Consider the following 72089-nt stretch of genomic DNA (forward strand, 5'->3'; position numbering starts at 1 on the left):
TGCAATAGAAACTGGTCGGGAAAAGGTGGTTTCAGAAGAGTTTAAAAAAGTAAAGTTGAACTAATTTAATTAGTTAAAAACAAAAAGAGAACAAAGGTATAACGAAGAAGAAAAGGGAGGATTTTTCTTTCGGTTTTGAGATAGCTGATATGAGAGAGGAAGAGTGTTTTAGAAGATTTAAAAAGTCAAAATTATGATAGTAAATCATCTCATTATAGTAAAATGAGAAGTTTCACGTTAAATTACTGCTAAATATTGAATATGTCATTCTTTTTTAGATTTACTAAAATGAAAATTGTGTCACATAAATTGGAACAAAGAGAGTAATTAATATATAATTTAAAGGTAATTAATATATAATTTAAAGGTGAGGACCATGAGTTGTATTGCGCTCAAAATTGTCACGTCCCAATTTTGCTAACGTCTTCGATGGTGATTAACTAAAATTGTTATTTAGCAAAAAGAAAGTTGTTAAATAATTAAAACCGTGATGGAAAATTAGAAATTTAGTAAATTTTCAATATTAAATTCTAATTAAGTTTTACATTATTGATGACGTCAAAACTTTTATTCTATTAATAGTTATTTTAAATGTTTCTGAATTTTCTTTAAATATGTTAATGTGATAGAATGAAATTATCAGATATATATATAAATTAAATAAGATTATAATTTTTTTTGATTATTTTTTTCAACATTGACAGCGCATCGCGCGGGTACTAATACTAGTTATAATAAAAAAAGCATAGTCTAGCTAAATATTAAGCCAAGTGGCGTAATATGAACAGGCCACTTGGCAACAAATTTTATTTGTATAAATATTAAAAACAAATTAATTGACATTATTAAATGTACTCACGTAATTTGGTAGATTTGATCAGAGAATATAATTAATTGATATTCTTGTATCTAATTTATAGTCGAGGATACTCCTTTAAATGGTAAGATATAATATAATTTAAATCAAAAGGAAATATTATTAATTGATATGCTTGGATCTAATTTATGGTGGATTTGATTGGAGAAATAGGTGACTAATTTCTTTTACAGTGGGAATCAATTAAGATTATGGTGGAATTGACTCCTATTTTCAGACTAAATACATAGATTCCAAAAGCTTTTGAAAATTAAGTTTTCCTATTTTATAGGGATTCCTATAATTAAGCACAATTGTAAATTAAAACACGTTATATCTAGTTAACCAAAAAAGAAAAGAAAAAGGTAAATTAAAACACGTTAAAAAATGGTGGTGATTGGTGAACGATAGTATTAAGATGATTAGTTTGAAACTTTGAATTAATAAATTTAACGTTTTCCTAATATCATAAATGTATTGCTACACTTATACGTAAATTTTTTGTCAAAAATTATTATAACATTCAATTTAATAATTATTTAACTTCTCAAACAATAACATAGTATTATTTGTTTTTGGTGCACAAATATTGTAACTTTACAGATTATTGTTGCAATTTAGTTATTGTAATTACATCTATTGGAAAGATGAAATATCCAACGAAAGTGCAGAGATTTTACCTCCTAATGATGAAATATTGAGTTAGAATTAATGCTTGTGAATATCTAAATAACATCTCAAAAAGTTGGTTAAGTACAAATGAGACATTAATATTTCTGATCTGATTATCCAATTGAAGTTTGAAAGTTTAAATTGAAAATATAGAGAATGGTTTAAATTTGATTTGAAAGATAATTGAAATATAGGAATTCTTTGTCATATAATTTATTGTAACGTCACGTGTATGAAATGTAGAATATTTCACAATTTATTTAATATTCTACTACTTCTATATATTTAAGTAGAAGCAGTAATGAATTAACAAATTATAATGTCTATGATTCCCTTCCATACATGTTTCAATTTCAATAAATTATATGACAGATAATTCCTTTTATGCAACATTAAAAACATTTAGAATATTCTAACGCTTAATATTTAAAACATTTGAAATTTACTATAAATATACCACTTTGACTTTTCTAGATCTATTTAGTGCAATAAAAGAACACGTGTTAGTAATAAATTAACTAATTTGTATTTTAAATATTATCATATAAAGAATAATATTATTCTTTATGTTGAAATTGAAATATTACCATATATGACATAATTTTATATGAAAAATAAAAATTATATACTATTATTTCTTATATAAATATTAAAATACTTACACCTCAAATATTACCATTTAAAAATATAACAATATATAAAAAAGTATATCAAGATTCATTCAAATTGAGAAAAAATCATGAAAGCATAACGTAAGTTTGGAAAGTGAATACTTATGTCTTTTAGGCGTGGATTTCGGCTCCTAATAGGAGTCCTTTTTTGGAGTCCCTTAAATGATTTGTTTAGTATTTCCATTAAATACTCATAATAGAAATCTTTTATGTGTGAATTCGCCAGCAACTCTTATATAATAACTAGATCGCCTATGCCCGTGCTGCGCACGGGCCCAATACTTTAGATTATAGTGTATTTATGTGTATATAGTTGTCTTTAAATAGTGATTATATATATATATATATATATATATATATATATATATATATATATATATATATTATGTTCAAAACACGATTAATATAACATTGTAGTTTGTGTTCCGTATCTAAAACTTCATTAAATTAATGCTTGCTACGAATACAAAATCAGCAAATTTATTAATATTTTTTAAAGAGAAGACTTGTATTTTCCTCTCTTTGAGATAAAACAATAGCAATATTTAAGCATCAGTTGATACTTTTAATTTTAATTCGATTAATTTAAAGGTGTAAAATACTTATTATTTTTTATCAAATTTTGATTTGGATAATTCTAATTCAAATTATTAAATTAATTTTACATGTTTAAAATGAAACAAAGTAGAAATTGATTTTCTATTTAAATGAAGAAATACTATTTTTTAATTTTTGATAAATATTCTCGGTTTAGCTCATTTTACTTGTCATGTTGCCTTTTGCATGGTTTTTTAAGAAAACGTCGATTAGAATTATAATTTGACTAATTTACCTTATTCATTATTTGATCTCCATTTGATATATTTTTTTACGACATTAATATCTTTTCACATTTATTAGAGTAAGAATAAAAATAAAAAAGTAATTAAATTCTATCTTATTTTAAAATATAAATATTTTAAGTATATTTATTTTAGTAAACATAACAAATAAATTACATGGCGGAATAGCAAATACAACAGTTTAATATCTAGATTAGATCTCAGGCTAACATAAAAAAAGAAAGAAAATTGTATGGTTTGACTACTTAACCTTTTGAAGAAAAACAATTTCATTTGCTCCCACTAATGGATTGATACGCACATGGCAATGAATCCATCATTATTGACTTAATGAGATACTTTGGAAATACATAAATATTGTTTGATTTTTTAATATGGGGTGCACTTTTTTTTTTTTGGACACTAATAATTTGCACTATTTTTATGCATATATATATATATATATATGCTATGTTCAAAACACGATTAATATAACATTATAGTTTGTACTCCGTATCTAAAACTTTATTATATTAGTGTTTACTACGAATACAAAGTCTGCAATTTTTTTTGACATTTTTTTTTTAATATGGGGTTAACTTCTTTTTTTTTTATATATATTGCTTGATTTTGTTAATATGGGGTCCACTTTTTTTTATCGTGAGTTTGGAGATGGTGGGTTTCACCTTTTTTTTTAATATTGCTTGATGTTGTTTAGTATGGGGTGCACTTTTTTTTTTTTTGGACATTATTATTTTGCACTATTTTTATGCATATAATATATATACATATACAATGTTTAAAACACGATTAATATAACATTGTAGTTTGTGCTCCGTATCTAAAAATTTATTATATTAGTGTTTGCTACGAATACAAAGTCTGCACTTTTTTTTTTAATATGGGGTTCATTTTTTTTTTTTTTTGATATTGCTTGATTTTGTTAATTCATTGCATGTTTTTTTTTACATTGTTTATTTTTTTAATATGGGATTCACTTTTTTTATATTGCTTGATTTTGTTAATATAGGGTTCACTTTTTTTTTCCCCGTGAGTTTGGAGATGGTGAGTTCCACTTTTTTTTTTTTTTTTAATATTGGTTGGTTGGTGTTTAATATGGGGACCACACTTTTTTTCTATATTGCTTAGTGTTATTTAGTATGGGGCCCACCCTTTTGAACATTATTAGTTTGCGCTATTTTTATGCATATAATATATATATATATATGTATTATGTTCAAAACACGATTAATATAACATTGTAATTTGTGCTCCGTATCTAAAACTTTATTATATTAGTGTTTGCTACGAATACAAAGTTTCCACTTTTTTTTTTTTTTTGACATTGTTTGTTTTTTTAATATGGGATTCACTTTTTATTTTTATTTTTATATTGCTTGATTTTGTCAATATGGGATACTATGTTCAAAACACGATTAATATAACATTGTAGTTTGTGCTCCGTATCTAAAACTTTATTATATTAGTGTTTGCTACGAATACAAAGTCAACACGTTTTTTTTTTGACATTGTTTGTTTTTTTAATATGGGATTCACTTTTTTTTATATTGCTTGATTTTGTTAATATGAGGTCCATTTTTTTTTCCCGTGAGTTTAAAGATGGTGGGTTCCACTTTTTTTACTTTTTTTTTTTTTTTAATATTGGTTGGTTGATGTTTAATATGGGGACCACACTTTTTTTTAATGCTTAACGGACGACGTTCCATTGTCCAAAACTCACTCTTCTATATAGTGATTTTGTTAATATGGGATTCACTTTTTTTTTCCCATGAGTTTGGCGATGGTGGGTTCCACTTTTTTTACCTTTTTTTTTTTAATATTGGTTGGTTGGTGTTTAATATGGGGACCACACTTTTTTTTATAGTGCTTGGTATTGTTTAGTATGGGCTCACCCTTTTGGACATTATTAGTTTGCACTATTTTTATACATATAATATATATATATATAATGTTCAAAACACGATTAATATAACATTGTAATTTGTGCTCCGTATCTAAAACTTTATTATATTAGTGTTTGCTACGAATACAAAGTCTCCACTTTTTTTTTTGACATTGTTTGTTTTTTTAATATGGGATTCACTTTTTTTTTTATATTGCTTGATTTTGTCAATATGGGATACTATGTTCAAAACACGATTAATATAACATTATAGTTTGTGCTCCGTATCTAAAACTTTATTATATTAGTGTTTACTACGAATACAAAGTCTGCACATTTTTTTGACATTGTTTATGTTTTTAATATGGGATTTACTTTTTTTTTTATATTGCTTGATTTTGTTAATATGGGATCCACTTTTTTTCCCCGTGAGTTTAGAGATGGTGGGTTTCACTTTTTTTTTTAATATTGGTTGGTTGGTGTTTAATATGAGGATCACACTTTTTTTTTTAAAATATTGGCTAATGTTTAGTTGGGCCCACACCTTTTTTTTTATGGAAAACGGACGACGAAACTGGGTGCAAACCATGCTTCTTAATAGTAGTAAAGTAATATAGATAATTAATTAAATAAATAACTCTTATATAATAGCACGGAGTACTCATGAACCAAGAGAAAATAAATAACAAACTCTTCTGTTCATACTAAATATAATTTCTTAATTATTGATTTTTTGTACTTAATCGATGTATTAGTGAGAATGATCTATTCAGTAATAAGGTATAGTCTCTATCCCTTGATATTCAGCATGTTATGTATTTAATATCACATGATGACTAGCATATTTAAGAACTTTACACATTGGAAGATAAAAGTTCAATTGACTGTTGGTTAGGTTATGGATTTTGTGTCATTATTTTAGATTAAATTAAAGTGTAACAAAAACAATTTTACTAGATAATTTTTCTTAATATTTTATGATAAAAGAAGATAGTAAACTTGAGTTATATGAGAAGAACTTGAACTTTGAGGATGCTTTCCTTAGTACTTGGTAAGTTAAAAATATTACAGTAGCAATAACATCATTTTGGAATCTTAAAAAAATATTTACAATTAAAATTTAATCAGCATAGTTAATCAAAAATTTCAATGCTAAAAGGAAAGTGATACAATAATAGAGCTCATCCAATGCCATTTTCTTTATTTTCTTTTCACTTTTGCCATCCATTTTTACTGTTTCACTCGGTCCATTACTTCTATTCTTATTTTGCTTTTTGATTCAACTTTGATTAAGAAAGTAACAATTTTTTTTTTCTTTTTCAAATTCTTTGTTGTTTGTAAATTCAATGTGGCTCTATATTTTCTGAAAATACATGTTGGATTGCATACTTCATTTGATTGTGAAGTTTTTAGATGAAATGATTTACTTGCTATTCAAATTTGAGTGTGATTGCTTATGTTGGTTTCATGTCCTTTTAGTGATTTTAAAAAGTATTGTATTTTGCAGGAATAGACTCAACATGTATAGTGATGAGGATATATATGTTTGTGTATGTGTGTTAGACTAAAGTTTATTACCTTTAGATATAAACATTTTCATCAGATTAACTTTCTAATTTCTTATCAGAAATTTCTCTTATAATGAAATGTAAGGGCCATTAAGTTATCCTTCAGAGAGTAGTCTTAACAAAACAAATCCTTGCAAGTATACATGTTTTCAAGTGTCAGCTTCAGAATTGTGTAAAACTAAATGGTTGAATTTGTATTAGGTTAGGTTGTGGGATTTGTCTCATCATTTTAGATTAAATTAAAGTGTAACAAACAATTTTACCAAATATTTTTTCTTAATATTTTATGATAAAATAAGATAGTGAACTTGAGTTATATAAGAACTTGAACTTTGACGATGCTTTCCTTAGTGATTGGTAAGTCAAAAATATTACACTAGAAATAAAAGTCTTTTGGAGGCTAAAAAAGAAATTAAAATCAAAATAATAGAGATAATCCAATGTCATTTTCTTTATCTTCTTTTCGCTTTTGCCATTCAATTTTCACTGTTTTGCTCAGTCCATTACTTCTATTCTTAGTTTTTTTATTCAACTTTGTATAATAAATAACATGTGATATTTATTTATTCAAATTCTTTAATTTTTGCAATTTCATTTTTAATATCATCCGCGCATCGCGCTGGTACGTACACTAGTTAATAACTAAAACCAAGTTTTCTGTCTGTTGATGCATGTCAATATGTCATGAACATAGAAATAATCATTTTGTTCTTTTCACATAAAGATTTTTGTTTTGTTTATCTTGAAAATGGCTATTTTATTTATTCGCTCCTCCACGTGCCCACTTCCTGCAAAGCTAATTAAAATATTAGTCAAAGTGAACTGATATCCAATATTTTTAAAGGCTATTAGCAGTGCAATCTACATAGTGTTTGTTAAATTAAAGGGTTCAATATTGTGTATGATTTTCTAGACAGGTTCCTAATTTATGAGTTTAATCCCTGCATAAAAGTAACCATCTTAAATTCTAATGACTATATATCAATGATTCAAGGGATTTGTCAAATTGAGTTAAATACGTATCAATTATTGATATTGGAATCTCTTATACGACATAGAAAGATATCCTGAATTGATATGGATTATTATTCTTAATGAGCAAATGATAATTCTTTGAATAAATGTAACATGGTGTATTTTGATGATGACCGAGATTTATGCATTTCAAATGAATATGTAAGATCTGTTTTCCAATTGCCTAAAAGATTGTATCCATTTATGCAATCTCCTTGAGGCGTGACACTTCAGTCTTCACACATCCAATATCACGAAAAAAAGAAAAAAACTATAAAAGAGGGTACATTTCAATTCTCGATTTTAGTATCAGGCAAAATTTCAAAACTAAATGTTATATTATGTATTACCACATGTCAATATTATTCTACTGGCATTAATAGGTGGCATAGGGGGAAGAAGCAGTATACCTAGAATCAACAGAGTCGAAAATGTGTTTTAAATTAGCCCTTTATTTATCGGGCTTGAGACTAAAAGAATGGTTGAGACGAAAAACATTCATCTGGTTTGTCCTTCTGATATCCCTGTAACATTCAAAGGCTATTGAAGTAACAAATTCAACACAAGAAATTTAAATATGCGTCTTAAATCTATTTACCATTTAGTAATCAGATCATTCTTATCTTACTTTCTTTGGTTTGCAATCATTCTCGTTCATCGACTCTGTTTTAGTAAAGTCTTACCATATTATCTAACTTTTTAAAGTTCTAGTTGGATTACTCTTTCTGTCAATTAAGCCCTCTTAACATGCTAGGGGCACACTTGCTACCCAAGAGAAGAACCACCTTCCCCTTTTATGCACTGACAGTGTAAAAGAAATTTGACAGAAGAGTAACGAAGGTAACATTATTGCTAACAATACTATCTAATATTAGTTATCATTTGCAAGAGTTGAATATTACATTCAGAGTCCACGAGATAACATAAAGCTTACAATCAAAGCCATGTTATATTCCAATAAGGTTGTACATTGTGGAATCATTAACTATCAAACAACCAAATCAAGGGTCAATCGACGGTTCATCTATGGTCAAGCCAAGTAGTTCTGCGAAGAAGCTCTTGACAGGTGCAGGCCACTTATAAGATGAGGAGCCTTCAAAAGTAAAAACACTTGATGCATCATCGTCTTGCAAATCATGCAATGCCACGTGTTCAACGTTTACAGAGCTCCCATCTGTTGATGCATTCTCCGCCAAGTATGGAACAACATGCTTTCTCATATCACTAGAAGAAATTTGAAGGTGATTCCCAGCTACTTTGACATATTTCACCTTCCCAGCATCGTCCAGGGTTTTCAAACCAATCCAATCCTCGGTATAGAGCTGAGTCTGCCCCAACAAAAGGCAAAATCTCACTTGGTTAAACTTGAAGAGCAAAACTAGAGAGAGAGAAACTTCCTTTTCAAATGTTGTCTAACTTAGCTTTCGTGGATCTCAAACGGGACTAACTATGAAGATCATGCAATGAAGCAAAACGTTATGATGGAATTAGGCAAGAAAGAACAGGGTGCAGGATGGAAATCATGCATTTTTGTCGAAGAAAAATGTTATATGTACAAATGCAATGCACGGATTTGAGTTCTTCTTGCTTATCATACATATGTAAAGAAATATTGAGAGGAAATGCCTTGTTTGCTGTTATGGTAGTAAAAGGTATATAGCTTGAACAATTCTCTTAACCAGATTTGGCATACCTCCTGTGGTGGCAAAATAGGTTCAAAGGCCCCATCTGGATAATATCCAAACCAAGCAGTCTCCTTTGGTATCAAAACAGTATCATGTTCAAACTGTGAATAAGAAAGAAAAAGAACACAGGAAAGAAGAGTGTGATATTTCTGTAACTGCTGCAAATTGAGGACATTTGACACGAACTGAAACAAAATTAAATGCAATGGCAGGACTGACAAACCATGATAAGGACAAGGTTCTCCAAGCTGCTGAACCGTTTCTTATAGGTGGAATTTCTATGACTAGGGATTTCATTGTTAAGCTTTGGGAGAAACCGGCAGCTTTTCATGTACCCAGCAATATTCTGTGAAGAGATGGATACATGTTAAGCTTACAAACCTGAAAAACTGGTAAATAAATTTTTGCCCCACCTCCCCCTCCTGGGCAAAACAGCTCCTCCAGGAGAAAACAATTCAACTACCAAACGAAGGAAAAGCAAATTAATTTACTTTTTAGATATCATAGCTTTCAACACATGGAATTTAAATTGTTCATGGAACTCACAGCCATAACCTTCTTTTAGCATTTATTTCAACATCCAACTGCACTATGAAATGAAATTGAAACTACAAAGTTAAAAAAAGGATCTAAAATTCCTTCCCCTTGTTTTTGCTTCATCCACAATCCACCTAAAGTCCCAAAATGCAGCAGCCGCCAGCTGACTCTCCCTCCTTAATTACTTCGATTACCATATTACCAACCCTTGCTACTAAAAAAAACGACACCAGTACATGTGCATAGAGATAGTTAAAAGCAACAATACACACAGTAATCCTCTCCACTCCATCTGTATCGATCACGACGTTTCAATCAAATACTCAGAGCACAACCGAGATAATATAAAATGCAGAGGAATCGTATTAACCATTTTCTTCTGATAAAAGCACATACAATTATCCTACCTTCCCTATATCCACTCAAACCACAACTGATGCAGTCCACTCCTCTCTATCCTTTAATGAACTTACATGCAACCAATCGTTTTTCTTCAAACAATAAGCGGTGGTATAAAATAGAAACACAGAGACAAGACATCTTGAACAAATAGGATGAGCATTATGAATTTTGAAGCGCTGAGCTCTGTGGCTTATCAAAGTTGTAATTGTTTTAGTTCCACAAGACTTTATGCCCATTTGAAATTTGATTTTACATAGTCCACTCCCATCAATATGCGGAGAAGAAGCAAAGTTACGAAATTGATTTTACAGTCCTTTCTCACCAACATGCACAGAAGAAGCTAAGTTGTGAAGCCACTAAAAATTGTCATAGGATTATTTGCTCAGCACCTTATGACATTAAGTAATCGGGAATACAGTAATAATGCCACTTACATTTGGAAGCTTGAGATACCCACTAGGAGCCAAGTGAGCCTGCAATTTAAATATTATCATTCCAAGGAAGCATACCAAACATCCCTTGATAAATAGACAAAATCAGAACTTCAAAATTACCTGGACGAATGCGGAGTATATCTCCGACTTGATCAGATTATCAGCAATAATGCAAAAAATCCCAGACTGCAAAATGACTATGAGATCAAGAACAATACAAAAAATATCAAGGGGAATTTACATGATTCGGCGATAAAAAAACCTATAAACCAACCTCGTCACCCCCTGCTAAGGCAAAAGGTGGGAAGCTAAAAAAAAACTAGAACAGTGCCTAGTATGCTTCTATTAACCTTTCCCAAAGGAAGAAGGAAGAGGTCCTCATGAAAGAAGAGTGCTGGCCAGCAACAGTAAGAAGATAACCTTACACAATTGTCTGATCCAGCAGCCAAAAACTACCAGATAAACTTGTCATATTTAAGAATAAAAAGCAAATGATGGCATAAAACTATACAAACACTTACACCACAGAGAGGAACTGAAGCAGTGCCAGCATGAGGTCCTCCTAAGGAAATTAAATTCTTAACCTGTCATGGAAGCAGGCACAAATATTTATTATTGAGATTTCTCAAGTACAGCAAACATAAAGCCTAGACAGATGACAACAGTAACATGTGGAATCAATAATCAATAATATAAAGAAAAGCCATGTGAAACACTAAGAAATTCAATAAGTCTCCCTTGGACTTCTCCTTTTTCCTTCTTTGGAAATCCTAAATCCAAAACTTCCCCACTCGACATAAATCTCCAGTGAGAATGCAGATTAAAGGTCGGGAAGCTACATGTTTGACCCCCTCAGCCCTTTAGGGAGTCAGGACAATATATCAATTTGTTCCACCAACTGCAATAAACAGGTAGATAAAGAGTACTAGTGTTCCTCGCCGTCTTTTTTCTTTTTCTTCGTTTTTCATTTGCATATCCCATCACACAAGTAAGGAGACTTTTCTTAACTTCAACAACAAGTAGAGGTGTGTTATAGACTAATAGGAGAGCCCAACCCAAAAGACTAACCTAGTTAGGTGGGAGCCCATTAGTATTTCTCTTTTGAATCAACGAGGGACAATTGGCACACAACAAATTGAAGAGATGACTAGCTACTGGCATATTAAGTATCGAAAGAAAGACCGGATCATATTTCAGATTCTGATATGTACTGGACTTTCTCCAAAAGCACAAACACAAAAAGAAATTCGTCCATTGAGAATTATTTCCAGCAGTGATAGTTGGCAGTAAATTCAGAATGACTTGTAATGATGGTGGAGAGCATTGAAGTGCTACCTACGCTGTTGTTTTAGAGGAGGAGGACAAGGTGAAGACGTGTTCTGAATGTGTGGACAATCTACCAAAAAACCTTGCTAGGATTGAGAAATAAGAACAGGAACTGGGAAACTAAGATTCCATAGAGCATTGAGCCTAAGATTCTTTGTTTTTTTTATATGAAAGTGGTGTTCGCGCCAGTTTTAGCGCACCTCAACTATTCCACCGGGTACTTGCTACCTCCCACCAGCACATGCTTTCAAACAGAGCCCCACAGTTTTTCTAACTTAAATATTCCACCGTCCTAATATGAGTAATGAACTTAATGCAAAGATATAATTCCATGGAGTCATAAGCTGATTTATAATCATACAGCGGCTAACAGATAACACACGGAGGTACACATCCACATATGTAGCAAGAGCTAGGTTGAAACGAATAGAATAAGAAAGATCTGACTTTGACTTTAAGAAGCAAATAAAATCGGAACTCATCTTTATTGGATGCATATCAATTGGAATTACATGCAAAATGCCAAAAGCCTGGTTTAAGCTTTTTTATACCTGTGGTCCTCCCTCACAATATTCCACAACAGCTCGGCCTATTAGGTTACCCTGTATCATAAGCAGATAAGTAGTGAATATGCAGTCCATGCATCCATAAACCAATTGAATCCAAAATATTACACCATATAATAAGCATTTGCATTCCAGGTGAACAATATTGTTATGATATCATGTGTCTGGCATGGTCTCACCTACAAATTATATGGATTAAATAAATCCAAGTGAGATCAGTTAAGGATGATTTTGATTATTCTCTCTTAAAACATTTGATCAAATAGAGTTCTCCTCGAAAATTTTCTGTTTGGGGCCTGACCCCCTTAATTTACTTTTAGTAGAGCTAAAAAGTGTAAAAATATAGAGCTACTAACCTTCTAATTGACATACAAATAAGGTACTAAATGATGGAAAGATACACGCATGAAATTAGTGTACAAATTTACAAGATCTAGTTTCTTTAACTAACCTGTGAGAGACCAACTATGTTGTAACCATCTTTGAGTTCTGTCATTTCCTTAACCTGTACCCGCAAGTTTGTTTTTGTCAGTGATTAGAACAAATAAAAGAGATTAGCCACCCAAAAAAAAAAATCATTGACAGAGCTCCACTACCTTGCTACACACGACATCAGCCTGCACATGAAAAAGAACAGATCAGAACTCGGTTCTGAAAAAATTTTTATTTGTTTTTTTGTTTTTTGTTTTTTGGAGAATGGTAACATCTCTGAAAGTTTCTTTGCCCAACACAACTAGTAGCATGTACTCCCTCCGTTCACTTTTACTTGTCCACTTTTGACCTTTCATGTTGTTTAAGAAATAATAAATGAAGTGTGTATTTTACCATGATGCCCATATTAATGGGTATATAATGGTATTGGTTTTGGAAAATGATTTGGAATGAGTAATTAATGTTAAGGGTAAAACAGGAAAAAAGAATTTGTCTAATCTTGATATGTGAAAAATGACAAGTAAAAATGAAAATCTATTTTAGGAATAGTGGACAAGTAAAAGTGAATGGAGGGAGTAGATTTTAATGGGTGTCATTACCTGATCCTGTAAAGTCATAAACCAGGAGTCCCATGATCCATTTCCAATTTCCCTATGAGAGGAGAGGTCAAAGATAGACCAAAATACAGAATAAGATACGTTACATAACCACGCAACAGAAATTAAGGAGAGTTATGTGGAGACAAAACATAGGTGATTTTGTAGGACTTGGTCCATAAAACAGAATCATATCAAGACTGTCCATAGAAACAGAATGGATTCAGCAAGATTCAAAATGCAAATCGTGACAGGTGACATAATACCTGCTTATCAAACCTATCTCAACTATGACTTCAAGGTCAAACAAAACAAATCCTACAAATAATCTTGAAGACAATACATGCAAAATAGAGATAGCAGAAGTCCTTTTATCTTTTCCTTTTTCTTTTGGTGGGCGGAGGGCGCGGGAGAGGGCTTGGGATGCCTTTCAGGAAACTTTCTAATCAATTTCTGATTATCATGTAGCTTTGATCATACTCAATCTTTTTCAATAAGTGATAGTCAATTATTCAGCTGAGCACAATTTCAGAACAGCCACTATCCAGAAGTAATTCCAACTTTGATATGAAGCATAAACTCTTCTGTTTAAGAATAATGGCTAGCTAAAAGTGATGAATGTTAGTCTATTACAACCTATCTAATGACACAACTAATGATAAATAGAGTGCTCATTGAACAAATTACCCTCGGTTCATTGTATAAGTTGCTTCCTTTTGCAAGTAGCTTTTCAAGAAGCTTATTCAAATCAGAAGAATATAATCATTATCAAATGCTTCAGTTATATCAAACGAACACAAATACAACTCACTAAAGCCGTACCAGCAGTACTATTAATTCAAGATATGGTTGTCACTATACAACAAACAATTATTATTCTATACAAGCTTTCACAACAAAATTAAATTTGATTCAACTAATAAAATTCACATTTTGACGTTACACTTTCTCTATGAAACTTGCAATAATTATTCTCCTATTTTCCTCAACTATTTGCATACAGATACAGTGGTAGCAGAAGTGTTCTACACGCCAACTAAAATTATGTCAAATGGTCATATATTAAGTAGAGCCACTAAACCAATTTTCAAGAAAGATTAAGAAAGAAAGAATTACAAGCAATATCCTTCAGATTTGGACCATTGACTAAGCTCCTCTGTGAAACGTTTGACTCCATGGTGAGAACACTGATCTCCAATTCCTATTAATCCAAAACAGATATTAAAATAAAATAATATCAACAGTAAAAGAAGTTAAGGAAAAAGAATAATAAATACCATGTAGAACAATAAAGGGGATTGAGGAAGATATAGGAATCCCAATAAGAATCAAGATTAGGAAGACTAGTGATGAAGATGAAAATACACGATGACCCATCAAATTATTTTCTTGAAAAGTTAATCTCTTTTTTCTTTTTTGTTATGGGTCAATATATTTTCTTGAATTATTTCTTCACACAGTGTCTTCCTCTCCAGGTACTTTTGCAGGAAAACTGGGAGTTATTTTTTTTGGTATATATGAAGTGAAGAAACAAAGCTATAATTTTGGAGGTACCAATCACAATCCAAAACAAGAATTAAAGTGATGAGGGCATGTAGATTAGATGTAGGTGAGATTTGTCGTTTTCTTTTCTTTCTTCATTCTTCTATAATAACTGTAGAGTGGACTATAAAATCATTTTTTGTATATTTTAAATAAAAATACGGGCTTTCTTTAATTTCTTTTCTCGGTAGTATTATCCACTCCTTTGACTATTTTTATCACTAGTTGAAAATTTTGTCATATTGCTCCTTAAGTTATGTTGTTTCATTTTAACTTACATTTTTAATAATTTCACTTTACCTATTAAGTTTAGTGGCGGATCTAGAATTTTTATTTAGGGTGTTTAGAAAAAAAAAACTAAATATACATTGTAATTTTTTATCGAGGATGTTCAAAAGTTAACATATACACACAAATACAAAAATTTACCCTATATATACACTGTAATTTTTGTCGAGGGTATTCGGGTGAACACCCTGGCCACCAAGTAGATCCGCCCCTGATTAGGTCCTCAATTTTGTTTAAAATGACAAACTTAACACAAATAACAATAATAATTTAAAAACTTAAGGGTACAACTCTTAACTATATTAATGAGATGATGTAGGCTTCAAATTTCTTTTTTTTTTTTTTGAGAAAGAGAATTGGTATATAACATCTTCAAAGTTGTTATTGGTACGCGAATGTTGCATAATTGTCTTTGTATCGGAGGAGCAGCAAATGATTTATCCTATGATCGAATAGATGAATTTTTCATTTTTACGACTAATTTTTAATAAAAATTGCTAAGAATAAAAAAAAAATATTATTCAAATCCTACTTTTTTTTAGAACGAGTTGAATCTGCGTCTCTTTTAGGTTTTAACTGAACTAATTTAAAAAGAATGCTAAAGCTAAAAAGGGGAGGAACAAATCTTAGCACTGGTTCATCAAGAATAGTTTGAAGGAATATCGTGCAAGATTGCTAGGTATGGGCGACAACTGAAAGCTGCTTCAATGATGGTAGAATAGGAACGTACTTGGGGTCCAAAGGGAATGGAATGTGATATTTATGACCATACTTAGCACAATTTTGTTACTGAAGCAAAAGAGGAATGGCAGGGGAGGGGAGGGAAAAAAGAACCCATTCGATTAAGTGATTGAAAATAGATGATAAACAATAAATGTTGGACGAATATGTTTTAAAGAAATAATACTTTAGCTTATTAAAAACTAGCTGAACTCATGATTTGTTGCACTCATCAATTTTCGAAGTGTGAACATGTTATGAGAGATTTAATTAGTAGACTTTAATAGAAATATGACTTATTTGAGAGTTTTTATTTTATTGGTTTTGGAATTCATGAATCATGATATATGTAGAAAGCAAAAAAAAAAAATTGCTGGATTTTCTTCGCAAGTATTTGTCGAGTTGAAGAAATAACAAAAGTGAAAATATAAGTTTACCTTTTTGTGATCTTTTACACATCTCTCAACTATATCTCTTATGAGTTCCCGGACATTGTTATAAATCAAATTAGACGTTGGATGCGAGAGTGGAAAATAAGGTTAGATAATTAAGAAGAAATATTGATCTATATGCATTAACAATGTAAAATGAGTTTTTCTTATTAGATATATTTACTGATGGTGTATAATGCAAAAATGGTAAAATATCATACTCATATTTTAAGTAACAGCGTTTTAGCGATTTTAACACTTTGTAAAAGATTCGAATGAAGCAGGTCTGTTCAACGCTAATAAGTAATTGTGAAAAATATAAATATTTTAATGGTCTCAAATTTGAATAACTCTCAACTCAGATCTTCCTCAAATGAAAATAAATAAGGTTTTACTTTCTTTTTACCTTAGCATTACACTCAAGGGAAAAATCTAAGTTCGTTTTTGAAGAAAAAAAATGCCTAATTCGAATCTTTGATATGACGCTTCACATACATTTATGATGTAATTGTTGGGTTAATTGTTCCAAAGATACTCATAACATAGTGTGATATTGTCTGTTTTGGGCTTGGCCCGTACGATTTTCTCTAAAAGGTCTCGCACCATTAAGAGTATCCAACACTTATAAGTAGCTCATTTTTTCTTTTCAGCTACCAATGTGGTGCTTCGTTCGCACACCCAACAGTAATTACGTAAAAAAGTTTAACATACATAATTAGTAGTCATTTAATTCGCCTAATAAAATAGCACTTGTAATATTATGATTTCGTTCAAACAACAACAACAACATATCCAGTGTATTCTCACAAGTGGGGTCAGGGGAAGGTAGGATATATGCAGACCTTATCCCTATCTTTGTAGGGTAGGGAGATTGTTTCTGATAGACCCTCGCCTCGAGAGAAAAAAAGATTTAAAGTATGATATCAAGATAAATATGGCAACAAAGTAGTAAGATAAAAGCAAAAGAAGAAACAGATAGTAGTACACCTTGAAGAAAAGAATCTACGCGATTACTAACTAATTCTACTGATAAGGACAATACTTTGCTACCACTAACCTCTTATCCTAATCCTCAACCTCCACACTTTTCTATCTAGTGTCATGTCCTCAGTAAGCTGGAGTTGTGTCATGTCTTGTCTAATCACCTCCCCGCAATTCTTCTTCGGTCTACCTCGACTTCTTCTAACACCTATTATAGCCAACCCCTCATACATCCTTAATGGCGCATTCACACACCTCTTCTTCACATGCCTGAACCATATCAGTATCGTTTTCTTCATCTTGTTGTCACGACCCAACCCGATGAGTCGTGACGTGAGTGTCTGACCTCTACTGACCAAACACCCCCTGAACTCATAACTGAATCATACTGAACATTAAGAGCCCATAAGAAACTTAAACTGATCTCATATTGCCTACTCAAGGGGCGACATCATGAACTCTGTACATTTACATACATACAAGCTGAAAGAACAGTGCAAGACAACTAGGCTGCTATATATACTGTACATAAAAGAATAGGAGCCGACAAGGCTACATCATCTGACGTACACATACATCTATCTACAGACCTCTAGTGGAATAGCAAACTATAGAAAGGACAGGACAAGGCCCCGTCATACTCATGTGCATATACATATCCAAAAGAAGGGCATACCAAAATAGACTGTAGCTCCGGAATGAGATGGAGCGCATCAACTACTGCTGAGTGAAGTGCTTACGGCACTGGACCACCTGTTTGTCTACCTGAACCTGCGAGCATGAACGCAGCCCCCCCGGAGCAATAGGGGAGTCAGTACGGATAATGTACTGAGTATGTAAGGCATAAGAGCAACATAAGTATAAACATGAGAATCATGAACGAAATCTGGAACTCAAAGCTAAACTGACTGTCTGCATAGATTTGTATGAACAAGTATCTGTATAACTGACAATGCCTCTGTGGGCGCATAATCTGCATACTCTCAATGATAATCATGCTCATGTATATAAATATAGGTCATAGTGTTGAGGAACGTTCAGCCCGATCCATATCATATAATAGTGCCGAGGAACGTACGACCCGATCCATATATTATATCATAATGCCGAGGAACGTACGGCCCAATCCATATATCATCATCAAGGTGCAATAGCTGATCAGGTAGTAATGCGTATATAACGCCTATCCATTTTTCTATACCCCATATACATATAATATACGCATATATGACGCCTTCTGGTCACGGGTCAATGTGCATATGAATTTATGAATACAATGTATGTATAAACTGAGTGCATAAAACTCTTGGAGTGATGCATGGTCGTACTATCTCCGATGAACATCTTTTGAGCTAACATCATCAATATAGGAAATCTCAAGACCCATGAACAGAAGGAACAATCATACGGGGTATAGGAGCATCGAAGACTGACACACTCCTAATGTTTCTAAGAGTGGAGTAATATGGAAGCTCATTTGATTTCTTGTTGGCTCATAACATAGGAGCATGCCAAAAGAAGAAGGAATAGCCTTAGCATACCTTAACGTCGCCTTAATCGTTTAACGCTCTCCTTCCACGTTCACAAGATCTACATTAAAAGGATCATACTAAGGTTAGGTCTTAAAGACACTCTTAAGCCCAAACTAGAATAATTCATGAGCTAGAGAAAATTGGGCAGCATTTCCCCTGCTTTATTGATTTCCATCATATTTCAAAACAACTCCCAAACAACTATAATAACATCCACAATATCATAACCAAGTAGTCACATTTCATTAAGCTTCACAATTCATTCTAACATTCAACTTATACCAACAACTTCACGTCAATCCTTTACACAATCGCACACAACACTTTCTTGTTATCGTTATTACCCTTCATAACATTCTAACAATGATAACCCAAGGTACGTTGCTACTCACCATACCATAAATTCTACATTTGAACCTCCTCTTCTACTATTTCCCTCATCCAAGTTACCCAACAACCAAACATACTCAAAAACATGAAATAGTCATGGAAACTAACCTTTTATATTATAGAGATGAGCTTTGGGTCAAGTTACTAACTTGTATGAAAACCCTAGCTTCAATACCAAAGAAAATCTTGAGTTCTACCTTCCAACACTTGGATCCTTTGATTCTTGCTATTTAATCTCTAATCTCCCTTAGGTTTGTGGAGAATAAGTTTGAGGGAGGATTCTAGGGCTTTTAAGACTTGGGGAAATGTTGGAAATGAATTAAATGCACTAGGGTCGTCCATATATAAACTTTTTAAAAAGCTGGGCCGACTCGATTATACGAACCATTATACGGTCCTTATAACTTATACGGACCGTATAAATGGACCGTATAATCCCACTATGGAAACACCACTTTCTGCCATGGTTATACGAACTATTTATACGGTCCGTATAAGTGGTCGTATAACCCATAGTTTTTTCGAAAACTTCTCTCGACGATTCGTTTGACTCCCAATCCTTGTGGAACCTTCTAGGCACTTATATAACACTTCATTAACCATCTAAAGAGCCCTATAGCTCTTCCTCAAAACATTACTAAATAATTACCAACTCGATAATTGCTAAACTTCCCCAAACACAACTTATACTTCACTTCCTTCGACGAACTTAATTTCTCCTATCCGTAATACTTCAAAAACCTTGTAGTATACACCTTTAAACCACCAAATACCCTCTTTGGAATCACATGGGCTTCGTGTTCACCTTAGGCTTGCGTTAGTCTATCCACCACACAACAACACGAAATGCCTGAGGTGTAACACTTATCCTCCATAGGAGCCCACTTCTACCTTGTCCCGTATAAATTCGTTCCTAACCAAATTCATCCTAGTATACCTACACATCAACCGGAGTATCCTCATCTCCACTACACTCATCTTTTAGACGTAAGCGTTCTTGACTGGCCAACATTCTGCTCCATATAACAAACTTTGTCTAACCACCACTATGTAGAATTTACCTTTAAGCCTTGTGACATATTCTTATCGCACAGTACCTCGATCCGAGCCTCTATTCACCCACCCCGCTCCAATATGATGAGTGACTCATCATCAATCTTTCCGTCTCCTTAGATTATGGACCCAAGATACTTGAAACTATCCTTATTAGGTAGGACTTGTGCATTGAGCTTCACTTCCATCTCGCCTCTTGCGTCACGCCACTGAACTTACACTCTAAATTCTCTATCTTAGTCCTGCTTAGCCTAAAACCTTTAGACTCCAGGATCTGTCGCCAAACTTCCAGCCTATCGTTAACTCCCTCACGTGACTCGTCAATCAGTACTATGTCATTGGTGAATAGCATACACTACGACACCTCCTCTTGAATTTGTTGTGTCAATTCATCCATTACTAAGACATCCATCACTAAGACAAATAAAAACGAGCTAAGGGTTGATCCGTGATGCAACCCTATCATGACCCGGAAGTGCTCTGAGTCTTCCCTCCCCCCTCCCCCAATTCTAACCCGGGTCTTGACTCCATCATACACGTCCTTTATGATGAACATGTATTCAAACAATTTTAAAAATATCAACTATAAGATTGTGATAATTATTACTACTTTCTATATAGTTTCAAATTCAAAAATATTAATTTCATTAAAAAAATGCCGAATATGACGCTTTATAAACATTTATGATGTAACTACATAAAAAGGTTTAACACACATAATTAGTACTCATCTCGCCCAATAAAATAGCACTTATAATATATGATTTTATTCAAGCAATTTTAAAAATAGTAACTATAAGATAGTGATAAATATTTCTTTTTTAGTCTGCTCTTAATTTCGAAACTAAAGGCAAAGTATTGGGGAGCAATACGTAATTAATTTTCGAAATAGAGAAAAACCAAGGAAAGACACAGAACTGGGTAAACAGTAGGAGAAGGTTGAAACCCATTAACAGCCTTTCAGTCAAGTAAGCACAACAAACCCTAATCAATGATTTCTTCTTTTTATTTGCTTAATGATCAATTTGACTTGAAAATTTGTCCCATTTATTTGAGTATTTTTCAACATATCAAAGAAATGTGTGCATTGCAGCAAGTTCATTTCAGTTGATTTTCTTGATTTTGGGTAAAACATTTAAATTCGTTCTTGGGTTTTTGTTTATATGCAGAATTTAATAGCAAAAATTGTTCTTTTGGAACATATATGCTAGTTGTTTCTGTTGTAGTAAAAAGGGTACTAAATTTAGGTCTCATTTTAATACTTTCCAAATTTGTCTTGTTAAACTGTGTGTTTTTGCATTAATGGTATTCAGTATTTCAATACTTTGAACAGTCATTTTATTTAGGTTGTGCAGATGGTTGGATGCAATTTATTTGATAAACTAGTGTATTATGTATGCAGTGTGTATGAGTGTATTATGTATGCAGTGTGTTGTCATACTGCTAAATTTTTGGTTGTTGTCAGTTCAGTTCATTACAGAAGCTTCGAGATTAGTTCGGGGTCTATGATTGCCACTGTCGTTTATTTAAGCTATTAGACTTTTTGTTTTGTATTATTTTTTCACATTTTGTATGATATGTGATCTCCTTAGCCTTACCATATCCATTTGCATCAATGCATTTCCTTTGATTTATCATTGTTTCATTAGGATGATCAACTCAAAGCTGTGGTGCAACGTATGTTATATGTTTTGTTATTATTGACAAAACTCTTTAACGGGTTTACAAAGATACAAATTTTTAATGATGGTTTTGCTGCTTTATTCTTTCCTTATTGTAGAACTTTACAGAGGTTAGTGATCAGTTAGCGCTTCGTGGGGCTTTGATGGATAGTATTGTAGATGCACTGAACAGTGCATATCAAGAGTATGTTGCAGCAGCAGCTGCTGCACTTGAATCAAAGGAGAATTCAAATGGTCAGAAAACAGCAGCAACTGATGCTGCATTAGAAAACTTTAAGCAACGATGGGAGCTGTTCAGGGTTGCTTGTGATCAGGCAGAGGAATTTGTGGAGTCAGTTAAGCAAAGAATAGGTTCCGAGTGTCTTGTGGATGAGGCTACTGGAACTGTTTCAGGGAAGCCTGGGCAATCAGCTGCAAGTGGCCTTCAACCCATTAGTGCTGTTAGGTTGGAGCAGATGAGTAAAGCTGTCAGATGGTTAGTGATAGAACTGCAACATGGTTCTGGAGCGAGTAGTGCTTCAGCACATCCGAATCCTTCTGCTCCATTTGATGCCAGATTTTCTGAAGATGCAGCTCAATAGGTATAATTACTTCTTGTCCTCTTTGATTTCGTTGACTATGTTAAATAATCTGGAACAAATTTGTACTATTATTTAATGAACTATTAGTAATAGGCTTTATTTCCTAGACTTGATGAAGCATGCAAGTGCTAGAATGTTTCCTTGGAACTGAAACTGATGCCCATGTAAGAGCTGCTATTACATTTTACTCATAAGTGCTTACAATTCCACGTTTTGCGTCATAGTAACGATTTGCTTCAGCAGTTTCTATTGGATATCCTCACGGTTTTAACTTCTTTAAGGTGTTAGGTTTGATTGAGTCATGCATCATTGAGGTTCTTTTTTCCTCCCATTCAACAAGCAAAATAAAAGACCTATCATGCTTTTTTTTTTTTGATGACATGGGAACCCGCAGCCGCTACCCTTCGGGTGCTCACAGGGTAAACCCAGCTCATGTGCAATAGCTCGCAAACCACATAGGAGAGGCAACCCGCACTAGGCAAGCCCGGTGCGACGAGTTCGACCCAGAAGACAAATCCCGTACTGTCGTAGGCAGGGGGTTTCGAACCTGAGACCTCCATTATGAAAGCCCCATGCTCAACCAACTGAGCCACCCTTGCGGGTACCTATCATGCTTTTTAAAATGCTTCATATTGTATTATATTTGGAGATTTGTTGGTTGGCTGGTCTTCTATCAACTCCTGGTTGATAGAAAAGTAGTAGAAGCTAACAAAACCGCTTTTAGTAGCATAATATGTTATCTTCCATCAGAATGAATTACTGTGAGTAACCACTATTTTCTGCAGCAATTATGTACTATCTTTACTGATTAAGCTTAGTTTGACCCAACATTTCTGACAGACGAGTGGAAACTAGAAAAATCATGGTTGCTTTGTATTCTATGCTCGTCGCTGTAAAACAAAGGACAACAGTTAATTGTGCCTGTTTTCAGGTAACTATGAAGTGTGGTGATCAGCAGGGACAAACAGAAAATCTACTATGCCTCAGTAAGCCGCTAAAGTTGTACGTTTGATGTATCTAGTCATGTTTTAACACTGTAGAAGAAATGCTTGGGAATGATATTTCTCAAACACCTCTACCGCTCTCCCTCCCTCCCCATCTTATGAGAAGATCTAGCGAGTTTATGTTTGTATTTTCAAGGCTCAGAGATTCACTCGCAGTATGAGCTACCTCACTGTTTGCGTTATTCAGCTCTCTAATCCACATCCCTCTATGTTTAAGCATACCACATATACAAACAGGCGCTATGTATTACTATGTTTTCAAGTATTTACGCTTTTAAAGTTTGTTATACAAATGGTAGTTTATATCGTTTGTTTCAAAAGGCTCAAACTTATTGTTTGGTGTAGGTTTTTTTGATTTTTGTATATTCATAATGATAATATCTGGGATGATTTTAATTGCCTTTCGTAAAGAATTGTATCTCTGAGGTATTGTAAGGTGTCTTGTTAGGTAGTTGTGTTAACGCTGATGAACTCACTGAGTCGTCTCTGGAGACTCTACGCTTTTGGGTGTAGCGCCTTATCTATCTCCTCGCTCCTTCAAACCCTCAATAACATCGATTTGTACTTATAAAAACTTGCTTCATTATTAGAAAGAAGATTTTCCAAAATTCCAAGTGCCAATTTCCATTTCATAATTGGAATTAAGAGGCCTTACTAATAGAATTTTACTATGAAGACAATAATATCACGTTGTATAAAAGAAATACACCGTCATGCTTTTGTGGCACCAAGCAAAAGTGCTTTATTAAATATTGGATTGAGACAAACTTAAATGGAGCAACATGGACATTGAAAATTTGTATAGCCAGCTGAACTTGCTTGGAATGGAGATGTAGTTGTAACCTAAAAAGCATCTTATTAAGGGCAACTTACATAAATAATTAATTTTAATGCTTGCTTTCAATCTGTAGGTACTTTTTTGCTATTTACAATTGTTGCTACATTTAGGCATTTCGCTGTATTTGATCGCATTTCAGTGTATTTGAATACACTGTTCAGTTGTATCCAACCTTATCTGATGTCACATGTATTTGACTGTATTTGGATACATGCGACCTTAATTTCTCTGAATACATGTGTATTTCAGCGAGCTAATTTGGTAGATTTTACTGTATTCGAATATTATGTTTTGTTGTATCTCAATATTTAAGCGCGCTACTTGGTGTACTTGACTGTATTCGAATATTTTGTTCCGTTGTATCTAAATATTTGAGCAAGCTAACTTGATGTATTTGACAGTGTTCATAATGTCTAGATAGGTTATTAATCTATTTATGCATTTTACTCTTCATATTAAGTAATATGTATATATAAAAGTTGAATACAGAAAATACAGACTTGTGTTGATACTATAATGCATAAATACATTTGTCAGAAAATTCAAAATTGCATATATACTACAATGCATAAATTTAGACAAAATACACATGTATATGTGTGAAATACATTTGATATAAATACAGACTTCAATAGATACTACAATGCCTAAATACACTCAGATATGGAGATACAAGAAATATCCAGATCTGGAGATACAAGAAATACACTCCGGCGGCACTCTTCCTTTCAGATTTGAGTTCAATTTTATCTCAAAAATCACTTAGGATTTTCAGATATAACAAAGCAAAATAACTTAGGGTTTCAGATACAAATCTGTATGAACTACAAAAAGACGAAGTAGTTGATGGAGGGCCGGCGGTGAAGGTGAACGACGACAGCTTCGGGTATTGAAAACCTCACTCCGATCCTAATCACATGGTTCGGAGAAGACGCGGCTCGGATCTGAATTTGAAATGAGTAGATCAATTGGTGAGTCACCGAAAATATAAAGGAGTAAAGAAGCACTGATGGTGTCACCGGAGAGAGGGAAAGGAGAGAGAGAGGCGAGCGCCGAGGGAGAGAGGTGAGGGAGAAGAGAGAGAGGTGAGGGAGAAATACAAGTCATAAACCTAATATATTTGGTATGGCTATCAATGGTAATTTACAAAATCAATTTATGCCAAGTAATTTTATCATCAGAGAACTTGTATACATGACAGCTAAGCATGAGATCTATCTAGACGGCAAGCGGAGACTAATTCTATAAAGCTTTATGTGTTCGAGCGAAATAACAATGTACATTTTATTTTCATTGATTTTATGCCCAGACCAAAGACCAGAAGTGTTTAGAGGCAATGTACAATGCCCAAGATAAATTCCACAGAAATATACAGACACTTTATCAAGATTCAAAATAATTCTCACATTTAGTTGCTTTCATCCGGATATACAAGGTGGTGAAACAAGCATGGGCGATAATAATGCCAATCTAGGCGAGTAGGCACCACGAACGGCACAAGCACTTTATATTCGTAAGTCGTAACCAATACTATAAGCAATAGACCATGAGCAGCAGCCTCAAAAAACTCTTTGCAACAACCTTGTGCCTGTAGGAAGTTGCTCCCTATTCACTTCACTGGTGAAATCAGTTTTTGCAAAATCAGGCTATTGTGATCTAAGAAAGCAAGGCACTTGATCACAAGATGTTCAATCGGTCCGAAGCTCCACAAAAGGTTGCTACGATGGGTGGAGAGTCGTCAGCTGCCCTACTGTTCTTGAGAAGATAAAACAGCTCAGTAGTTATACCTTCTAATAGGACTCTGCTGGCAGAATTCCGGTCATTGTTCCTGCATACGTTACCATTTGTCAAAACACATTCTTCCCATTTTCTTCAATTCCTTCGGAGGCTTAAAGTTCTTCAACCAGCTCTTGATCAACCCGACTTTGATGTGCATGGGGGAGCACACAGAGCCCCAACACCAACATTTGACATCTTTAAGCGGTTAGGCCACTAGTCATGCCAGCATTTTCATCAATGGGATCTATCCTCATGCGCTTTTCAACTTCAGAGGCCTCAGCCATATAGATCAGAGAGGATTATACTTGCTTGGTTATGGATGAAATTGCACTATCGATTCTGTTATCAACATTCTGTGACCTGGCACTAATGTCTGGCTCCATGGAGTTTCTACATACATCATTCTGCTGGTTCTTCAAGCATTGATCTCTCTAGAGTTCTCAGCTGAAGCTACACAGAGGGGCTGTGGTTGCTCATCCACCATTGTTGCACAATCAAACTTTGTTCAAGACATCATCTTCAAAACCATTTAAATTTGCAAATGACGTGTCTGTAGAAGGAAGATTCTTCGCCGTATCCAGCTCCTCACCTATCATGACACCTCCGTTCTCAGCAAACACATCAGCTGATGTGACCCCATCAAGAGAAAACAATTGAGTTGCACAAGCGGATATGGATAATGGGCTGGTTTGCATCTCAACAGAAGGATTTTCCACAGCATGTCCTATATGTACAAGAGTGCCATTTTCAGTAGCTACACGATCAATCTGGCCACCACTCAGATTATCTGCGGTAGAACTTGAATGCCGGAGCTCAGCCAGATCATCTACCACATTGGCTAATGTGTCTGTTCTATTGATTGCATTCACCACACCAGGTGCAGTAGCAGTCAGCTGAAGAGCTTGTCGCCTCGACTGGCCACTTCCAGGACCAAGTTGAGCATTCAACTGCTTCTGCACCCAGACAGCTAGAGAAAGTGCATGATCACGAATCAAAGAATCATGAGGTGGGCAGTGTAACATATCAACCAGAGCCTGCATATATTGGAACATACTGGTGGATGGAGTAACAGACCCTTTGTCACGTAGATATTTAATACTTTTGAGAATATGCTCACATAAGTTTCCCATTTTCGCCCAATTACAATCACAGAGTGCATACTCAGAAGTTGGATTCCGAACTACATGCACTTGATGTCGATCTGCCTGATCAACAACTTTCGAATATTCACCCTCAACTAACACATCAGAATCTGGAATCTGCAATGATTTCTGCCAAGCTGTTAAGCCACTCATCCATTCCACCTTCCAGTATCGTGCAAAATCATCCTTCCCCGAGTACTCATCAAGCCAGAAGTAAGAATGCACTATAGTACCTAGCTTATCAACAAGCCAATCAGCACGTTGATATACACTATTTTCTCTCTCATTCAATAACCTAAGCTTCATTTGGTTGTGATAGTACTCCATCGCCGAGCATGTCTCTTGGCTGGCAAGAGGAAGAGTTCTCAGTGCACTTGTCCAGAGCCCTGAGTAGACAAAATCTGTCAGCAAGAAAAACCTCAAAGACGAACCAACTAATATACAAAGGGGAGTGTAAGAATATGATTTCGAGCACTCTAGAAGAAAAATGCCTTTTTTGTAGAATAATACTAAGCTAGCACGTCCTTTTGTAAGTGAGGACACCAAAAAGAAATATCCACTAAAGTTGGAATATAGAGAGAACTGTTTGTCCGCTTTGTTCTTTCCGAGAAGTCTATCTATCCCATTTTATATGTTACAATTTGATTAATCAGACGAAAATCAATTTCACTTGCAGATTATATTAGTGCTAGAAGAAAATTTAAAAATGATAAGGTAGTGATGGAAGAAATAATTCAACTACTAATTGAAGCATGTGCATAAAGTATCTATCATGGAAAAACATCAAAATGGAGTAAATGATATGCTTCAGTATTCCAATATTGACAACTTCTGAAAGACTATTATTTCTCATAGAGGTGTGTGAAATATCTAGGATGTCCCAAAGCAACAGTTGTACATTGTGGACAAAGGGAGTATAGTTTGAATTCATGCTAGTCCTGGATCTGAATCAGATTATGAGTGTGTCAAATGGGAGTTAGCAAAAGACATGTTTCAGAGGTACTTCAATCTAACTCCAATAAAAAGTCTATTGTTACCCACAGAGGAATCTATTTTACTGAATAATATGCCTAACCTAGTCTTGGGTACCATATGGCCTTGAAATAGTCCAAAAAGTCTGCAGCATCCACAAAATCTTCCATAAATTCTTCAAACAAATCAGCAGTTCCATCTTTTTTGCAGATGCGATGCACTGTCTGGCCTAACCTCTTTGCAATTGCAGCACAGTTTTCCATTTCTGAGCATTTCTTAATCAAGTTCTTATGCCATGAATGACGAACCCGCCAAAAGCATATCAATACAGAGCACTGAAACACTTCCCTGAGTGATAAACAAAGAAAGATATAATACACCATTCATGCAAGAAAAAATCAAGAAGATAAAGAAGTAAATGACTAGGAGGCACAATTTTAAACTGCACAATCTAGTATCCAAACATAATCTGCAGAACCACAACTCATGAGTGCCTGAGAAAATACACAAAGGAAAACTCATGCCTAAAATTCATATTAACCTTCAACATACTTAATGAGCAAGTATGCCTTAATAATTCCATCATTCATTTAAAATTTGCTACTATTTAACCTTTGGTGTAGAACAGGGACCCGATAAATTGCTGACGGACTTTTCAAATTCACTTCTGTCAATAAGAAACATTATGGTTAGACGTGAATCAGACACTGGTTTATACTATTCTTCATTCGTTCAAATCATTCAGACGATCCAACAAGTAACATTGAAATTGCCAGCCTATTTTGCGCACGCTCATCTGCTAATATCCCAATCCACTAGCCTAACATTATAAATTTCCTGGACCAAGACTAATAAAGTAAAAGCCTCCCCCTGATTCCAAAAGTTAGATGGTACTGGTGCAACTTAGTTTACCATGCTAAAGAGAAAATCCCCACGTCCACTAGGAATAAGGAAAAAACACTACCATGGTCGTTGATTTAAAAGAAAACAACCATGGTCATTGATTTGAAAGAAAAAAACCATGGTCATTGATTTGTATTGAATTACATTATCACTTAATCATGCAAATGAATGCGGGACAAAAGATTGCAAGCAACCTGATTGCAAGGACGTCAGCTGAAGGATCATCCACAATGAATCCAGCCAACTTCCAGTTAGGATCTTTCATATGAACTTTGTTATATAGGGCCCTCATCCATCTAAGTGTATCTCCACTTGCACACCTAGGTGCTATTATCCATGCCACCGGTATAGCCTTGTTGTCTGAGTTGAACACAACAAGACTGTGAATAGGATACTGGATGAATTTGCATAAAAGACAAAGTAAGCTTTCAAGTATTAGTTGTTTCAAGAAACTTGGTAACCATGTAAATTAAATACCTTTAATTTATTAGTTCCAAACTTTGAATCAGAGGCTAGAAGGCCGTGATTTCCAAACCGGATCAGTTGTTGAAACTGCCATTCTGTTTGAATGCCCAAAACAAAAGGCTCGGAATCAGAGAAATTCTCATAAAAGAACACTTGATTCTGGTGACTTTTGACCCACATGCTAATGCTGACTGCATCATCCATGTCAAGTTCATAAGTAGAGCGCCGTATGCTCCTCTCTTGTCTCCGAACATACCTGTGAGTTAAAAGGTCATCTCGGTTGCACGGACCTCCTTGTTTCTCCACTGATTCATTGTGTCTCTGCATGATTGTTTCCACGGACACTCCAACATACAGCAGGGACAAAACACGGAGACGAAGATCCTCTGATATGTATGGAGCATACATGGCGCGTGTTCCAGCAGCCTTTTTGTCCTGTGGGCCATGGCAAGGTAATCCTTTCTTATCCACGTGCTTATCTTGGTTATAGATGATAAGTGCTACAGATGGGTCAGCAATTAAGCGTTTGACAATAAAGTGGCAGGTGCACCCCCTCTTTGTATTAGGTCGACCAGCAGGTTTTTTCTTAGGAACGTATGTGGTTCTACTCGGTCGAACGATTCCACCCTTTCTATGGTCATCGGGACCAAAGGAGCACCAGTACCTAAAGAATTATAAGGTTATATTACAAAATGCATTGTGGCAGATACTAGCAACTGAAACAAGCTAAAGAGATAAAAGCACAGCTTACAGAATATATTCAAGGATGCCATCAACTTTAGGCTTGTAAGTCGTCTCCGCAGGCCGACGTCTCCGAGCTTCAACATGGAATCTTGTTGGACATTCTTTGTTAGCAGATTCACCCCTAACAAAGTCATCTACTCTAGCAAATGGAATGAGAGCAACTCTGTCTATGTTATCGCGATAGCCTTCTACCTTAGACCACACAAGTTCAGCAGAAGAAAATTCCAAAGTCGGTGGGCTCTGAACAGGAAGGGAAAGAATTTGATCCCATCTAGCCATCTGTAATAATAGAGGAGAAAATGATAAGGGTAAGTAGAACAGATTACACTTGTGAACACATAATGAGTTGGATTGCAAGCATTCACTAATCAGCTTTGATTACTCTTATGGCATTTAGTGTCTTAAGAGGTGGGGGCATGACGCAAGTGTTTTACCTAACAGGAAGGGTGGAGGATAAGTCTCAAACTAGTTGGAATCGGCTATATAAATCTTCTGGGCTGATCCATCTCTTTTCATTCAGTATTTAAGAAAAAACATCATAATTGGCTATTTTAAATTTGCTACCAATCTATCACAACCCTCCTTTCGGGTTGGACCGGCCATATGTTTCACACAGCCAATAATAAGCATTATTTACAAAAATTGTGGAAAATTACTAAAAGTTGTAACATTTTAAAACATAGCAATTAAGTAGGCGTTTGGCCATGAAAACCAAATATTTTTCACTTTATTTGGAATTTTGAAGTTGGAGTTGTGTTTGGTTATAGTTTTGCAAAGAATATTTGGTCGTTTGACTATATTGAAAGTGAAAAAAAAAGGTGTTTTTCAAAAGTTGTATTTGGAATTTTCATGGCCAAACGTTGATTTCCAAATAAAGAGAAATAATTTTCCGGAAAAAAGTGAAAAATTATCATGGTCAAACGGGTCTTAAGTGTAAGAAACTTCACGCGCTTGAACGTCAAAGAATACCAACATAAGTATAAGAATATCATGATATAGCAACCATTAACAACTTCACAACAATCCAAACATTATAAAGAACATCATAGAGCCCATTTGGATTAGCTGAATTTAAGTAGCTTTTAAGCTGAAAGCACTTTTCAAGTGCTGGAGCTGATTTTATCAAATAAGCAATTACGTGTTTGGATAGAAGTGCTGGAAAAAAGTGGTTGATGTGCTTGGTAAACAAGTAATAGTAAGCACTTTTTTCTTGTTAAAATAACTGAAACATCCTTAAATCTATTAACACTATAAAGGGAGCTGATTACTACAAGATTTTGATTCTAAATTAATTCAACTACTAGATAATTTATATTTCAATTTACATCAACTATCCAAATTACATTTACAAATGCAATCAAGTTTGAGTTGGGTTTGTCCACACTGATCCCTATATCCTAATTTCTTGCATGATTCAATTCCTCTCTTTATCAATGCGAAATTAGAGTAGAAAGTAGCTGACTTCAATTTTTTTTTATAATTTTTACATTTTTTTTAATATGTAACCAGTCCCACTTCCTTATCGCAGGTAAAAGAAAAAGTCAGCCCGGTCCACTAAGGCCCGCTATGTGCGGGGTGCAGAAAGGGCCGGACCACAAGTGTCTATTGTACGAGATTGTTTCCACGGTTAGCCTTAAAATAAGTATGTAAGACTCTTAAAGATATACATGTACACATATACTATAATTTAGACTGAAGTCTGCGGATGCTAGAGCGAGAGAACCAACTAGTCAAAAACAGCAAAAAGAAAAAATAGAATGAAAACAAGTACAAGTATATAATTGGAAGAGAAACCTATTAAGAAGCTCCCAATATTATTATTGAGAGACGCCAAGCTGGAAGCGCAACGCCGGAGGAAAGTGAGTCGCAGGCGGCTGAACTAGGTTGGCTTTATATATTCTTTTATTAGAACCATATATATTTATCCCACTAGAAATGATTTTTTTTTCCCCAGGGTAATTGACACTTTGACCCTTTCAAGTTTCGAGAACTGTCATTTGGCTTATGTTATAGCCTTATAATAGATAGAGATGTTAATCGTTTTCAAAAAATCGACTTAAACGGCCAAGCATATCGAATCGATTTTTAGGTTTTTTTTTAATAAAAATGATGGATTTTATAAAAATTAACAATCTTACCAAATAAGTTTATATGTGTAAAATATATTCTATATATTAGATTTAAATATAATAAAATATTAAAATTTTCGCTTTGGGTTCGGGATGATGAAAACGATTATAAGCCGGCAACATAATTAACACCTAAAGTTCCAACTCTGAAACCTATTATACTAGTTCTAGTGTCTCGAGTAGTAACTATCCTGTAAGCTACAAGGTATTTCAGCGATCTTGGATAGAAAGTTACAAAGTATTAGATATATTTCATCTCATATGATATTAAATTTCTCTTATTAGATACTTAATCTTAGTAGACTCAGTTCTTGAGTCCATCTTGATTGATTGTTGCCTCCTTGTGCGATATAAATTATACTTTTTATCTTTACTTAACATTATTTTTACACTAACGTAAAAAGGGGGACTAATCTTTATTCTTGTCTTCTTTCATATTTTTCTTGATTCATCACCTTTTAAAAAGTAAAATTATCTAGAGAGTTTTTGCAAAAGTGCGATAGAAGTATGCATGATATCGTGTCGTTAACGTTTACTGGTGACTATGACATAATGTTGTTTTTTTTAAAAAAATCAAATATTAATCGAACCATACGAATACCGAGATGATGGGACGGTTTCGAAAAGTCTAATTTTAATTTTAGAAAATGAAATAACTGAAAAATTAGTATAGTATAAATTTTATAAATAGAACCCTACTTAAGGGTCATTTATGGCACCCTGCTTATAGGAGTACTATACTTAAGGGTCATTTCATTTATGGCATATTTACTCGGAACTGTTTATGCGATAACTAATAATATTATGTATTGTTACGCAGTAAAGAGCATGTATGGCTTATTATGAAATGAACAATAACATAGAGAATGTTACACAGATTGCTATGTAAAAAATTTATACTTTAAAGTTTAAATAATTTTATTCACATATTTGTTACGCTTATTTTTATTACACATACAATCTTGTACGATATATTACCTTCAATCAACGTATCTAGTTCGGCCAACAAAGTATTGAATTAGAAATATCGAAAATAATTTCTTATGCAGCCAAGCAAATTGTAAGTATTATTTAATGCCAGATCCATTTACAGTAGAATAGGTCACATGAAAACATTTTTGTGACCCTCAAAAAAAGAAATAGGAGAACAATATGATTTGGCTCTTTACCTTTTCAACTTCAGACAAACGAATGCAATGCGACTCGTTAGATCAAAGTTATAGTAACAAATATGGCCAAAGTCATACATGGACTCTTGAACTTGTCCTGATTTTCCATCTAGACCCCCAACTGAAACGTTGACCATCTGAACCCCTAAACATAAGATAAAATGTGTCATTTGAACCCCCTCGTGCCAACTGGGCACACGCGTGAAGCTCACTTGCTGTGACATGGAAAAATAGACCAGTGACATGGAGCCATGTCATGTTACCTGTTTTTTTTTTTTTTTTTTTTTAAATAAGCCTGTCAACAAATATAATTAATTTTAACAAAAACTCTATTTTAAAATCTATTTAAATAATTAAAAAAAAAATGAAAAACCCAACCCATCCTCTCTGATAGCCCACCTTGCCACTGCCACTGCCGCCGCTATCTCCTCCTCCGCCGCCGTCGCTTTCTTTTTTAAAATTTTTAATCATTAAAAATTAATTTTAACAAAAACTCTATTTTAAAATCTATTTAAATAATTAAAAAAAATTAAAAAACCCAACCCATCCTCTCCGATAGCCCACTTCACCGCCGCCACTGCCTTCGCCGCCGCCGCTTCAAAATCTATTTAAATAGCGTTTTTGTTAAAATTAATTTTTAATGATTAAAAATTTTAAAAAGGAAAGCGGCGACGGCGGCGGCGGTCTATATGTCACTTAGTCATCTCTGCCTCGCTGCGGGTCCTTTCAAATGAAAAGATGCAAAAGGTGTTGATACGTCCTATCCACATAGAAATCTTACCCTCTTCCACACATTACCGGTGGATGCTACAGCCGCTAGTGGCGGTGGTGAAGTGGACTATCGGAGAGGATGGGTTGGGTTTTTCATTTTTTTTTTAATTATTTAAATAGATTTTAAAATAGAGTTTTTATTAAAATTAATTTTTAATGATTAAAAATTCAAAAAAAGAAAAAAATTGGTCTCTCACGCTCTGTTTAAAGCAGTGAGCTTCACGCGTGTGCTAGCTGGCACGAGGAGGTTCAAATGACACATTTTATCTTATGTTCGGGAATTCAGATGATCAACATTTCAGTTGGGGGGTCTAGATGAAAAATCAGGACAAATTTAGGGATTCATGTATGACTTTGGCCTAACAAATATTGAATGTGCCACTACAATAGTGGCAAGTGATAAAGAAAATATATGACCCCACATGGCATATCAATCAAAATCCAATTTTTTTACATTACTCGTTTGCATGAACATCATGGTATAGAGCGTCAACAAAACAACAACGCTTAAAAGTTCCAACAAGTATGGGATCTAATCCTAAAATAAGATATAATTCAACAGACCACCAAACGTTTCCACATAGATTTGAGACCTATTTTGATTCTGAATATTTTTTTTATCACAATTTGATCACAATTTTGTTCAAAGCTTCATAGTGCCCTAAAATGACATCAGCATGACGTTCCTTCTGATTGTCGTTCTCCTTCACTCTCTTGAGATTAGATAACTTCTGTACGTTTAACATCATCACCACTATAAACATGAACAGGATAATATAACCCCAGGCTGCATATTAGAAACAAGAAGAGTCTCGTTAAACTGACTTTAACAACATTGTTAACTCTCAAAAATATATAATTGGTCAATCAAACCCTAGACACAAAATACAGCTTGTCTCGAGGCGGAGGCATGATTTTTAGTTTATGAATTTTGAATTATAATTCTTTTTATTTACTGGGTTCTTCTGTCACAAATATAGGGTTTAAGCTGACATTACTGGGTTATATGTCAACAGTCAGTCCAGTGGTAGAAGCCAGAATTTGTTAGAAATTAGATGAAGAGAATAGAAAGGAGGCTTGATACGTATAACTATCTCAAAAGAGTGATTGCCTGTCTATTGGGTTAGGTTGTCTCCTTTGGGCCTATTATCAATTGAATTAAAAATGACAGATATGAAGTAATTAAATAGAGAAGATAAGTACGTAGTTGAAATAGAGACTTGTTCCAAAGGTTTTGTCCAGAACAAACACGTTGAAATATTTCACCAGTACCACTATATAATAGATTTTTCATTAAAGGGAACTCCGAATATAGAAAAGTAAACACGTGAAGAAGCTAAAGAGAATCAACATCTACTATGTATACATAGAAATAATTTTAACCTTGTATATATAATACAATTTTCGGGCTAAAAAAGTTCGGATGAGCCCCCTTTCACTGAGTTGCGCCCTAGCTCCCACCCTGAGTTAGTTTAAACTGAATAACAAATAGAAAGATTTTATACAACCGACCCCAAGACCCCAACTAATTTGGATTGAGATAAATTGATTTTCAATAAGCGAAAAATGTTACATATTAGGACTAAAAATTACTTGTTTAATATAATTGGTCAATCAATTAGACCTCAAGAACTTGGATCAGGTCAACTAAAAGTCTAAAACATGGAGGAGATATTACACTTGGAGATTTCAGAAAGAAGGGTGATAAAATATGTACCTTTACCATCTGCTATTATCTCATTGAGCCCTTTAAACAGCCCTGTTTCTTGTTGGACTGAAGTTTTAAACTTTGTTGCTACACTGTCTTGAAATTTTTCCAAGTGCCATGTTAATCCCAGCCCAAAAGTGTTATCAGACAATAAAGGACTATATGCAAATGGGATTCCTACAGTCTTGACATGGTTACAAAAATCTGGCACAACAAATGATGTTTCCACAACATAAACATGATGTCCTATGCCACTTAGACAGGGAACTTGCAGAAAAGAAGATGAAAGTTCAGCTGAACAATTCAGATACTGATACTCTTTCAAGATATAGTAATAGCTGAATGGGGTGTTAGAAAGATTCAGATTCAAGAAAACTTCGTGGACACAGTTTGTGGGGTCGATTAGTTCGAGTTTTCTGAGATCATATGAAATGGATTTAATGACTAAATCCCCATAAGATGGAAAATTGAGAATGGTTCTGTTTTGCTTACAGTGTAGCTGAAATTCATGAAGTCTGAAAGGGAATTGAAGGTTGAGTTCAGATATATTTGCACAGTTAATTGGTAAGCAAGTATTTGTATTAGCATGTGCTTTTACATGTAGAATAACAATGAAGAGGGAAATGAAAATCAGAGCATCCATGTATTTCAGAGGCTAACAAACACCCAAATGAAATAGGATTTCACTTGTTCTTCTTAACTTCTCTTTCAAGGTTTTTTTTGTTTTGTTTGTTTGGGTCTGTAACTGGAATAAAACAGAAAGGGGGCGTAAGGCGTGAGGAAGGGGATAAAGATTGCGGACAGAAGAGTTGAAGTGTTAGATGGGCAAAGTATCAAAGTAAACTTTCAGCTAATTTATATTTACTGACAACATAATAATGGTGTGATTTTATCCGTAATGGCAAGTTGATTACTTTATTTTCCAAGTTACAAAGTTCTCTTATTATGAAAAAATATTTATTGTTACTTCTTTAAGTGATTTGATAGAGTAAATTTTTTAATATATTATCGGTGTATAAAAATTAAATCTATGTAAACATTGCGATATGGGTGAAATGGATGACTTCTAAGTCTATAGCAAATGGGCGACTTCCAAATCTAACATTATTTCCACGTCCAGTCAATGCATTCATCTAATGGCTGCTTTAGAGACATTTGTCTTTGGATAATGACAGAGTAAGCGGAATTTGCTTTATTCAATTTTAGGTACTTATTTTCCACAAATACATCCAAAATGGATCTCTCCTTGTTGAAGCACGATTGGTTGGTTTCAAGCAAGGGTCAGTCTTTTGTAGGCCAATTGTTGATAAAATAACGTTACAAAATTACCTTGAGAATTCAGGAATCTTACTACCCCATTTAACGTTTATTTGGGTTCAAAAACCAAGGGATTACATTAAGGCGGTGGGGTTTCCTCGGCCAAGAATAGTGCTAGTGCTGCCAATTGAGCGGGCCGGATCGATTATGAACTTATCCATATTTGACCCGCTTGTCACTCTCTAAAACAAGATGGATGGGAAATATAAATACTAACATTTATCTTTTCTTTCACTGGTCTTGCTTTATTTAGTTCCAATGAATACTCAAAACTGGTTGCTCATTCAACTATTGTAAACACAAGGTACGATCTCAAAGATAAAGAAGTTGATACATCTGGAAAACACTTTCTTTAATTGCCCGAGTTAAGATTGCACTTCGAGTTTCGAATCAATCATACAGGAACGTCCATGTCAAGCTAAACACAATTGGGAGATCAGTCAAAGGAAAGAAATTCCATGGAATCCTAGTAACACTTGAAGTTTGACTGTTATATGTAAATACACTACCTGAATACACAGCTCAATGAATATTTGAACAATACAATAATGTGTTTAAAAGACAAGTTATGATACACTTGAGAACACACACACACACACACAAATACAAACAATGGGACTCCACACAAGAGATTAGATGAATTGGAGGTACAGGGAAAAAGGTTTTCTTAAAATATTAAAGAAAAAGAGAGGAGGAGGAGAAAAAGAAAGAAGTTTCAATCAAAGAAGCTCTTTTGCTAGTCTCACTGGTTTTTCATTCAGAAATGCCATATCACTATTTTGTACAGTTAACAACTGATGATCAGAGTCTTCCTCCTCGCTATCTGCCGATACAGATGACCCACCAGAATCTGTCCCATCTTCTACAATGGCAATGCATTTTGGTTAGTCAAGAAACAAAAAGCCTACATTCACATGACATGTATGATCATACTTCATCCTTTAGGCTATTGTACATCTGCTAGAGATTAAGACTAATGTACTTAATATGTGCAGCTACATGCATCCAAAAAGGCACACAAAATGCTTTGAGAATGAGATTTACTTGACAGAATAACATATCCAATCGTAAGCAATATAACCTAGTGCTGAACTTTTAAGTAGGGTGGGAGGGCTTTAACTTTAGTAGTTCTCAGGTCGGTCGCTCTGTTAGAATCTCACGTAACATTGGTTAAGTGTATAGGTTGTACTTTCCTTTACAGTGTTGGACGATCTTCACTACTTGATCGTAGCTTTCAGGGTTCAGTATGGCCATGCTCCATTTTCTCGACATGATATCAGAGGCAGAGTCATTCACAGAGATGCCAAAGAAGAGAAATCCTCCCACCAACCCCCCACCCCCAACCAAAAAAAAAAAAATAAAAAAAAAAAAAGGGACATAAAAGGGGCCAAGCCAAAACTACTACCAACCCCTCATAATATAATATTACAATCGATAAATAATTCCTTTGCCATACATAAAACTGTAGAGAATTGAGATTGACGAGATTAAATAAAGAGTAACCCACAGTGTGGAAATGTTATGGTATTCACAGCCATAGAAGGTCTCCTCTCTCTTTTTTTTTTTTTTTTAATCTCGGACTGATGCTTCTTTAGCCACATAACTCATCTTAATTAGTTGGAACCACTAGCTAACACTATGTGTAATCACGAGCCTTTCTACCAAGTGATGAGCAATCAAAGGGCAGTCCACCAGAATTGCTTTCTCAACTGAATAAGCTACATTTTTTATGTACATATATACTCAAAAGGCATGGCTATACTACATCGAATATGTGTCATGTCACATGTGACGTCCATCAAAAATGCAACTCCACCAGTCCCAAAGAACTATATATATTCAATACTATATATATATATATATATATATACATATTTTTGGTAAAGTAATAAAATTTTGAAGCAATAGATATACAATTTGTAAGTGTTGGGGGAACAATTTTAGACGTGTATATCTGCAGATTTTACCAGCTCCGCTACCAATAGTTGTTATAGTAGTTCAAAGTCTTATGCCGGAAACTAAATGTTGTACTCCCTCTTTCACGTTTTATGTGACACGCTTTTCCATTTAGTCTGTCCCAAAAAGAATGATACTTTCTCTTTTACCATCCCCATTTTACCCTTAACGACAAACTTGTTGGGACCCTCACCACCATTCGTTTAATGAAAAGACATGTGAAGCTCTCACCACCACCACCACCACCAACAACAACAAGCCCAGTATAATCCCACCATGTGGGGTCTGGGGAGGGTAGAGTGTACGCAGACCTAACCCCCACCTTGAAAGGTAGGGCGGCTGTTTCCGAAAGACCCTCGGCTTACATGTTTGACCCATTCAAAGAACCTCAAATATATTGGGACGGAGGGAGAATTAGTGATCTAGATTTTCATGCCGACATTATTATTTCACATGTGGGACATCGGACGAGCCCTAATCTACTCTTTATTCCCGAAAGTTCATGTTACATCAATCAGAGTAAGCATGTGGTAGCTGAAGTATTGTCCTCTGTAATACCACAAAAGTTTACCACCCATTGGAAAACAAAAAGTGAAGAGAGATAGGTCAACACCAACCTGAAAAGGCTTGATGATCAGGAAGTGGTCTGATTCTTGTAACCTGAATACTTTCTGGTAAAATGCAATTGCAGAATGAGCCTGAAATTTCAAAGATAATTGTGTGAAAAAAGCTAGAAGTTTAGCAAGAATAACCCAGAAAACATGCTGCAGATTTAGAGCTTGCTTGGATGGGATTAAAAAAAGCAGCTTATAAGCTGGAAACAGCTTATAAGCTGCTTTAGATAAGCTAAGTCAAACGGGACCAATTAATTTTTTGGGCTCTTATACTGGTTCACACTTGAAAGTTGCCCCACAATTAGGACAAAGCATCATCATTCTTACCTACTCGGGCCAGTCGATTAATCCATCCAGGAATTGGCTTTCCCGTGAGACGGAAACAGACTTCATCGGCAAAATGGTTGCAGTTCTTGGCAATCAAATGATAACTGTCCCCATGATATTTTTCTGAAATATGTTCCATAAATGACCGAACTTCTGAACGAGACATGTCTGTGCTGCCCAGGAGCACTGACCGTCTAAAAATAAAACCCGGACAACTACGTGGCTCCACCTCAAAAACCCCACTAGTTGAGTAGTCGTGGGCGCCATACCCATACTCTAGACCATGTACTGCATTGAATCAAGACCAACAACAAAAGAAAGGAACACAAGTTATACTAAAACCAAAAATCTTTAATAATCAAACACACAGCTTTTTTCAAAAGGTTTACAGATAATAAAAGTTAACAGCAGCATCCACTCTGGGAAACGGTATAGCAGAGTGTTCATGCTCAGACTATCGCTGCATGTGGTAGGTTGATGGCAGCCATCTAGCCAGGAGCAAATTCAAGAGATCCTCACGTGCAACAAGAAGTACACCGAAAAAAGAAGAGGACAGGAAACACCAAAGAGTGGGAAAGCAAGAGAACTATTCATAAAACCCTGATGCTTAAAATAGAAGAACAAAGCTAAGGGCTCTTACTCATACATCCTGCTATTCTTCATAAGTAGACAGAAAAAAGAAAAAGAAAAAGCAAAACTATCAAAAAATAAGTAGAACAGACCGGACAGGTTTGAGAAAGAGAAAGCATCATGGATGGTTTACATGCGAAGGTTCTCGATCTCACCACAAGCCCCAATTCCCGGAACAAAATAACATCACATGGGCAGGCTTAATCAGAAGAATTCAAAACCCTAAGGAGTCATTTATTTTGCATATAAAACATGAGTTCAGGCATTAAATTGCAATCTCAGTGGCTAATCAATAATCCAATCAAATTACCAATTTGCTATAAATGGAATTGTCTAATCTTCATCAAGAGCAGGCGGATTTGAGAGAGAGAGGTTCATGTATTTCATCTTGACAAAGGCCGTAATTCCACTTTTTCACTTATTTCCCCTCCCCAAGAATTCTTACTTTAATTTCTTTGTCCTTTAGGGATATCATTTTCCTATATAATTCTGGTTTAACACATACATGATCCTGTCAGGACTAAATGTACACTAAGGTGACAGGAAATTAGAAAATGACTTGACAAAGCATCTCGTGCTTGCGATTTCTTGATGCTGTAGGTAAAGAAACTTTTTTTTTTTTTTGGTTAAGATAGATGAAGAAGCATTTAGAAGACACCTTGGGCTCTGATTATGCTTCATATGACACGCTTCACGGTGATATTCATTCTACCATCCGATATATATCTACAAGAAAACAAGAAACATTTACAAGTAACTTCTATTTCTCCTGAAATAGACTATTGAACTCTTCACAAAGTCTTTGCAACCCATCTTTCCTTTTTCCAGCTGGTAGGTCGATGGTATTTGCAGACATATCTCTAAATTTATCAACTATTAGTGTATTACTTTGTCAACCTTTTTTATGAAATAACATAGCTTAACCATCTATGAGCCAGTTCCATTATCCATGCAGGTAAGCAGATTTATTCGATAGGCTACAAGACCAGTTGGTTCCTAAACTAAACTACTTAAGGTGACACCTTCAGATCAAAACCTTCACCAACTCTCTAAACTGGCAATTGAACCTTTTGTACCAGACCATAATAGACCTAATGAGAGGATGCAAAATTCACTGAAAGATTCAATATGGGTGGCAAAGAACCTAATGCTTTTGGTAGAGTTTTGGCTTTGTCACATGAGGGGTTTGAGGTTGACACCTAACAAGATTTAAAAAGGATTGGAGAACTAATCAAAGTTCAGAAGGAAATTACCTTTATTACAAAGACACGGAGTGAGGAAAACAGTTAGAGGTAAGAATAGAAGAGGCTTTAAAGTACAACTAATTTTTTATTTTATTTTTTATAACCGCGGTGTCCGAGCCAGCTTGCGCCCTCTACTAATTCAATGGCATACCTGCCACCTCCCACCAGCAACAGGTACCAGGTAACTCTGTCCACCAGTGCTAGAATAGATAGGAAGAAATCACCTAATTTTTTTTGTCTCTGCTGAGATTTGAACATGAGACCTCATGGTTCTCAACCCACTTCATTGACCACTAGGCTACACCCTTGGGTGCGTACAACTAACTATGACATATGAAAGTGTTAGAATATCAAGTGAATATATGTCTAAATCAATACATGTCTAGATTCATTTACTAGAAAAATAAAATCTTATAAAATATTCTATAGGATACCTTCGAATATTCTCTACCTAAAATAGAATATAAACTTATTTTATTAGCTTAGAGATTGTTACCTACCATATTGTAAGCCTACAAATTATACATATGGAGCACCTCTTATACATTGTTACTTAATCAAGTCAATGAAAGGTTTTTTCTATTTGCACATGGTATCGGAGCCTCCACAATCTTGGTAGAGACTCAAATAACTACCACTATCAGCAGAAGTGCCAACCAATGTGGGTTCCCCTTTGGTTAATGTTTTCTTCTTTTCTTCTTCCTTCTGATGACAAGCGTCACTAGTCTCTCTAACGACCATTCCAATGCCACTATATCTCTGGTGACGGGCACTTGCTACTTTCTACGTGACTGACGCCCTCCTCTAAACCTTGAATTACTTGTCCTTGTTTTGCCAATTCAAGTTAGGCTGATAATGTCCTCTATATTTGAAACATGGTATCTCTTTTCCGTCACTAAGACGAGATTTCTTTCCGCGTGAGTGACACTCAATAAAACAAAGAATTTCATACCATGTCAAAATGGCTAACTTTATTGATGGAGATCAAACTAAACAGACACTAACGCTCTGCTTAATTTTCATCACAAAATTGGATGTAACAGCAATATGTATAGCAATACACAGTAAAGGAGAACGGAAAAGCTTTAGTACCTTCTATACCAGAATGAAACACTCCGAGGCCGACCCAATAGAGATAGTTGTTTACAGGTGTGAGATCATATACATTAAGATACAACAAAGCACGATTCTTCTCTCCATTATACTGTTCCTTTGATGCACTTGAGCTAGACCTTAACAATCTCATTGTAGTCCACCCACCCTGGCCACCTCCACCACCCCTTTGCTTTTCCAATATATAGACTATATTCTCAAAAAATCACACTCAATATCCAGGCAGACGACAGCCAATTAGTAAGCACCTAAACTTCATAAACACAAATAAAAGAGACAAATTCAATATAATAAAAGCTTTTAGCACACACTTAATGCGTTCTCATTATACATAACAAACAGAAAGTTAAGCTAGTACACAGGACAAACACGGCTAAAGGTAAAAACTCTAAGATCAATTGACTAGGACCGTAGTCTTAACAATTAGTAAGCAGCTAACCTTCATAAACACAAATAAAAGAGAAAAATTCAGTATAATAAAAGCTTTTAGCCCACACTTAATGCATTCAATTTTAACTCATTAGACATAATCAACATAACGCTAAGCTATTACATAGAGCAAACACACTAATTGAGGTAAAAATGCTAAGATCAATTGACTAGTACCATAATTTAAGCAAATTCCGGAGCTAGGTATAATGAAAGTTCAAAACAGAGCTAAATAGAAGCATATAGGAGACAAATTCAGTAAAATAATAGCTTTTAGCACACACTTAATGCTTCAATTTTAACTCATTATACATAACAAACAGAAAGTTAAGCGAGCAAACATGGCTAATTCAGGTATAAAACGCAAAGATCAATCGACTAGGACCGTAATTTTAAAAAAATTCCAGAGCTAGAGATAATGAAAGTCCGAAACTGAGCTAAATAGAAGCATATACGAGAAAATTACAGAGGAAATATACATATACATACAGAAATATATATATATATACTGCATTCTCAAAAAATCACACTCAATATCAGGCAGCCGCAAGCCAATTAGTAAGTAGCTAAACTTTATAAACACAAATAAAAGAGACAAATTCAGTAAAATAAAATCTTTTAGCACACACTTAATGCATTCAATCAAACAGAAAGTTAAGCTATTACACAGAGCAAAGACGGCTAAAAATGCAAAGATCAATTGAGTAGGACCGTAATTTCAACAAATTCCGAAGCTAGAGATGATGAAAGTTCAAAAGAGAGCTAAATAGAAGCATATACAAGACAAATATACGTATATACATTCGGAAATACGTCTACGAAAGAGATTACCGAGATTTGAGTTGGAAATCGGAGACGTTTGTGCTACGGAGGAGCACGGTGGCGAGGTTACAGATCACCGCCGTGTGCGGCGGAGATAAAGCGGCCGCCGAGTAATATTTTCCCACAGCTGTCGTGTGAATAAAAAAAAGGTTTTATTTTTGGAAAAAGTTGACAAGAGTTATCCTTTGCCTAAATTACACGCTTTCCCTTTGTGATATGCTATATGTTTTTTGTTTGTGTTTTCTCGCCCCGGTGTTCGATAGCCGCATAGATCCATTTTTTTGCCAAGCATTTTGTTCTTTATTCGGGACTCAAACTCGAGATTTCTGGTTGAGGAAGGAGCGGCCTTATCAGCTGCACAAGATGAAATATTCCCTCCGTCACATATTACTTGGTCACTTTTCCTTTTGCGCCTCTTAACAAATCATAAATAAAAGATATATTTTACTACCTTATCCCTAGCTCTCTCCAATAAATACATTCTAATCAAGACTGATTATTTTCAAAAACATTTAATATTAAGGATAAGATGAGAAAGATTTAATTAATTTTATCTTGATTTTGTAAATGAACAAGTAATTTGGGACATATATTTTTAGTAATGTGACCAAGTAATATGGGAAGGAGGGTATACTTAATTTGACGTCATCTCACTTTTATAGTAGCTTACAATTGCCAATAATTTAAAGTCGTTAAAAATTTTAATTTTTAAATTTTTTATTATCAAATTAACTTTTAATTATTATTTTAATATATTTCTTCTATTACTTATATAATATATAATACAAAAAATATTTTAAGTTTATTTTTTAATCAAAAATCAATAAATAAATAGAACCAAGGAATAAAAGTAAAGAAGTAGAAGTGAATTAATAATGTTATGGTTTTTGTTTGGGAGGGGGCGGGGATAGAATTTAAGCAGGTTTGGTAGAAAAATATTTTCGAACAACACTTGATATTTATGTTGAGAAATTTATTAAATATATATAAATAATTTATCAAAAGCTTAATAATTATTATTTTTAAAATTTTAAATTCATAAACTTAAAATTTTAAATTCATGGAAGGAAAGGGTTTGGACTTTGGTTAGTTAAATGTAAAGCGAATGTGCCCAACTAATCATAGGGCAGCTGACTACAGCCTAGAACCTTTTAAAAGTAACGTGTCAACACACGACCTTTTTCAATGATCACTCATCATTCCTATTAAAATATAAACACTTTGAATATTCTTTTGGATTTGCTGATATCCATAACAAGAATGTGGAGAATAAATTTGATTATGCAGTCAACAACTATATTTGGATGAACTTAATATATATTAAAAGAAAAGGTCATGATGCCTGAGGTATCCCTGTTATATTTAGATGAAGTTAATATATAAAAAGAAAAGGTCATGGTGCCCGGGGGTTTGGATGCACGCCTACTAAAAATCACTATTTTCAATTACTAGGATGCACGCCTACTAAAAATCACTACTTTCCCATTAAAACTTCTCACTGAAAAATGTGTAGTCGCTATTTCTATTGAATGTCGGTGAGAAAAATTTAAATAGTATTATTCTCACACGAAAAAATTAGGAAGTTCTCCTGCATTTTAATGAAAATCTGTTTCCTACCATATGTTTTCCCAATGAGCTAGTTCCGTGGTAATGAGATGAAAAAATCATGTTTTATAATACAAATTTCCCACTCAATGTCAGTGAAAAAAACCTGGATAGAATTCTGACTTTTATATGAACAAAAAATAAGATATACAAATCTGATAGTATCATTAGACTTCAAGAACAAACTAGTTAAGTTAACAAGAACTTTAAAAACAAAATATGAAAATCCAATCGAAACAATAGACTAAGTAGTACTCACAATTTAAGGATCAAATAGTCCCCACAAGATTACGCAAAAATATATATCAGGCAATTGTACTCTGCTACTAAGGCTTAGTATTCTTCTCTCTTTGAACTTTGATCACCAAAGTCCACACCCTTTGATTGTCCATACAACTCAAATTTTATTCATTTTTTTTTTATTTCCTACGTCATAGTATTACCTCTCAACAGATGTTTGAAGGTTTTTGGTTCAAAATCTGGGTAAAGTGCAGGGTCTGATAACAAAAAGTATTCCAATTATATGGTACGAGTGACATTGAGAGCAACATTTTATTAGAAATATAACAGGAACTAGTAGTCATGACTCATGACTCAGGCTTTTACACAATAAAATTCAACAGTATCATTAGACTTAAGCAACAAATTAAAATCCTAAAGTTAACAATGAATATTTAAAGAAAATCCAACTCAAATTTAATCCATTCTTTCTTTCCTGTGTCCTAGAAGAACAAGAACGAGTAGATTAAATCCACAAAACTCAATTTGATTTTCATGGATGGAATCAATACAATCTCTCCTTTACAGGTGGAGGTAAATTGAAAGCTCATAAATGTATCTTTTTATATTGTAGAACTTTGATGGTAGCTCAATTGTTTGCTTCTTCACCCATATTGTCCCATCAGTAGTTTCACATGACCCATTATATAAAACATACAAAGGAATATTGCCATCTCATTCAAAATGCTCTCGATCTAGAATTGCAACTTCTCCCTTTATCTCCACTACTGTTGGCGACAATTTTGTAAGGATTGACGTCGAAACCCCAGGAGGGAATGCGATCATTCTAAAATTTTCATCTCCAACATTGAATGCACTTATGTGATAGTAGTTTATAGAATAAATGACCCCATCGATATGAACACTATTATTCCTTGTAGGGAAGAATCTAAAGCAACATTGAATCTCTCTCCATGACCGTGTCCATCCCGAGAGTGAAAATATTCCAATTGTGTCGAGTTCCATCAGAAGCCCGGTGTGCCATGAGAACTTTATGTTTTTTGGTCCTGGAATCAAAACCCAAGGAGCAACAAGTTATAATTTTACTGTCAACTATTTTGGTCATGGGTCTGGGAAGAAAAACATGTTGTTTTGTAAAAGGATTGCAAATTGCAACATGTCCATACTTATTCCATAGGCAAAGTAGGCCATTGATAGATTCCAGCTGATCAAATTTAAAGAAACATGACTCATTCAAGTACCGGAGTAAGGAAAAAGCTAGTTGGTCTTTTTTGTGTTCTAAATCACTAGTAATAAAGGCCTTATGGGAAACTGAATGGGGGTTGTGATATAAGGAAGCAAAAGGATTTAGAAACGCACCTAAATCGCAACAGAGACTTGACTGATGGAACCCTTGCGAGAATATCAAACACAATCTCTTCGGGAATATGTGAAGAATTACCACTAGCAACAACTTTGTTCTCCTCCATGTAATTATCACTAGTTGTGTCAGAAGATAAGATTTGATTAGTTTGATAAAAGCAATCAAGCGCAGCAGAATATATAAAGAGTCTAGTACAAAGGTCCCCTATTGAGTTTTACGGACTAGTTTTGCGGCAACAATAACATATTAGTAGCGTTTGATTAATTTGTGTTTCGCCTTTATTGGGTGGAAAAGGTAACCGTATCGAGAACAACCCAGACATCTTTGTTTGAATGGTTGTTACCTATTGTGCCGTTAGTTTAATAGATAATATTTGATTTGATTGTTAATTAAATTTTAAATATAATAATACTTTAATTTGAATATTCTTTTGGATTTGCTACCCATAACAAGAATGTGGAGAATAACACCCGCAAGGGCTGGCCTAGTTGGGTGGGTGAGTGGTTTCCAACATGGGAGATCTGAGATCGATTTCTCTCACCAGCAGCCTTTTCAGTCGGAGTTCGTCACACCGGGCTTGCCTAGTGCGGTTTACATTTCCTTTATGATTTGCGAGTCATTGCACAGTGAGCAAGTTAACCCAGTGCATGCACACCCGAAGATAGCGGCTGCGGATTTCCCTGGGGGGTTAAAAAAAAAAAACTATACTTATTTGGATGAAGTTAAGATATAAAAAGAAAAGGTCATGATGCCCAAGGTATCCCTATTATATAAGCTGTAATAATTCATCCAAACAGGAAAAAACATACTTATTTGTTCAGTTTGGCTGGGTTGGCGGGTTTGGACGTCGGGGCGGGGGGAGGGGATTATTAGAATTTAGAAATATCAAATATAGCAGGCGGAGTAGTCATGACTCTGACTTTTATAACAAGGGCAATTAGCAGGAATGCCCTCATTTGGGGTGGTCTTTAATTTTTGTCCCTCAAATTGTTGGTCTTTAATTCTTGCCCTTCATGTAGAAACCCTGAGGTTTTGGGTTTGAATCCGACTTCAGCATAAAAATAAAAAATAATTTCGCAAGGCAAGATTCGAGGAAAGTTATGCCGAATCCAGCATAACTTTAGTTATGCCTTAAGACAACCTATCCTGTCTTCGGCAGAGGTTTCCTTAAGGCATAACTAAAGTCATGCCGGATCCAGCATGAGTTGCCATATAAGGCAAACTTTTAGTTATGCTTTAAGGCAACTTATGTCGGATCCGGCATAACTTTAGTTATGCCTTAAGGCAACCTATGCCGCATAAGATAAACTTTTCTCAAAGTCTTGCAATTATTTTTATTTTTATGCCCGAGCGGGAGTTCGAACCCAGAATCTCAGTATTTTCGGCAACCTTTTCAAGCGTAGGGCAAAACTTAAAGACCACCAATTTGAGGGACAAAATTTAAAGACCACCCCAAAAGAAGGGCAATCCGTGCAAAAAAAATATTATAACAACAAATAAGATGTTACACAAATCTGATAGTATCATTAGACTTTAGCAACAAATTGAACTAAGTTAATAAGAAGTTTAAAAAAATCTGAAAATCCAAACAAAACAATAGACTAAAGAACATTTTAAGGATTAAATAGTCTCCACAAGATTAAGCTAAGATATATATCGGTTAACTCTACTATTAAGGCTAAATGATTTTTTTTTTTTATCGTTAGCGAAAAGAGTATATTTGCACCATCTGTGGAACGACGGGGATATATATATACACATTTTTTTAACGAGGTGTGCATCTGCTCTAAATCACATAGTTGAGGGGTATATTTACACCTTTTCCCAATACATTAATCAAAGGATTCACTAGTCACCACCCATTTCATAAATGTTATAGGTCGTTCTTGAAATAATTTTAGTATTACATACTATATTACACATGTGTTTTCAGAAAACCGCAGTATATACATAACAAACCTCGTAATATACATCGGTTATTGCGGCATTTTTGTTGTTTAAATTAGCCGTTTAAAATCATCGTAATTGCAAAAATTCAAAACTAGTTGTTTAAATTCCGACAGTTATAACCGACGTAATTGATTAATTTCTTATTTATTTTACATTATTTTATTTTGCCAATTTTGTCATTCCACATTTACATCCTATTTATTTCACCCTATACATTTAAACTTCCATAGCACTGCATAATAATTCTAACACAATATGAAAAATCAAATAAACAAAATATTCATCATATAAACCAAAGTACTCCAAAATTACATAAGCAAAATCCTAAACTTTCAAAGTGTTATTCAACATTCCTAAATTACATCATCAAAATACTAAAGTGTTAACGTGTTATTCAAAAATACTACTCAAAAAAGTCAAAGTTGATCCTAAAAATGATTTCTAATCGGCACTCGGTCCATCATCATAATTATTTCCCACTACAAGAAATTAGGCCTACGCCAACATTTTATAAATGTCGTATTAAGTATCATAAGTGTCACAAAATCACTTAGCGACATTTATTTTACACTTAGACCAAATGTCGTAAATTTTTATGTCGGTAATTTTCTGACATTTATATTAATGTTGGTCGAGGATTTACGACATTTATTTACGACTTTTTTGAAATGTCACATTAAAGTTTTCAACATTTAGATTAATGTCGGTAAAATAGTTAGTGACATTTATTTACGACTCTTATTAAATGTCACATGTTTTGAGTTTAAACTCTATTTAATTGTGACATATAAAGAAATGTCGCAATTCCTAGCAAAGTTTTTCGTCCGAATATTTAGAGCCCGTTTGGATTGGCTTACAGCTTAAAGCTGTTTGCAGCTTATAAGCTGAAAAAAATAAGTTGGGGTAGTCCAACTTATTTTTTTTGGCTTATAAGCTGTTTTCAGCTTATAAGCTGCTTTAGATAAACTAAGTCAAATGGGTCCAATTATTTTTTTGAGCTTATTTTAAGCATAAAATGACTTTAAGCTGGTCAGCCAAACACTCAAAAAAGCTGAAAACAGCTTATAAGCCAACTTATAAGCCAATCCAAACGGGCTCTTAGTCAAATTATAGTTAAGGATTGGCCGATGAATTAGCTACCAATCCTAGCTAATGTTTAGCTAGGGATTTTCCTAGGGAAATCTCCCGCTATTTTTTTGCGGAAATCGAATTTGTGCGCTAATTATCCCCTAAAGATTATGATTAACTAGGGATATCCCTAGCTTTATTTAGGGAAGATGCCTAGCCAAATAGATAGTTAATAAGTATTTAGCAAGAGTACAATTTTGGTGGTAATTTTCCCCCCTTAAAGATTATAATTTAACTAAAGGACAATCCCATACTAATCCCTAGCTATGTTTTACCTAGGGAAGTTTCCTAGCCAAATCAGTAGATAATTTTTTAGTGGGATACGATTTTGGCGCTAATTATTGTCCAAAAGATTGTCTCGTTATGAAACGAGTCCAGAACCAAAATACCCCTAAACAAGTGGGGTTCAACCAAAATACTCTAGAAAAAAAATTGTGACAAAAGTACCTTTAACGCAGTATTTTACTGCGTTAAAGGACTTAACCGTAACGGCACGGTTAAGTCCTTTAACAGTAAAATACTGCGTTAAAGAATATATATATATTTTTCTATAACGCAGTATTTTATTGCCTTACAAAACCCAGTAAAAAATAAATAAATTTGGTCAACTTTTTTTTTTGTTGCAACACTTAGTGTTTTTTTCCATACTTTTGTTTTTTTCCATACTTTGACCAAACGATTAGTCGTGTGTCAAGACTCCTAAATGTCAATAGGTTATATAGAACCTAATATTTTTTTCTGCGGACAATAATGTAGGCTCAATATATCAAGGATACGTAAACGTTTCGATCGTCATTTTAGGGGTTGAAAAGGTGTTCGAAGTAAGTTTTGTTTGAAAACTTTAGGTTTAAGTGTTCTATATACATATACGTCCATTTTTGTTTGAAGACTTGTTAGCATTAGCTTAAAGTTTTTTATTATAAGGGTTTAGATTTAAGTGTGTTATTTTTTAATGCATAACTTTATTTCGAATATACACGATTTTTTGCGCTCGGATGTCCAATTTACGCGATTTTTTTTTTTTGCAACATATTCGAAATAAAGTTACGCATTAGAAAATAACACACTACTTAAGGAACACTTAGTGTTTTTTTTTCATAAAAAGATCGCAACATCTTATTTTAATAATTCTTTTTTTTGCAACACTTAGTGTTTTTTTTTCTATACTTTGACCAACGATTAGTCGTGTGTCAAGACTCCGAAATGTGAATATTTATTTAGAACCTGATATTTTTTTCTGCATACTATAATGTAGGCTCAATACATCAAGGATACATAAACGTTCAGATCGTCGTTTTAAAGGTTGAAAAGGTACCTGAAGTAAGTTTTGTTTGTAAACTTTAGGTTTAAGTGTTTTATTTTTTAAGGTTTTGATTTAAGTGTGTTATTTTTTAATCAAGACATAAGTTTATTTTGAATATAAATTTAATTCAATTAGATAAAAACATATTTAAAAATACCCCGGAAAAGCTAGTTGTAAAGTGGTCAAACTTTAGATGGTCATAACTTTGCACTCGGATGTCCGTTTTACGCAATTGTTTTTTATTATGCGTATTTTTTCGAGATCTAGCTGGCGGTTTGGCCAGGTCGATTTTCCAAAAAAACACCTGTTATCTTATTCAATTTCAATTTTCCCCCAAATTGGCGTGAAGTTTTTAATTTTCTTTACTGATAATATGATGACATGCGATAGATTTCAACGTAAAAATCCCGGGGTAATGTAGCTGTGAATGTCAATTTCACTTTTGTGGTTTTAATTTTCGAAAATAAAGCTGACTAATTTTCTCGACATATAAAAGTTGAATAAAATAATCTTACAAAAATAGAACACTTAAACCTAAAGTTTTCAAACAAAACTTATTTCAAGCACCTTTTCAACCCCTAAAATGACGATCCGAACGTTTACGTATCATTGATGTATTGAGCCTACGTTATTGTATGCAGAAAAAAATATCAAGTTCAATATAAAATATTGACGTTTCGGAGTCTTGACACACGACTAATTGTTGGTCAAAGTATGGAAAAAAACACTAAGTGTTGCAAAAAAAAAAAGTTGACCAATTTTTTTTTTTTACTGCGTTATAGAAAAAAAATCTTTAACGCAGTATTTTACTGCGTTAAAGGACTTAACCGCGCCGTTACGGTTAACACAGTAAAACAATTTTTTTTCTGGGATATTTTGGTTCTGGACTCTTATGAAACGGTCCATAGCTAATCGCTGGTTAAACGGTATATAGGGAAGTTCCCTGCAAAATCTAGGGATGTAAATGGGGCAGGGTAGGGTAGGGAGGGGTAGGGCAAGCCTTGACTCGCTAGGATTTTGACCCGCACTACCCTGCCCTGCCCTATTTAGCATTTTTTCAAAATTTTCCTGCCCTACATAAAGGAACTAGATTCGGGTCACCGATGTGGGTCAACCCGGATCCATATAAATAATAAATATATATTTAATTTAATTTAAGTTAAAAGGAAAGGACACAATTGTTGGAAAAAAATTTCTAACAGTTGTACCTGTTCAGGAAACATAAAAGAAGTTCTGCAGAAAAACTTCTCACTTCTGCAAAAAAGACGTTTCCTTTCTTCATTTCAAAATAGAGAAAAAAAAATTCTCTTCTTCTCCGTGAAGAATTACAGTGGTAGATTCCTAAGAAGAACGAAAGCAATCTTCATCAAATATTGGAACAATCTTCTGTAACAGGTACGACTTAGACTGTGAACTTTATACGGTATAAATCATGTTTTATACATGTGATTATACCGTCGACTAATGAAACAAATATAGATGGATTTTGGGAGAACTATGTATTAATTCTTAGATCGATTGTATTATTTCATTGCTATCAGAACCTTGGGTTAAATTTTGGTTTACTAGTCGTAATCCTTCATAGTACCATGAGACAAGTTTGATTATTATTTTTCATATAATGTAACAAGTTTTTGTTATCACGAATCTGTGCACCAAATTGTTTTATTATTCTACAGTGAGTTTTTTTTTTTTTTTTCAATCCGTTTGAAAAAGTTCCCTGTCGGAACTTTAAAGAAAAATAACAGTGATGTAAATACAAGAATGCTTGATATAGTTCGTAATAATTAATTGAAGCAAAACATTCGCGTCATCTTGTGATCTTGTTATTGGTATCAGAATGCTAATATTATTGACTAAAGGAATTTTGTTGCGTAATGCAACCCCGAAATAGCCCAACTATTCTTTGTAGTGACAGAGAATAGTTTTTATGGCCAAACGGCTACTTAGAAAGAGTTTCTAATTGTGGAATTTTTTCTTTAGGGTAAAGATGCATGGTAATTGAGAATTGACTTTCACCAATTTGTGTGTTGGTTTGACAAAATCAGTAGCGTGTGTGTAATATGTATTGAGGCAAAGACAAAACTTTTTATTTTATGGCTAAGAATATAAAGTAAGTGTTATAAAATGAAGCTAAAAGAGTCACAATATTAATGGATGAAAACCATAGAAATAGAATGACAAAAGAGGAGAGATTTTTACTATTCTTCCAAAATGTGTTTTTTACAAGTGTATCTCATATGAAAATTTATGCCTCTATTTATAGTGATACATATGTATTTAATATATGAAATGGTGGAGGAAAATGGAGGAACCATTAAGATGGTGGAGGAAAATGGAAGAACCATTAAGATGGTGAAGGAGAAGCATTATATTTGTGTATTGGACATCCATAATATATTTCATAACACTCCCCCTTGGATGTCCATAGATGATGTGCATTGTTAAAAACCTTATTGGGAAAAACCCTGTGGGAAAAAGCCTCAATGAAGGAAAAAGAGTACACATATCTAGTAATACGCTTTGAGAGTTGCCTCATTAAAAACCTTACCAAGAAAACCCAATGGGACAAAACTTGGTTAAGGAAAAAAGAGTACAACACGTATTTCACTCCCCCTGACGAAGACCAATATTCAGATGTCGGAGTCTTCGCATTCCAATCTTGAATATCATTTTCTCAAGAGTTGAAGTTGGCAAAGATTTGGTGAACAAATCTGCAGGATTGTCACTTGAACGAATTTGTTGCACATCAAGATCACCATTCTTCTGGAGATCATGTGTGAAAAATAACTTTGGTGAAATGTGCTTCGTTCTATCTCCTGTTATAAATCCTCCCTTTAATTGAGCTATGCATGCAGCATTATCTTCATATAATACTGTGGGTATTTTTGTATCACACTTCAAGCCACATCTTTCTCTGATGAAATGTATCACTGATCTCAACCACACACATTCTCTACTTGCTTCATGAATAGCTATTATCTCGGCATGATTCGAAGAAGTAGCAACAATGGACTGCTTTATGGATCGCCATGATATAGCAGTACATCCGCATGTAAACAGATAGCCTGTTTGAGATCGAGCTTCATGTGGATCAGATAAATAACCTGCATCTGCATAACCAACAAGATCTGTACTACCTTTGTTAGTATAAAACAGACCCATATCGCTAGTTCCCTTCAGATATCGCAATATATGCTTAACTCCGTTCCAATGTCTTCGTGTAGGAGAAGAGCTATATCTTGCTAGCAAATTAATAGAGAACGCTATGTCAGGTCTTGTAGCGTTAGCAAGATACATAAGTGCACCAATTGCACTAAGATATGATACTTCAGGGCCAAGAAGCTCTTCATTTTCTTCTTGAGGTCGGAACGGATCTTTGCTCACTTCAAGTGATCGAACAACCATTGGAGTACTTAACGGATGCGCATTGTCCATGTAAAATCGCTTTAAGACCTTTTCGGTATAAGCAGATTGATGGATAAGGATCCCATCTGTCAATTGTTCAATCTGCAAACCAAGACAAAGTTTTGCTTTTCCCAGATCTTTCATCTCAAATTCTTTCTTTAAATATTCAATCGCCTTTTGGAGCTCTTCTGGAGTTCCAATTAGGTTTATGTCATCAACATAAACAGCGATTATAACGAACTCTGATTTTGCTTTCTTAATAAAAACACATGGACAAATGACATCATTTATATAACCTTCTTTTACCAAGTACTCACTGAGGCGATTGTACCACATGCGCCCTGATTGTTTTAGACCATACAATGATCTTTGTAATCTGATTGAATACATCTCCCGAGACTTTGAGTTAATTGCTTCAGGCATTTTAAATCCTTCAGGAATTTTCATATAGACTTCATTATCAAGTGATCCATAAAGGTAAGCTGTAACCACATCCATCAGATGTATTTCAAGGTTTTCATGTACAGCTAAACTGATGAGATATCGAAATGTTTTGCCATCCATAACGGGTGAATATGTTTCTTCATAGTCGATACCGGGTCGTTGAGAGAATCCTTGTGCAACAAGGCGTGCCTTGTATCTCACAATTTCATTTCTCTCATTCCTTTTTCACACAAAAACCCATTTATGGCCAATTGGTTTTACACCATTAGGCGTTTGGACTACAGGTCCAAAAACCTCACGTTTGGCAAGTGAATTCAAATCTGATTGAACTGCCTCTTGCCATTTTGGCCAATCATATCTTCGTCGACATTCTTCGACAGATTGGGGTTCCTGATTGTCAATGTCTTTCATAATATTTATTGCAACATTATATGCAAAAACATTATCCACCATAATCTTCGATCGATTCAAATTTATCCCATCACTAGAAGAACTCAATGATAGTTCTTTATTTACTTGAGTCTCGGGTTCCCTAATATCTTTAGGAGTATCGGGATTAGTCAGATCTTGAATATCTTCATGATATTCTTTCGTAGTGTCATTTTGATCATTTTTCATGTTTCTTTTTCTAGGATTTTTATCCTTAGAGCCCAATGGCCTACCACGCTTCAGGCGCGTATGAGATTCAGAGGCTATGACACTAGTAGATTGTCCCTTTGGGACATCAATTCGGATAGGCACATTCTCTGCAGGGATATGTGACTTAGTTATCCTTTTCAAATCAGTAAATGCGTCTGACATTTGATTTGCTATTTTTTTGCAAGTGAATGATCTTCTGGATCTCCTGTTCACATATGGGAGCACGTGGATCAAAATGAGATAGTGATGGAACTTTCCACGCAATTTCTCTTTTAATTTCTTTTTTCTCTCCCCCTAATTGTGGGAAATTTGTTTCATCAAATCGACAATCTGCAAATCGGGCAGTAAATAAATCTCCCGTCAATGGCTCAAGATAGCGAATAATAGAGGGTGATTCAAACCCAACATATATACCTAACCTTCTTTGGGGGCCCATCTTAGTACGATGTGGTGGTGCTACAGGCACATATACAGCACAACCAAAGATTCGGAGATGAGCAATATTTGGTTCATGACCAAATACTAATTGTGATGGGAAGTATTTATTATAATGAGTCGGTCTGAGACGAATAAGAGATGCTGCATGTAAGATAGCATGTCCCCAGACGGTAGTGGGCAACCGTGTTTTCATAAGCAGTGGTCTTGCTATCAATTGTAGTCTTTTAATAAATGACTCAGCAAGTCCATTTTGGGTATGAACATGTGCTACAGGATGTTCAACTTTTATCCCAACTGATAAACAATAATAATTAAAAGATTGAGACGTAAATTCTCAAGCATTATCGAGGCGTATAGACTTAATGGGATGGTCTGGACACTGTGCCCTTAAGCGTATTATCTGTGCTAATAATTTCGCAAACGCCAGATTGCGAGAAGATAGGAGGCACACATGAGACCATCTTGAAGATGCGTCTATTAGGACCATAAAATATCTAAATGACCCACAAGGTGGATGAATAGGTCCACATATATCCCCATGTATACGTTCTAGAAAAGCAAGAGATTCAATGTCAACTTTCATTTGTGATGGCTTAGCTATCAATTTACCCTGATAACAAGCAGCACATGAAAATTCACCACTTTCAAGAATCTTCAGGTTCTTAAGTGGATGCCCATTTGAATTTTCAATAATTCGTCTCATCATTATTGATCCAGGGTGACCTATTCGGTCATGCCAGAGCAAAACAATACTTGAATCATTAAACTTCTGGTTTACAATCGAGTGTGCTTCAATTGTACTAATTTTTGCATAATACAGTCCAGAAGATAAAGTTGGCAATTTCTCCAAAACATATTTCTGGCCGGAGACATTCTTTGTAATAGCAATATATTCATCATTTATTTCGTTTAATGTCTCGGCGTGATACCCATTACGGCGGATATCTTTGAAACTTAACAAGTTTCTTGGGGATTTAGAAGAGAATAATGCATCTTCTATAACAAGTTTCGTCCCCTTAGGCAGAAATATAGTAGCTCTTCCGGAGCCTTCAATCAATTTCGAATTGCCAGAAATTGTATTAATATTTCCCCTTTTTCTACGCAAGTTAGAATAGTATTTCTCATCTTTGAATATGGCATGCGTTGTTCCACTATCAATCACACAAATATCTTCATGATTGGTCATTGATCCAAATAAAATTTGAGGAATTTCCATAGATTCTTCAAAAATGAAATAATAAATAAAGTGAACATCGAAGTAGATATTATGATTAGACAAAGTATTACACACATTTTATTATATAAATATGAAAACATAACCACATACAAATGACACTTATAAAATATCTAAGTTTTCACAGATCCATCACCGATCAAATGATCTATTTTCCCTTCAGGGAGTTCAAAGAAATCTGCCACATCTAGATGCATGGGCTCAATATTATTTTCAGAAATAAAATTTGCTTCAGCATCTTTTTCTGCCTTTTTGAGAGAGGCTTGATACAGATCAACTAGGTGCTTTGGTGTACGACAGGTACGTGACCAGTGCCCCTTTCCTCCACATCGGTAGCATTTATTTTCTGAGTTTTTCTTTTGCACAGCTTTATGCTTTTCATCTTTCTTTTTACACTGCTGGTGGTGAAAGATATTATTTGGTGCAAAACGAGAATCATGATTAAAATTTCTTCCTCGACCACGACCATGACCACGACTGGGGCCACAATCTCTTCCACGCCTAGAATGGCGAAAATTTGCCTCATTCACTTCTGGGAATGGGGCAGTACCAATGGGTCGGCTTTCATGATTTTTCATTAATAATTCATTATGTTGTTCAGCCACTAGAAGATGTGCGATTAGATCAGAATATTTCTTGAACTTCATTTCTCGGTATTGCTGCTGCAGGAGCATACTCGAGGCAGGAAAAGTGGAGAATATTTTCTCCAGCATATCATGATCAGTGATATTTTCACCACATAATTTCAACTGAGAAATAATTTTAAACATGGCAGAATTATATGCTTTAATAGATTTAAAATCTTGTAGCTTTAAATGGAGCCAATCAAAACGTGCTTGTGGAAGTATGACCATCTTCAGGTGGTCATATCTATCTTTTAAATTATTCCACAGAGTAAGAGGATCTTTAACAGTGAGATATTTCATTTTCAAGTCTTCATCAAGGTGATGGCGAAGGAAAATCATTGCCTTGGCACGGTCTTGGTTTGATGCCTCATTTTTATCTTTGATGGTGTCTGCCAGACCCATCGCATTAAGGTGAATTTCGGCGTCAAGAATCCAAGACATATAGGTATTGCCAGATATATCTAAAGCTACAAATTCACGTTTGGTAAGATTTGCCATTAGTAAAGAAAAATAGAAAATCAATACCTTCGAGGCTTTAAAGTATTTTCTCGGAACGGCAGAGTCTCGTGCTGATAACGTGTTATAAAATGAAGCTAAAAGAGTCACAATATTAATGGATGAAAACCATAGAAATAGAATGACAAAAGAGGAGAGATTTTTACTATTCTTCCAAAATGTGTTTTTTACAAGTGTATCTCATATGAAAATTTATGCATCTATTTATAGTGATACATATGTATTTAATATATGAAATGGTGGAAGAAAATGGGAGAGCCATTAACATGGTGGAAGAAAAAGGAAAGAACTATTAACATGATGGAAGGAGCATTATATTTGAGAAATGGACATTCATAATTTCATAACAGTAAGAAAGTTTTTGCTCCAAGTTAGTCATGAAAAAAAAGGTGCTTTTTCTTAGATTACGTTTTTTTAAGATGAGAAAAGAAATCATGCAAAGTCATGTCATGGTGGTTAAAGTAGTGGGGTATAATACCCACGTTTTTTTTTCTGTCTGTGTGGCTGCATAGTTTCTTTTAACCATTTGTTTATGCTCTGTGTGACACAACATTTTGCATTTTTAATGCTATTATTGTAATGTTTAATATTTCTATATTTGTTATAGAATTTATCCTTATTTAATCTTGAATTTATGTGATTTAAGATGTGTTCCTTATATAATTGATTGTGTTAGATTTATGACATATTAGAATTTGGGTAATGATTGGGAACATAGTGAAATTTCGATTTCAGATCTAACGTGAAATAAATTTTAATATAGTTGGTTATTTTAAGGATTAGTATGTATATGAATTACGCTCTAAAAATGTACATAAATGTCTCAAATAGTTCATACTTTGTTATCAATATATCAACTACTACGAGAATATTAGTGTTGACACCCAATTTTGTCCCGCCTCTCCTCCAAAATACCTATTTACGCTTCTAATATTTTTAGAAAATTAAAAAAATATATATATTTATTTTTTACTAAATTATTAGCCTCTTATCAATACCGGCACTTCATTATTCTATTACGATTACTATCATTATTATTATTATTATTATTATTATTATTATTATTATTATTATTATTATTAGTACTATAATTCACAATTTTTTTTTATCATTTCGACATTTTACCAGCTTACGCACACACATCGCATTTATCTTTGCATAATTAAATAATAGTATTTATTTTACTGTGGATTTTCGAAATATTATTACACGGCTATTACAACGCCATTTTTTATCTGAGCATTAATGAGCATAATCTCATATTGAGCAATATTTTAACACAAGTTATTTCGTGCACTCAGTCCGTATTTCTGATTTATCGGACCCCGAATCAAAGTCCAATCAACTCATAAATGTTTTTAACTAGCCCATATTTTGATCCCAATTTTTAGACCAGTCCAGGTTTTAATTCATTAGCCCATTCTTTTAATACCCGGTCCAAAATTTGACCCAGTCCACAAATGGACTGGGTCCAGCCCATTCCCGTTTCAGAATAAGGGAACCCTAAAGGTTTCCCTTCACTTTCCTTTTCCTTTTCTTTTCTCTCCGCCTCTCTCCTCTTCTCGTTCACCCCCGCCGCTCCCCTCTTTTCCGATCCGCTACCCCACTCCCACGCTCCTCGTCCCCACCTCGCCGACGACCCCCACACCGCTACCCCACCACGCTCCTCGTCCCTACCGCGCCTCATCTCCCTCTCTCCACTCATCTTTGTCCCCCCCACGCTCCTCTGTCTCCCCACTTCTCTTTGCCCCACTCCTCTCTTCCTTTCTTCAGCACAAAACCAAAAAAAACCTATAAAGAGTTGTTGAGTGAATCGTTAAAGGAGGAGGATTTTTTGGGAGCTTGATGGGAAACCCCCAAAAGAGCGAAATCTTTGATTCAGAAAGTTTCTCAATAACTGATTTTCGGTTCAAGGAATCCCTTGCAAAATAATTTCTTTTAGCTGTCACAATATCACGAAATATCGAATAAAAAAATACTCAAACAATTTCTTCGTCTGTTCTGCGGTTGTTGTGAATCCGAGTCTCGCAACATCGAATTTGAAGTGTTCGAGGTTAGATCGAAACCTTCGCCTCACTTCGCTGCACTCAAAAAAGGTAATATCCCCTTTCGTCTTAATTTTTACTTGTTTAGATTAATTCAGTTAAGATTAATGTTGGGTTGCTGATTTGTAGTGTATGATTCTCTTCTTCGTCTTAACATTATGTTTATCATTTTAATTCTGTATTTCTCAATCTGTGCGGAATATTTAGTTGTAATTTTATTAAAGTTAAGTAATTAATTGGCTTTACTCTCATATGTCAAGTCTGCTTGCTGTTTGTTCAGTTTGAACAAGTTTAGTTTAAGATGGTATAGTGTCAAGTAACTCAAGGATAGAGATTAAGGTACAGTTTTAAGCTTACGTATTGGTTTAGTAAAGCTATTAGAATGTAAAAGCTCTAGTTTGGATAAGTGTGTTCATATGAATATAGCCAAGGACTAGGTGATTTAAGTTCCAAAATGATCACTGCTGAACCATATTTATATCCCTATAATCAAGCAGGCATGTATGTCTATGTGTGTGTTATTTGAGGATTTTGAAGCCCATGATAGTGTTCTTTTCCTCTGTTTTGAAACGGTTTCTTGTGTTTTTCCCTTAAAAGTTAGCGGCTAAACGACTACTTTGGTTTTAGTTTCGGGTAAGCATTAGAGTTCTCCAGTGCTGAAAATTGAAGCATTTTAGTGCTCTGTTGCTTTTGCTTGATATATACCCTTACCATTAAATGAGCTTAGGGATGTGCGTGTTTTGTTTTGAGGCCTCACCATAAAGCTGTTTTTGCCGTGCTTGAAATGCTTTCTTGTCTCGAAAATGTCATCAGCCAAAAGATTACTACTTTAGTATTAGTTTGGGTAATCATTTGAGTTATCAATGCTGAAGAAAAAATGAGATATGGGAAGAGCATTGAAAGAAATAGTCATTATTGTCGTCTTTGTGATTGTGAATTATGATCCATGAAACTAGGATATTTTGATGGGATAAGGAATATTGAAGTGAACAGGTGAATAAAAATAAATGAAAAGAAACTGGAATTGTCTGGCTGGTTCTTTCTAAACCAGTGTGTGTCAACTTTTTCTCTTCTCTCAATCATGGTTGTAAAAAGCTTATGTTTTCCTGGAAATCTGAATCTATATGAGCTGTTTTGTATGTTAATGATGCTGTTATTCCAATTAAGTATGCATATGTCGAATGAAGTCCTGTCTAAATCATGATTTCTTATTTGGAAAGTCCAAATTTGTTTGTAGAAGGTCCGGCAGAGTCGAACTGTGATCGTAATGGTCTGAAGTGTGATTTGCGTATAAATGTTAGGCTCTTATTTTAAGCCATTTATTTGCCTTGAGCATTGAAACAGAATGGAAATTATGGTGAATAAATATATACATCTCTTAAGTGTAAATATCTTGTTCAACAGATTTCAACAGAACCAGTAGTTCCAGTACTTTTTTTTGACATCAGAAAATTCATTTTGAACCAAGTAGAACTTCTAGGAATCATTTCATCTATGGATTATTGTTAGCTCTTTTTGTATTTCCCACATCATGTTGTATAAGCTAGAAATGACATGTGAAGATTCTCTCTTTTCCAGTCAACTGCTGCTGGTAGGCTTTAAAACAATAATAAAAATGACTCTAAATTCTAAGTCTTTAAATTTCGGATTGATCTGTTGCTGCTTGATAAATTCATTGTTATGGCTTATTGTTTTGGTTGCTGAGTCTTAAAAGGAAGAGCAAAGTTTAACCAGAGATGGGATCTTGAATCTTAAAATCACTAAAAATGAATCATCTGATCACTGATCGCTTAAAGTCTCTACCCTTCAAGAGCAAGACTGATTTCCTGTCCTTTGCCATATCTTTTAGTTTATAGCATGTGCAAGTCTTGAAGTTACTTATACATTTCTTGGTATCATTTTGAACCTAGCTAAAACTTGATGTTGTTCTTATATCATGCCTGAATAATTGAACCTGTCTGCTGGTGTTTTTACCAAAACATGATTAGTTGAATAAAATGTTAAGTTAAATGAGTGATGAGTTATCTGAGATTGGTATAAAGCCTATTTGATCATTTGTTGACTTAGACTGATAGAGTGTGATATGATTAAGAGAAATCCTGGTCTAATTTGGAGTAAGCTTAAAATGCCATCCATGATAACGATATATAGTGTCATTACGTATGCTTAAGAGTTAGTTTAAAGTGGGACCTGAGTATGCTGAATTTGTCTTAATGTGGCTGTTCCTATATGTGGCTGCCTGTTACTATTGTTTACTACAACATACCACCGACGGTTTGCTGTTTATCTGTTTGAGTTACTACTGCCATATATCGCTTTTGAAGGCAAAAGAAACTTATTGTTTGAAACCAAACCTATATCTGGGGCCATGTCTTTGGCTAGACATTGTTTTGACTATTGTTGGTTGTTGCTCAATTGTTATGGGCTGCTGCTCAGTTACTCTTATGGCTGTTGAAACTCACTTTGTGGCACTTCCCTGTTGCACTTTATGTTACTTTGCTGCTGTTCATTGCTGCTACCTAAGGCTGCTACTTGGTTCTGCTTGCTGGTGTTATTTCTTGCTAAAAAATGAACAGATCACTATACTAAAAAAATAAAAAAATAAAAAATGAACACATCCTGTACTTGGTCAAAGATCGTTGATTCGAACGTGATACTACGCTTGGGTCGATGAAGAGTTGTCTAACTTGAGGCCTCGCTTTAAAAGAGCGGATTTCTATACTTGATATTATTGAAAGGAACAAATATTCTACTGAACAATACTATATTTGATCCATACTACAAATTTTAGTAAGCAGCTGCGTCCATTTACTGCAATGTCTTGTATATGAGTGTTTCGATACAGTTGATGCAAATCGCTGTTGCAATTTTAAGTTTGCAACTCTGCACTTGGTTTTGGCAAATCCTACGTCGTAGTATAATAAATTCTGTATTTCAGTTATTTGTTGATCTAGATAATACTATCAAAGCTCGATAATGTATACGCGCACGCCATGTACTGTTATGTTTATAAGATATATATGCATATACACTAGATATACATCTAATATACACAATCTACCAATCTGTTTCGAGTTTATTTTTTTTTTTACGTCTAGTCTTATTATTGATTATATACTAATCCTTTTCCTTTCGTTTTTTGCATGAACATCGCATACGAGTCCGAGGGACTCGTTCTTCTTCCACATCCGGTGTTGGGCTAAAAGCCCAACGAAATTTCCTTCTCGTGTCCAGCCCTGTCCGCAGCAGCAATATAAAGAAAAAAAACTCACTGGGCCTAAGCCCAATCACGTGAACAGTTCCAGCAATTGGGCCTTAAAATGGCCGGATCCATTTCATCTTTTTCTTTCTCTCTTCCTTATTTTATTGTTGTGTATTTTTATTTGCTTTGAATGGCTAACCTTATCTTATTTTATTAACTCAGATGAATCCTAATGAATTAGTAGATTTAGTTTTAGTAATGGGTAGTCAGTTGAAGGAAGATTAAAATTAATTCCATAAGTTTTGTCCTCTTTTCATGTTAAAACTATGTATAACGTATAATAATTTCGGGATAATTGAGTTGCAAAGCGGCATTATATATATTTTAAAGGAAGGGGATCATATTTTATATTTTTATCCAAACATTTCAAAACGTCATTAATATGCAAGTATAAACTCAAGTATATTTTATAAATAACTCTTCAAGTTCAAATCAATCATGCATTTAATTAAGCATAGTCAATAAAAGATAATTAAAAGAGAAAGAAAATTCACTTCCTTTTACTTCCCATTTAAAAAAAAACAGTCTAGATTTTTCTACATAGTCATATTCATATCACACTATTTTATTCAAAGTTTAAATTTGCGAAGTCTTCTATTAAAAACTATTATTCATATGCAAATTATCTTTTACAAGTTTTATTTTAAAAATAGTATTAGTATTTAAAATCATATCAAACATATCTTTAAGTGTTATTTAGCATTTCAAATCTTCTTTTGCCAAACGGCATTTGAAATTTCCTTTCTATGTAAATTATCATATGCTTCTATCAGTCTTATTCTAGCTAGTATTTCTTATTTAAAGCCTTAGTAATATCTATAAGTATTATTTTAAATAGTATTATTACATCTTTTTTTTTTTCTTAAAAACTTAGCAATAATTTACAGATTATTTTCTTAACATTATATTTGCATTTAGTCTATATTAATTAACCTAAGTTTGGTCGGATAACCGTAAGTTAACGGATTCTAAAGGATGCCTAATCCCTTCCCTTTAGGATAATATAGAGCCCTTACCTAGAATCACATTGGTTAAGCAGACTATTAATTGAGGTTTAGTTTTTAACTTTACCTTAGTTAACATTTAGGTGTCCTAATTCACCGTTAAATCAATTAGGTGGCGACTCCTCAAATAAAACAAATAAACAGGAATCACCAATACGTCATACTTCCTAATTTTGACTCCGGTTAAAATGGGGTGTGACACTCCGAGCTTAACATAAGTGAAAAGCTGAATGGTGACGTAATATCTAGTATTTCCTAGAAGAGCAAGAGAATTTTAAGACTTTAGATGTGTCTATGATGCCTCATAATGTATCCTGTTTGTATTTTGGTGCATACGAGATATGGTGTTGGTTATTCCTATGATGGTTTTATTATACTGGATATTATTTATAATTCCAGTAAGAATATTTATTTGTGCCTATTTGCGTCAAGTGTTGATGCAAATATACGGCATGCTAGACTTGACTTTAGTGGTTAACAACAAAAGAATTGTTTTACCAAACAAGGTTTACTTGGTGCTATAGATAAAGTAGATTTGTCTACTTATTAATATTGTCTAGCTAGAAAATAAATAGAAAACCATTTGGAAAAGTTAATGCAAGATTCTCCATTGCAATTTATTCCATCTGGCATTAATGATTCAAACAAATGTAATTCAGTTTAAGTTGTTGTTATTCCACATAAGTTGTGGAAAGCAAAAACCTGATTAGGGTTTGTGCAACTTTTATTCATAATCCATTTTACCCACATGGAATTAGTTCCAAGGGGAAGGAAGTTCATCTTTCTACGATGCACTAAATAGTCCAAGTGTTATGTTGTTTATATGTGAACAAAAGTGGCATTATAGCTGAATTTGAATAATTTGATGTTATATTCTAAGCGGTTATTTTTTTAAGTAGGGTGAGATCGGCAAAGACTTGTCTTTATAAAAATACGGACTGAATTGCTTCCGCTGCATATACTTGAATGGATTTGGGTGGATTAGTTCGTGATAATGGATATGTTCCTATCACACTAATATACCATCAAAAGAGAATTCATTTGATATTGTTGGTCCCAGTGGGAGTAACTAATTAATTGATAATCAGTTTGTCAATCTCAACCTCGACGCACGAGTCGTCCTTGCATTCTCCCTCGTCGATTTGAGATTGAAAGGGAAGCATATATAGTTACTCCACTTGATGAAAAGAGCCACAAAGTGTAAAGTATGCTTTAACATACCCTACTAAGGATAAATAATTACAACAATGAAAATTCAATTGTAGTCCGTGGAATCAAACCAATTGGAAGTTTGATTGAGATTTTGGATCTTAAAGTTATAGGGAACAAAAGGTTCTCAAACACAAGTATAAGGCTTGAAGCGTCATGTATTCTTGATCCATAAATACGTCTATTTCTAAAGGCGAAATTTCGAGTGGAGGATGTGTCATCATACTCCACTAGACAATACTACTGGAAAGCAGTTAAGATGATACAAAGGTATTTTAAAGGCACAATAGAATATTCCTCGTCTTGTGGACGAGTTGACAAGGAGATTTAGATGAGAGAAAAATTCAAATATGAATATGTTCTTCTTGCTATTGAGAATATAAAATATATTAATATTAAGTATAGTTATGTGTCAAAGACATAGTTGTACATAGAGAAGTGAACATGAAGTACATCTATACGCGTCACTTGGTAGAAGTCCTATTAACAAAACCCATAACATTTGTTGCTTATGAAAGATATGATATCATTGGGTTTGCGTAGTGATGATGTATTTATAAATCCTAATTTATGTAGATCATGTTCACGTAAAAACTACATTTTGAGGTAAATGTTAGTTGATGCCTAAATAATATTGTTGTTTTATATACATAAGATGGGTTTTTATGTTTAGAACATAAATTCCATATGTAAGTATGTCGGGCAGACAAAAAGATTGGCCTATTCACACATGCAATCGTCTCTATTGTTTAGGTGACAAATAGAGATGAGACAATTATAAACTTATTATTGTCAGACGTGATAATAATAGAGAGCTTGAAGTTTATAATAAGAATGTCATTTTTTTAAATTCAATCATATGTGATTAAAATGTGATTGTCTATCTTAATGTCAGATGAGAGTTCTGATGTATAAAAGGTATGAGTAGATTTGTGAACTCAAAGTTAGATATGAGTTGTCTGAATTATCATCTTCACAATATTTTAATTCGCCAAAAGACATACGGTCCACAAGGAAGGAGTAAATACTGTGGTACGTGATTTATACCACATATGCATTAGTGACCTATAAGGGAGATATAAGTTTAATCTCTACTTGTTATCGTGTGAAGCCCTGAAAATTATGAGTAACTTTCTCTTTGTACCCTCACGACTTTGATCAGTTTCTTGAGATTCAGTTTGATGTTTGCTATCTTAGGGTGTTGCTAAGAGATTATGGATGATTCGGTCTGGCGAAACATTTTTAGAAACACATATCAAATTGAGATTGAGAGATTCATGAGATGAGGAAGATCATTGAGTATTATCACATTAATTGTGTTCATTGGTCGACCCTTTATGTTTGTCTTTGAGACGAGAACTAATGATGAACTCAACTTATGACGAAAGAGATATTGAGATGTGAATGTGATAAATGATTTAGGGTACTGCATACTATAATCTACTCTAAGTTCCATTAATCGAGATGTTATATATTCCTAACAGATATATAGCAACGAAGCTCTCGAAGTATGCACTGGTCACACGATCTAGTCTTTAAGTATGAAAGTTACAGAATAGGAATGAGAGTTGACCCACCATGTGTGAGTGCGAGATGAAGGAATTAGATTCGGGTCACCCATGTGGGTCAACCAGGATCCATAACAACAATAAATATATATTTGTTATTTATTTAATTTAAGTTAAAAGGAAAGGACTCAATTGTTGGAAAAAAAGTTTTGAACAGTTGTACCTATTCAGGAAACATAAAAAAAAAAAAAAAGTTATGCAGGAAGAACTTCTAACTTCTGGACAAAAAGACGTTTCCTTCCTTCATTCCAAAATAGAGAAAAAAACTCTCTTCTTCTTCATGAAGAAATACGGTGGTAGATTCCTAAGAAGAACGAAAACAATGTTCATCGAATATTGTATTCAATTCTTAATTTAACTTATACAATAGGAGAACCAAGTTTAGACATTATAAAGAAAAGAAGGAAAATATAGCCATCTGAAAATACATTTTTGAATGCTGCTTCATGATGCTAAAATAAATGATCATTTATCCTCTTATTCAACTTAATGAAAAACTTACAGTACATAACAACGAAACCCAGTTGATATTGTCAGCTAAGCCCGTCAACCGGTTTTGGTTAACCGGTTAAAATCGGTAACCGGACCAGTAAAACCGAAACCAGTGGAATCGGTTTACCGGTTCCGATCAACCGTTTAATACATACCGGTTCGGTTTCGATTTTTTTAGCACCGGAACCGGACCGGTTAAACCAGTCACAATTAATTTTTTTTTAAATGTAGCCGTTGGGACATTGGGCTGGACCATTGGCCAACGGTCCATTTGCAAAAATGGCCGTTGCCAAACGGTTCCAAACTCCCCTTTTGGCCCTCCCCCCAACCCCCCAAACTTTTTTTTAAACACTTTAACCCATCTCCCACCCCTATATAAACCCCTCTCCATTTCCATTTTAATCCACACCAATTCACTCTTCTCTTTCTCTCAATCTCTCAATTGTAGTTACTTTGCAACAATTAGCCACTTTAAATTTCTCTCAATTAAATATTATAAAGTCTTATTCTAGTTTTAATTATTAATTTTTCAATTATAATATTGTTGGTGGAGTTGGTGATTTTGCAACAATCCGAAGTAGCTTTGATAGATTTGCAATTCTATCCGCCTTCACTTTGTTGGAAATTAGTTCGGCAATTTGGTACCTTCGTTCCAACTCTATTTTATTTTTCGCTATTTAATTTACGCAATTTAATTCTAGCAATTTAATTTGTTGCAATTTATTTTCTTGTGATTTATTTGAGTGTGATTTAAATTAATCCTATTTAATAATGGCGAAGAGATTTAGACGTGGTGCCGGTAGTAGTGGTATTGTTAGGGGTGAGTTTAATGAGGAAACATTTGTAAACGAAACACCTAATTTAGGTATTGATGTTGGTGGAAATAATTCACTTTTAGATCATGAGGCCATGCAACAACATTATACCGACAATTTTAATGAAATTGATGATGATGAAACACAAGCCCCCGAAAATCCCATAGGAGATACAGGTCCTGCACAATCACATACACAAGACAAACCGCCTACAACTAGTAAGCCAACCGCTATAATTTGGAAATTTATGACTAAGGATAAGGAAAGCCAAACAGCTAAATGTACTATATACAACAACAACAACAACAACCCAGTGAAATCCCACATCGTGGGGTCTGGGGAGGGTAGAGTGTACGCAGACCTTACTCCTACCAAGGTAGGACGACTGTTTCCGAAAGCTAAATGTACCATATGTGGACAAGTATTTGCTTTTAGGCAAGGAACTAGTAAGGATGGTGGAATGGGTATACTAAATAAGCATATGAGACTTAAACATATGGATGTTTGGGGAGAGCAAACGGGTTCAAATGTAGGGGGTATTCAAATGACGATAGGCCCACGAACCGGTAAAAATTTTAAGTATGACAAGAAAAAAGAGCGTGTAGAAATAACTAAAATGGTAGCTTATGATTGTTTACCATTTTCCTTTCCTTCGGGTTTGGGGTTTGTTACTTACATTCAACGTTGTTATAATCCGTTATTTGAGGGTATTTCTAGAAGTACTTGTAGAGCGGATGTTATAGATTTATATAAAAAATATAGATTTTATTTGCGCCATGTATTTAATTCTTTAAATTGTAATGTTTTTCTTATCGCCGATTTGGGTCTTAGTCTTAACAAGTTAGATTTTTTTTGCTATTATATGTCATTGGGTTGATGATAATTGGGTTATGCAAAAAAGAATTATATCTTTTTTATATGATGAAGGGAAAGGTCGTCACGATGGAAATTTTTTAGCGGATTCAATGTCTACTATTATGAGATTTTTTAACATTTATAGAAAAAAACTTTGTATTTCTTTAGATAATGCTTCTAATAATACAAAGGCGGTTGGTCTTTAAAAAGAAAATTAAACCCTCCGCAAAAAAAAAAAAAAATTTTCATGTGAGATATAGTTATCACATTTTAAACTTAATTGTTAAAGATGGTCTTGAGTGTTTTGAAGATTCTATTAAAAAAGTTAGAAATGCGGTTGCCTTTTTTTTTTTTTTTTTGTGATGCTAATAGGGCAAAACTGAGAGATTTTAAGAATTCTTGTGTGGAAATTAGCCTTAGACCTAGGAAAATTCAAGTAGAAGTTGAGACTAGGTGGAACTACACTTACATTATGCTACAACAAGCATATGAGTATAAGATTCCCATACAACAAGTTCACAACAAATATAATATTAATAATGATGATTGGTTAAATATTACGGATTGGGAAGATTTTAAGGAATGTGTTGAACTCTTACAAAATTTTTATAATGCAACTCTTGCTTTTTCTAGACAATTCTATCCCACGGTAACCGAAATTTTAGCTTACTTAGCGGAAATAGCTAGAGTTTTACAAGAGTATAAATATAAATCCGGTTATCAAGTGGCTATTTTTAATATGACAACAAAATTTAAGAAGTATTTTTTTCCCATCCCAACTTTATTTATATTGGGTTCTCTTTTAAAGCCTTGTTTAAAAATGTCTTATACTAGAGCATTGGTTAATCAAATTTATACATTTTTAGAAATTGAAAAGGGAGTTGAACCATCTTTAGCTGAAGCCAAGCTCGCTATTGATGCCGAGTTTAGAAAAGTTTTTAGTCATTATTCTAATTTGGAAGAAAATGCTACACCCGTTGCTCCACGCCCTACTACTTCTCAAAGTAGCAAAAAGGGCTTGTCGGGTTTGTCGCATTTAAAAGTTTTACATTCACATCCAACTCTTTCTTGTAATGCAAACTTTGATGAATATCACCTTTATTTGATGCAGCCAAATGTGGATATCAAGGAACTAGATGATTTGGACGTCTTAGCATGGTGGAAGAAATACAAGGCAAGTCATCCG

The 72089-nt window shown here is 34.2% G+C and overlaps 5 protein-coding genes across 10 annotated transcripts; 1 reads left to right on the forward strand and 4 right to left on the reverse strand.

The window, feature by feature from the left end:
* Nucleotides 1-8351: 8351 nt before the first annotated feature.
* On the reverse strand, nucleotides 8352-15125 carry LOC132635149 (uncharacterized). Of its 2 annotated transcripts, XM_060351413.1 has the most exons (12): nucleotides 14761-15122; nucleotides 14600-14684; nucleotides 13487-13538; nucleotides 13052-13072; nucleotides 12907-12960; nucleotides 12441-12491; nucleotides 11085-11147; nucleotides 10684-10749; nucleotides 10564-10602; nucleotides 9414-9536; nucleotides 9199-9291; nucleotides 8352-8833 (listed from the first exon to the last, which is right to left on the reverse strand). In XM_060351413.1, the coding sequence occupies exons 1-12, from the start codon at nucleotides 14858-14860 to the stop codon at nucleotides 8507-8509; spliced, it is 1074 nt and encodes a 357-aa protein (XP_060207396.1). In that variant the 5' UTR covers nucleotides 14861-15122; the 3' UTR covers nucleotides 8352-8506. The 2 variants fall into 2 exon arrangements, with proteins under 2 accessions (XP_060207396.1, XP_060207397.1); XM_060351414.1 differs by lacking the exon at nucleotides 9414-9536 and having other exon boundaries at nucleotides 14761-15125.
* Nucleotides 15126-21233: 6108 nt separating this feature from the next.
* LOC132635150 (mediator of RNA polymerase II transcription subunit 32) lies at nucleotides 21234-24088 on the forward strand. 3 transcript variants are annotated; one of them, XM_060351416.1, is made up of 3 exons: nucleotides 21234-21388; nucleotides 22201-22683; nucleotides 23524-24088. In XM_060351416.1, the coding sequence occupies exon 2, from the start codon at nucleotides 22246-22248 to the stop codon at nucleotides 22681-22683; it is 438 nt and encodes a 145-aa protein (XP_060207399.1). In that variant the 5' UTR covers nucleotides 21234-21388; nucleotides 22201-22245; the 3' UTR covers nucleotides 23524-24088. The 3 variants fall into 3 exon arrangements, with proteins under 3 accessions (XP_060207399.1, XP_060207398.1, XP_060207400.1); XM_060351415.1 differs by having other exon boundaries at nucleotides 23615-24088; XM_060351417.1 differs by lacking the exon at nucleotides 21234-21388 and adding an exon at nucleotides 21411-21546 and having other exon boundaries at nucleotides 23615-24088.
* Nucleotides 24089-25762: 1674 nt separating this feature from the next.
* On the reverse strand, nucleotides 25763-32475 carry LOC132635152 (uncharacterized). Its single transcript, XM_060351418.1, has 6 exons — nucleotides 32325-32475; nucleotides 30538-30809; nucleotides 29799-30450; nucleotides 29516-29715; nucleotides 28522-28766; nucleotides 25763-27832 (listed from the first exon to the last, which is right to left on the reverse strand). Exons 2-6 carry the CDS (start codon nucleotides 30807-30809, stop codon nucleotides 26799-26801), a joined length of 2403 nt encoding a protein of 800 aa, XP_060207401.1. The 5' UTR covers nucleotides 32325-32475; the 3' UTR covers nucleotides 25763-26798.
* A 2524-nt stretch (nucleotides 32476-34999) lies between these two features.
* On the reverse strand, nucleotides 35000-37159 carry LOC132635153 (putative RING-H2 finger protein ATL21A). The gene is made up of 2 exons (XM_060351419.1): nucleotides 36317-37159; nucleotides 35000-35386 (listed from the first exon to the last, which is right to left on the reverse strand). Exons 1-2 carry the CDS (start codon nucleotides 36948-36950, stop codon nucleotides 35220-35222), a joined length of 801 nt encoding a protein of 266 aa, XP_060207402.1. The 5' UTR covers nucleotides 36951-37159; the 3' UTR covers nucleotides 35000-35219.
* A 901-nt stretch (nucleotides 37160-38060) lies between these two features.
* Nucleotides 38061-45017, reverse strand: LOC132635154 (deSI-like protein At4g17486). 3 transcript variants are annotated; one of them, XM_060351422.1, is made up of 5 exons: nucleotides 44769-45017; nucleotides 43488-43761; nucleotides 40522-40809; nucleotides 40198-40278; nucleotides 38061-38483 (listed from the first exon to the last, which is right to left on the reverse strand). In XM_060351422.1, exons 2-5 carry the CDS (start codon nucleotides 43639-43641, stop codon nucleotides 38344-38346), a joined length of 663 nt encoding a protein of 220 aa, XP_060207405.1. In that variant the 5' UTR covers nucleotides 43642-43761; nucleotides 44769-45017; the 3' UTR covers nucleotides 38061-38343. The 3 variants fall into 3 exon arrangements, with proteins under 3 accessions (XP_060207405.1, XP_060207404.1, XP_060207403.1); XM_060351421.1 differs by having other exon boundaries at nucleotides 38061-38486; nucleotides 43488-43756; nucleotides 44769-45013; XM_060351420.1 differs by having other exon boundaries at nucleotides 38061-38486; nucleotides 44769-45013.
* Nucleotides 45018-72089: the final 27072 nt, after the last annotated feature.

The sequence above is a fragment of the Lycium barbarum genome, chromosome 4, assembly GCF_019175385.1.
Source record: "Lycium barbarum isolate Lr01 chromosome 4, ASM1917538v2, whole genome shotgun sequence".
NCBI lineage: Eukaryota > Viridiplantae > Streptophyta > Magnoliopsida > Solanales > Solanaceae > Lycium > Lycium barbarum.

Bases quoted from the DNA above. Each gene is read 5' to 3' on its own strand.
- LOC132635152 (XM_060351418.1), bottom strand. From the start codon at position 30,809: ATGGCTAGATGGGATCAAATTCTTTCCCTTCCTGTTCAGAGCCCACCG. The intron at 30,451-30,537 runs GTAAGCTGTGCT...ATAATTCTTTAG, and splicing joins GGCATCCTTGAATATATTCT to GTACTGGTGCTCCTTTGGTC. The intron at 28,767-29,515 runs GTTGCTTGCAAT...TTTATCACTCAG, and splicing joins GCTGACGTCCTTGCAATCAG to GGAAGTGTTTCAGTGCTCTG.
- LOC132635150 (XM_060351416.1), top strand. From the start codon at position 22,246: ATGGATAGTATTGTAGATGCACTGAACAGTGCATATCAAGAGTATGTT.
- LOC132635153 (XM_060351419.1), bottom strand. From the start codon at position 36,950: ATGGATGCTCTGATTTTCATTTCCCTCTTCATTGTTATTCTACATGTA. The intron at 35,387-36,316 runs GTACATATTTTA...TCTAATATGCAG, and splicing joins GATAATAGCAGATGGTAAAG to CCTGGGGTTATATTATCCTG.
- LOC132635154 (XM_060351421.1), bottom strand. From the start codon at position 43,641: ATGAGATTGTTAAGGTCTAGCTCAAGTGCATCAAAGGAACAGTATAAT. The intron at 40,810-43,487 runs GTACTAAAGCTT...GATTCAATGCAG, and splicing joins GTTTCATTCTGGTATAGAAG to TACATGGTCTAGAGTATGGG. The intron at 38,487-40,197 runs GTTGGTGTTGAC...TTGCCATTGTAG, and splicing joins TGATCATCAAGCCTTTTCAG to AAGATGGGACAGATTCTGGT.
- LOC132635149 (XM_060351413.1), bottom strand. From the start codon at position 14,860: ATGGGTCATCGTGTATTTTCATCTTCATCACTAGTCTTCCTAATCTTG. The intron at 12,492-12,906 runs GTTAGTTAAAGA...CTTATGATACAG, and splicing joins ACATAGTTGGTCTCTCACAG to GGTAACCTAATAGGCCGAGC. The intron at 9,537-10,563 runs GTAAGTGGCATT...ATCTCTTCACAG, and splicing joins GGTATCTCAAGCTTCCAAAT to AATATTGCTGGGTACATGAA.